Here is a 72,089-nt window from a genome sequence, read left to right on the forward strand (position 1 = left end):
TTGGATATTTGCCATTGTGCATGTGCTCTTGGTTTTCTTATAATTAGCCTGCTTTGCTCATTTATTTCACCTGCCTAGCTCTTGCCAACAGTTTGCCACCCTTGCCCCAGGGTATCCAGATGTTCTGTGGTTATAAACAATAACAGTAATAATTATTTGAGAGGCTGCACTATCCAATATAACTTTCTGAGATAGAAATGTTCTATAATCTGCATTGTCCATTATGGTAACCACTAGTCACATGTGGCTAGTGAGCACTTGAAATATGGCTAGTGTGACTGAGGAACTGAATTTCTAATTTTATTTAATTTTAATAACCACATATGGCTAGTGGCTACTGTATTGGAGAATGTAGTTCTGGAACAGTGCTTCTCAAGTTTAACATGCATACAAACTCCGGGAGATCTTGTTAAACATAGATTGAAACCCAGAAGGTCCAGAGTGGGGCCCAAGATGCTGCAGTTGTAAGTCCCCAGGTGATGCTGATGAGGTGGTCTTTCAACTACACTTTCTGGAGCAAGATCCTAGAGCAATGCTCCTCAAATTTTAGCATGCATAGAATCACCTGGAGAGCTTGTTAAGATTCCTGGGCCTTAACCCCCATAGTTTCTCATTCAGTAGTCTGGGGTGGAGCCCAAGAATTTACATTTGTAACAAACTCCTGAGTGATGCTAGAGCACCATTCTAGAGAATGGGAAAAGGATGGGAAAAAAAATAATTTTAGTCGCTCTCTGTTTTTCTTTTCCATTTACTGCTAACATTTGTGCCCTATATAAAGTTACTGTTGTTATCCCCATTTTACAAAGGAGGAAACTGAGGCATGGGGAGGAACAGATAGATGAGGTGTTTGGGGCTGGTGTATATAGATATACCTGCTTAATTGTAATCGCTCCCTTTCTGTTGCTGCTCTTTTACTTAAAGTACAGTAAGAAAGGAAGTTCTTAAAAAGGAATGAATGGTGGAGAAGACATTCCTCTTTCTCTGCCTTCCTTAATTTCTACTTTTGTTCACACATCCCTCGTGTGGGAGCCTGGGGCCCAGGGCCTTCCATAAGGGCCTTGAAGTCTGTGCACACAGTAGCTTGCGTGACCTAGGTCAGTTAAGGTTTGACCTATTCTCCTGGTAAAATCAGTCCGGTGCTAAATGTAATCTATAGCTCACCTCCTTCCTGAAACTCTCCCTGAAGATACTATTGTCCACAAGATAAACTATAATCCTCCCCTCTTCCCTGTTTGACTACAATCAATCCCTCCCTACATCACAAGAACACCCCACCCCCCCCCACCCCCCGTATTGCACTTCCTCCCCCCTGCTTGCCAGCCTTTATAACCAGCCTGATCAGCCCACCCGAAGTGCGGAGGAGTATCTGAGCTCTGAACTCGCTGCCATTTAGAGCAGCATAACTGACTTCCTTTTCTTTGTAAGTAAGCCCTGAATAAAAGCTCATGTCTCAAACTTGCCCGGTTCCTTCTTTAGTCCTTCGACTGCAAAAGCCCCTTGGGCTGTAACACCTCCCCAGCTCCCACACTGTCCTGGCTTCCACCAAAGACCCCAAACAGGCCAACTCTGTGTCTGGCTCTTGGCCAAGAATACCATGTTTCACAAAGGGGAGATTCTCCTATCTAGTCAACAGGTAGAAGAAACTGGGTCAGAGACCTCAAGGTGACTTGCCCTAAATCCCCCAGTAGGTTAGAACCGTACATCTACCTTTGCTTAACTGTGAGAAATCCATTACTGGGAGCTAATTAATATAAAAAATAATCTGCAAACATTGGAAGAAACAAAAGAATCCAGTAGGAGGAGAAAGGTTTAGGATGAGCTGCTTGGTGAGGGTGCAGTGACACAGAGAGGTGAGAAGTAATAATCCTTAAGACACAGCCACATCGATGTGTATCAGAGAAACTGAAATTGAAGGGAGTCGAAGCCTTTCATTGTGAGGCATTTTATCATTTTCTTGGTGATTGCATCAGTTTATAATTTCTTCCATCACTGACTCCCCAGTAGTCTGGCCTCTCCTCATTTGTGATATGGAGGTTGCAGGTCATGGTGTTTGCCTCCAGGAAATTAAAGACCCCTCTCAATAACTGCATTCATCAACACTTGCTGCTATGATTGATCTTGTAACCATCATCAGATCTGCACAGGGAAAGGATATGAAAATTCATAAGCAGGAAAACAGCCCTATCTTCTCTTTATCCAGCTCTCCCTTCAAAGAAATATCTGCAAAGCCATTTTTGCATTTCTGATTTACTCATTGGGTGGCATATTTTTGATGGGCTAGGAATTTATCCATTTGGGACTGGAAATTTTTTGGGTTCATAGGACATTGTGAATTCTGCCTAGGTTTTCCAGAGTTCCTCTGTTGAATTGCCCTTTACTTAAAAGAGCAAAAATGTTTCAGGGGTATATTTCAATGTTTCAAGGACACCCAGAAGACAAGTAGCTGTAACACTGAAAAAGGGCCTCTTCTCTTCCTGATTCTGTAGAAGGTGCCAGAAGAAATGTATACGCTGGTTTAATGTTACTTTTATATCTGGAGCACTCCATGATATTGGTGGTTAGGGAGGTGCTGAGTAAATTGTTCCATAAGCATTGGGCCTCAGACAGAGCGATTCAACTAAGTCTAGCCCAGAATGAAAATAAGCAAATGGACCAGCTTTTGTAGCTGGCAGAAGTCCCAATGAACAAGCACAGTTGTCTGAGTTTCCAATCCAAAGGTCCTAAGATCTACAAAGCCTGGCAAACTGCACCTGTTGTTTGCTTTAAAATATGGTAATCAAATTATTTATCCTACAGGTATACTTCATGTACACAATGGACAAAGTTATGCATTGCAGTGTTATTTGTGCTTGCAAAATATTTTAAATAACCTTAAAGGGCATCAGTAAGAGAGGATTGTGGGAAGATGGCAGAGTAGGAACCTCCAGGAATCTATTGAACTGGCAGAAACTATCCAAATTAACTATTTTGAAATTCCAGAGTCTAATAGAACACTGTGCAGCATCCAGAGAAGGGTGGGAGGAAGAGGCTGGTAAATACCAGTGAATTTCACTCTCTGTACAGCCGCTACCATCCCCCATCCCCCAGTCTCAGGGCAGGCAGCAGTGGGGTCCTCAACCCTGGATCCTGGTACACATGCTGGTTCCAGGATTCACCAGGTTCTGGGGGGAAAGGAGGGGTAGTCAGATCACTCATCCACTGCTTTTTATCAGCCACTTCAGCTTCCTAGGGGCCTGGCTCTGATAGTAACCATTGTTCCAACCTGCCTCTGGCAAAAACAGCAGAGATACTTAAAGATAGTAACCTTCCTCAAAACTATGGAAAACAATTTACTAGGCAAGTGCTGAATCAGGAAAATGCAGCTTCAAAAAGCTGTAGGAGAGGCTCCTGGTACCCTTGCTGGTCCCTCCATTACCTCCTCCCCAGGGCAGGCTGGAGACAGCTGGCATTGCTGTGGGCCCCTGGCGTTGTACCAACTGGGAAAGACTGACCCAGGAAACTCCTCTCTGGCTTGTCTAACCCCAGAATTTGCCTTCCAGGCAAAAGCAGCTAAGGACACTAAAGCAGTGTAAGAAACAATTTAGTCAAACAGGCTGGGGTAAAGGCTTACCTGCTTTATGTCCTACAGTAGAGCACCCAGGAGGGAGAAAGTTCATTTCATAGGAAGTAGAGGGGCATTCAAATTCCTGCAAACTGAGGAACTACTAAGGCTACTAGAAAACACAAGTCCAGGACAAAACACAGACTCAGAAAAGTCAGGGAGGACTCTGCTTTTGTGTTCACCATAGGCTGACCTTCTTGATAGGAAGGCTGAACTCTGAAGGAGAACACTAGCCATTGCAGAGCCAATCTGCAAAAACTGTGAAAGGTGTTTTTTTTGCATTGGTTTGTTTGGTTTTGATAGCCCCTGGAACTCAAAGAAACCTCTGTCATATCACTACCTGAGCACAAATTTAAGGAACAGATAGCTCAGGGACAAAATCCCACAGTTAACACTTTAAAATATTAAAATGTACAGTCTGCAACAAAAGACAAAGAAACAGGAAATAATGGTCAATCCAAAGGAAGAGGATAAAAATCCAGAAAACATCAACAAAGAAGACCAGACTATGAACATATCAGAAAAAGATTTAAAAAGAAAGATCCTTAATATGCTCAAGGAGATGTATCAAGAAGATAAGCTGTCAGTTCTACCCAAAGTGATATACATATTCAACACAATCCCAATCAAAATTCCAGTAGTCCTCTTTGCAAAAATGCAAAAGTCCATCATCAAATTTAAATGGAAGGGTAAGGGGCCCCGAATAGCCAAAGCCATCTTGAAAAAGAAGAGTGAAGTTGGAGGACTAACACTTCCTGATCTTAAAATTTATTATAAGGCCATATTGATCAAAACAGCATAGTACTGGCACACAGACAGACCTATAGACCAATGGAATCGAACTGAGAGCTCAGAAATCAACAGTCATATTTACGGTCAACTGATGTTTGACAAGGGTGCCAAGTACACTCAATTGGGGAAGATAGTCTCCTCAATAAATGGTGTTGGGGAAAGTAGAGGTCCATAATGAAGAGAATGAAGGTGACCTCTACCTCACACCATAAACAAAAATCAACTCAAAATGGATTGAATACTTAAATATAAGAACCAGACCTATAAAACTCCTAGAAGAAAACATAAGGAAGCATCTTCAGGATCTTCTGTTAGGCAATTTTTTCTTAGATTTTACACCCAAAGCACAAACTATAAAAGAAAAAATAGATAAATGGGACCTCATAAAAATTTTAAAAAAATCTTTTGTTTACTTTTATCATGGAAGTAAAATAACAACCTACACAAAAGGAAGAAAATATTTGGAAACTATATCAAATAAGGGTTTAATATCCACAGTGTATAAAGAAATCCTATCTATCATTCAACAACAAAAAGAAAAACAACTCAATTTAAAAATTGGCAAAAGACTTGAATAGACGTTTCCCCAAAGAAGACATACAAATGGACAAAAAGCACATGAAAAAAGTGCCCAACATCACTAGCCATTAGGGAAATGCAAATCAAAACCACAATAAATTACTGTTTCACACCCACTAGAATGTCTGCTATTAAAAAGGTGAAAAATTAAAAGTTTTGGAGAAGATATAGAGAAATAGGAATGCTCATTTGTTGTTTTAGGAATGTAAAATGGTGCAGCTGCTGTGGAAGACACTCTGGCAGTTCCTGAGAAAGTTAAGTGCACAACTGCCATATGATCTTCCTATCCCACTTCTAGACCCAAAAGAATTGAAAGCAGGGCCTCACACAGATATTTTCACACTGATATTCACAGCAGCCTTATTCGCAATTGCCAAAAGATGGAAACAACTCAAGTTCAACCCCTAAATGGTTAAACAAAATGTGGTATATACATACAATAGAATTTTAATCAGTTGTAAAAAGAAACAAAGTTCTGATACATAAAACAACATGGATGAACCTTGAAGACATCACAGTTGAGTGAAATAAGACAGACCCAATAAGACAAATATTGTATGAGCTCACTGATAGGAAATAATTAGAATAAGGAAATTCATAGTCAGAAACCTGAATACGGTTTAACAGGGGCTGAAGTAGGTGTAGGGAAAGGGGAGTTAATGCCTAAATCATACAGAGTTTCTATTTGGAGTGATGGAAAAGTTTTGGTAATCGATGGTAGTGATAGTAGCTTAATGTGGTGGATGTAATTAACAGCACTGAATTATGTACTTGAAAGTGGTTAAAAGAGGAAATTTTCAGTTATATGAATTACTTTAATAAAATTTTAAAAAACAAACATAGGACTGTACAACACAGTGAACCCTAATGTAATCCGTAGTCTATAGTTAATAGAACAACTATAAAAAATGTTCTTTCATCAATTGTAACAAATGTACCATACTAATGCAGGGTGTTCGTATTATGGTGTATATGGGAACTCTGTATTTTATGCATGATTTTTCTGTAACTCTACAACTTTTCTAATTAAAAAAAGGGGGCATCAATAGAGGTCAAGTTAAATAAATCATGGTTCATCCACACAATAGAATGTTGTGCAGCAAGTGAAAAATAAAATAAAGCAGCACTTATATACTGAAATGGAAAATCTCCAAGATATATTAACTGAATAAATGAAAGGTGTACAACAATGTATATGATATGCTATCATTAATGAAAAAAAAACAAAAACAGAATCCTATCATGTGTGTAAATGCACAGCTTATCTAAAGAAAGATATGCAAAAACAGTGCTTCTGGGATGGAGAACTGGAGGAAAAGAGTTGAGAAAGGAAAGGAAAGGAGGGAGGGAGACTGCATTTCTGCCTATTGATTATGACGAAACTTATCACATAGTAGAAGTAAGGATAGTAGCTAATACTCATAGTGCTTACCTAGTGCTGGGCATGTTCTAATTTAATAAACTCCTTCTCAACTATAGATATTCACCAGATCCTCAACTCCTTGAGTAAAACATGGCTTAAATATTTTTATATCCTACATAAATGCTAACAATGTTCTTAAGACATATGTGCTTCGTTCACTTATTATCAAACATGAGAGAAACTATTTATCTTCACCATCCGGAGTCAATTTAAATGCTTAATAATAATCTTTATGTAACATTGTCCTTTTATAATCAGTTTGCTAAGCCACAAAGGTGAATCATAATCCAAAAGTAAGTGGCTTTGAAAACATGTTATTATGCATACATCTGATTGTGGTGTGTGGGCACCCTAAGTAATTCAAATAAATTATTGAAAAAAAGTTGTCCAGTTTCCCCCTTATTTTTCATTTAAAGGGGAAAGACTGCATTATCAAAACACATCCCCTCCTTTTGTAAATTTTATTTGAGTCCAGGGGTGTATGTAAGCATTTAAGTGTAAAAGGTCTCCTGCTAAGTTGAGAGGGACAAGTATATAAAATATATATAAATATAAAAATGCTTAAACCCCCATTAAAGAGGAGCTATTTCTCATTTCTTATTTGGAGGCTTCAGGCATTATGGGAGAGAAAAGTAAACAGGAGCCAGTCTCAATCTTGTCAACAATATTTGAGAAGTGAATCTGTAACAAAAACAGAGAGGATCAAGGGTGTGTTATCTCCCTTGGTGAATAACTAAAAGTCATCAGTGCTGTAACACAGTTTGGGGAAAAAAGGAAAAAAATAAAAATAAAACCCTGATTCTTAGATTTAAACATTCACTCATTCAATCCAGCGTTTAGTATTTACCCTGAGCCAGGCATTATGATTGGCAATGGTGACTTTAACCTATTACTTTCTGTGAAAAGCTCATTTTAACTTAGCATGCATATTGCTTGCATTTATTTTCTAATTTTTTTGAAGTAAAATTCGCAGATATGGTAATAAAGCCAAACTACATTTTAATGGAATGGTAAATAGTGATGGAAATAATTCTCTGCACTGCTAGCCCTGACTTTTGGATTTGATAAAACAGTAAAATTTCAAATAAAATTGAAGGAACCAACATAGGGATGTATTTTTAAAAACATAAAAATTTTCATCTACTATAAACCACAAAGATAGGGACAACATAATTTCTGAATAAAGGACCACCTTTTATAGTGAATAAGTTTGTTTAAAAGACTTACTATATGCTCATTTTTCTCATTTTGCCAGAGATCAGTGAAAACTCTATCATTTACTAGAGAATCCCTGCTCTAAGATATTTTTCCTTCTTAATTTTTCATTCACTTGTTTTCAAATGAAAAAATAGCCATAGAATACACACAACCATCAAGAACTCCAACCTAAAGAGGATATGCTACCTAATAGTTCCATTTTCATAGTTTGAACATTAATCACTTGCTTTTATAACAAAATAAATTTTGCAAAACTTTATCATGTACTAAGACAAATCATAAGCTTTTAAGATCACAATTATTGAAGTTTATGTAGAAATACATTAATGTATTTCTAATTCTAATTATTTTAAAAATGTAATTGAATTATAAACTCATTATGAATGTTGGGAAAAGCATTTATTTTACTCCATGGGATTTAGACAAGGAATTTCATATTTCATTTTAAGTCAAGAGAAAACATTTCTTGTATACCCAGCACTAACACAGATCATAATATATCAATGAAATATTTAAATACAGAGATTGATTTCTTAAATGGATTTGTATAAATAAAATTCACAGAAAACACATATAATACGATCTACTTGGGATCTAAGAACTCTAATTTATGCAAATACTAAAAGAAACTATTCTTCTGCAAGTTTTCTCATTTAGAAAATGGTGTCACAGATGGATGAATCAGTTTGTACTCTAATTCAATTCACACACATGACATATAAACATGAAAATTTTAAGATGTGAACAAGGACTGCATGTTGTCAGCACAGGGGAAGGTCTTGCTGTCTCCATCTTCTGTGATGCAGGGATGTTCATATTTCATAGTTTCTAAACTTCCTGAGGAGTTCAGAGGGAGCATCTCCAGACCAGCGGAAACGAAGGTGCCAATAGTTCCCATCTGAAAAGCCTGCAAAAGAGAGAAAAGAAGACTTTAAAATCAGAGGTGGGAAAAGCCAAACTTGTAATAGTAAAACTTCTTGGTGAATAAAGTGATAAGATTTCACTGCAACAACTAAAGCATGTCTTTGGTATGAATTATTAATATCTTACAGACACCTATTAACTTAAGCAGACTTTGAATTCTTATGAATAGGCATTAAAATTTATGTGGAATCGAAGGACCTCACATTCTTAAATGCTCAATAACAGAAGGAAATTTATAGATGCTTCTTTGTAGGTGAATTTTGACAATTCACTTACAGAGAAATTGGAAAAAACTTTTAAACAGCTGCCAAATGTAAAAGGTGGGTGGAAAAGGAACCCTGGAAATACAAATAATTCAATACCATGGTTGTCGGATTTTTTTAAATTATAATAAACAGCAATGTTGATAACTACAGAAAAGGTCATTTTCTTTATCTACTGGAGGAAGTGTAAATTGGCCAAACTCTTCTGGAAGGCAATTTGGCAAAATTTATCAAATTCATTAAAATGTATATAACCTTTGCCCCAATAATTCTATTCCTGGAAATTTATCCTAAGAAAATCATCATGGATATGCCCAAGGATTTAACTATAAGGATCTTTATCTCAGGAAATTTATAAATGCTAAAAAATCAGGAAACAACCTAAGTCTTCAACAATAGAAAGTTGGTTAAATGGCTTTGATACAGTCATTAACAATTTATTAATATTTACTGTCATAGAAAAATGCTCATAAGCTACTGCTAAGGGAAAGGTAGTTATGAAATGGTTCAAACAATATGATCTCATCCCTAAATTTATTTATTTGCATGGGTATTTATGTTTTTAAAAAGAAGTCTTAAAAAAGTACACCCAATTGTTAACTGTACTATCACTGGGTATTGAGAATAGTTGTGATTTTCATTTTTATTTCCTTTTTTATCTGTTTTTTTCATATTATTAACAATGAACAGGTATGCCTTATGTCATTTTTTTATGTTTATAATATTGCTAATGAAAAAGGTTACAGAACAGTATATAAAATGTGCTTCCATTGATATTTAAAATCATTTTCTAAATATACAGTCTGGAAAAATATCCACAGAAAATAACACAGAAAAATACACAGAAAAATATACACAGAATAGTTGCTTATCTCAAGAAAACGGGATCTATTTGCATGTTTTAAAATTACCAAAAATCTAAAGAATTTCTGTTTGGAGAAAAGCAGAAAGGAAATTGTTTCTGACATTCTAACTGTAATATCGAAACATGTACACAAAATATGTATAGTATGATCCCATTTTAGGAATATAAACATACATGAAAATATACCACAATAACAATAATAGTTATTTCTCTAGGTGGCAAGATGATGAGTTGTATTTTCTTCCTTTTGTTTGACCATTTTTTCTCACATTTCTGCAATAGGTGTTATTTTTGTTGTTTTAAAAGATGTTATATACTTTAGGTTCCTCTAGAAACAGACCCCCAGACAAATTTGAATGTCTGTGGCTAATTTGGGAGGTGATCCCAAAATACATTGGCAAAGAGGAGTGAGGAAGGAGACCAGGACTATAAAGGGGAAATTATTCAGCAAGTCACCACCATGGGCGGCTGGAGTTGATCCCACTGGGAACACTGGGAGGCAATACAACAGCATGGCTACAATTGATTTTTTTTTAATTTTTTATTTATTTTTCTTTTCTTTTTACTTTTTTCTTTTGTTTTTTCAATTTTTTATTCTTATTTTTTCCATTTTTTTACAATTGATTTTTTAAAATTGTTATTCCAGGATGTTACTCAAACTATTTGACACTAGGACTGTATTTATCAGAGGCAAATTTACTGCATTTTTAAATGGGAAAAAAAGTAAAGGTGAGGTTGTTTTGCACCAGTTTTCAGATGCCTTGCTCCATATTTTCCTGGTTACAAGGAAGAGTTGGAATGTATTTGGGTTTATGTGGTGGCTGCTCATCACAGAAGAAGCAACAAAAAGGAAAACTCCAAAGTAAATATCAAGCACTGCTTGAGATAACAAATGTGCTGAAAAGCAATATAAAAAGGAGACACTCAGGGCTTGGTAAAATTGACATAATATTTCTTAACTGCTGACATTATAAAAATTTACACTGCAGTAAAATGAAATTATAAATAATCATGTAACTGCACTTTGGTATATCAAACTCTGAGTTTAAGGCACTACTCGGAACAGTCAATAATCTCTTAAACAGCATTTAGAAAATATTGGTAAATGCAGCCTTTGGCAGGATTTCTTAATTCTTATTTTCCAACAACAGCTTCTCAGATGATACCCCTCTCTCCCCGTGACCCCCCCCATTCATTTCTCAACCACAATAAGAGAAGACACTTCATAATGTGAAGGCATCAAAACTAGCATTACAACGTACTCTGATTAAATTATGGTATATCTACATTGTAGACTATTATCAGCTGTTAAAAAAAAAAATGACAACTCTAAACGTTAAGAACCAGGAGAAGTCCCCTATAAATAAAAGCTAACACTAAAGAAGCACTTCTCATGTGCCTGGCACTGATCTAAATAGTTTACTATATTAAGTTATTTACTCCTAAAACAAAACAAAACAAAACAAAACAAAAAACCTTAGTAGGTAGACCCTACTATTTTTACCACTAAATAGTAAGAAAACTAAGACAGAAGAGTTACTGAGCTTGCCCAAGGTCGCGCAACTGCCCAAGGTCACACAACTCAGTGAGCGGGAAAAGCTGGGTCTGCCCCAGGCAGTCTGTGCTCTTATCCACCTGTACCATAAAAGGAAGGCGCACTTATGACCCCATTCTTCATTTTTAAAGGTCTCCTAGGTATACATGGAGTTGCACATGCCTGTGTTCGCACAGAGAACTGTGTGGAGGAAGCACACCAGGCGCCCACCTGGGTTACTTCGGGAAGCAGAAGCTGAGAAGGGGAGGGGTCGGTGTCTATATATTACTGTTGTATGTTTTTTTTTAACAGCAGGCACATACTACTTTTGGGGTTTTTTAAAGTATCTAGGTAACTATTTTAAAGAGGGAAAGAAAGGAAATTTCATAGAATCCCGTCAGAGGGGCTCAAGTGGAACCTCAGCGCCATTTACTCCGTTCGAGGTGACCACAGCGGTTCAGGGAACATATAGATGTGGACATTCCAGGGCTGAAAAGAGAAATATTTGCGTGTTTGCCTGTGGGTGGGTGTGGGTGTGTAGGGGTGGTGTTTGTATGCATGTGTTTGCTTAAAACACTGCTTTTCTGAAATTCAGGATTCTGCTTTGATCAGTTTGTTATATTATAACCATTTCTAGTTACCAGGCTGATGCAATCAATGTGAGGACTCTACAGAAGGATCTCTTGGGTAACCAGCAAAGATCCCTGAATCAAACTCTAATTTAAAGAAACTTTATTCCCAGCAACTGATGGTCGTTTAAAAGTTCTTTCCAAAGATAGGTTTGAAGTGGCTATTTTTAGAAAGACTACAAGCCAGAACAAACTAATTATCTTTTTTAAAAACAAATGTTCAAGGATGTTGAGGAACCTTCTGCTTAAAGGCTAAATTCTAATGGAGTTTTGCATCACGACCTTGAGAATCAACAAATAAGAATGGGAAGGACAATTACCATATGTGTATATAACACACCCACACTAGATAAACACAACTGGATGGCTAGATAAAGCAAAGAAATAATAACAGCTAATGCTGTACCCAGGGCCTGCTGTAAGACAAGCACTATGCTGAACATTTTATATGAATCGTCTTATTTATCCTCATGGCAAATCTATGAGGAAGCCTCCATTATGATGCCCATTTTATTGATGAGGAAACTGAGATCTAGAGAAGTTAAGAAACTTTTGCCAAGTAATACAGAAAATATGCAAAGGAGCTAGTATGTGAACCCAGGTAGCGTGGCTTAGGAGACAGGAATTTAACCTCTATAATACCCTGAGCTTCAGGAGAACTATAAATGCTTCAGAATGTCTGTGGAGCTGCTGACACAAAAAGTGTCTTCTCAATATAATGCAGTTTCTTAAAACATAGACTGGAGCCAAACTGCTTTGGTGCAGACCCCACCCTTGTCATGTACAAGCCATATACCATTGGGCGAATTACTCAACCTACTTCTTTTTCTCAACTGCAAAACGAGAGAAATATTGGTACCAACTTCACAAGCTTGTTACAAGGATTAAATAGTGAATGTAAAATTAGCATTAAATAAGTTACTAGATGTAAAGTAATATATGTAAGGAATGCTTCTGACATAGTCAGCACTCAGTGTTTGCAAACGTTATTTCAGTAGCACGGAAGACACTCCCAGAAATGTCTCAAGGCCCCCTTGCAAGGAAGGTACTGAGGAATGTATCTTCTGTTTTCCGTGTGAGTGCTAAATGTCTTTCAAGAAGCTAAACCAATCCTTAAATTTGGCACTACTGTGCCGATTGGAAAAGGTTGAGAATAAATACTATATACAAGCCCGTTAATTGCAGACCTTTTCTTTTCTGCAAGGCTAAATGACATGACTTACCTGGAGAACCTGGATTTTGTGGGGAGAATGACTTCTCCGGGGACTCGGATTCTTTTTGTTCCATTTTCTCTGTGGTTGAACCCAGCTCCTCTTTCTTAATTTCTCTCTGCTCATTCTGCTCCTCATTTTCAATCTTGCTAGTATGAGCATGGTCAGATTCTTCCAACATCCTGTCTTTTTTACCTCTGACAGCCCAATGCATTGACTAAATTAATCAAAAGCAGGCACATGGTTACAAAATCAATCATATATTTTTTCTATAGTTAAAGTTCATTGCATGGTCATACTTGACTCACTCTTTTTGTGTCGATTATCAAAATGTGAGACTTGACAATTAACCAGCTATCAATTAATTAATCCAGTATTAATTAATCCTCATTGATGTGTAAGACTAATGGTATAAACGGAAATCTATAGCATGGGTCTAGAGAAAAGGGACCAGTGACAGAGAGGTTCAAAGAATGACGTTGTCAGTCCTCAAAAAGTTAAACGTAAGACTACCATAGTTTCAATTATTTCCTTATTATGAAATCCACTCCTAGGTATATAACCAAAAGAAGTGAAAATGTGTGTCCAAACAAAAACCTGTACACAGAAGTTCATCGTGGCACTATTTACAATAGCCAAAATGTGGAAACAACCCAAATGTCCTTCAAATGATGGATGGCTAAACAAAATATGGTATGTCCACACAATGGAATATTATTCAGCCATAAAAGGAATGAGGTACTGATACTTGTGACAACATGGATAAACCTTGAAATCAATATGCTAAGTGAAAGAAGTCAAGACACAAAAGGCCTCATATTACATGATTCTATTTCATATAAATAAAGACAGAAAGTAATTAGTAGTTGCCAAGGCAGGAAGGACTGGGGAATGGCTGCTTAATAGGTATAAGGTTTCCTTTTGGAGTGATGAAAAAGTTCTAGAATTAGTGGCAATGGATATATAATATTATGAATGTACTTAATGCCACTGAATTATACATTTTAAAATGGAATGCTATACAGCTATTTAAAATGAGACAGATCTGTATATGTTGATGAAGAAGGGTATCTCAGAAAGCAGTTATCACCTTTTCTGTATACATGTTATATTTCACAATAAGGAAATAACTGAAACTATGGTACTATAACCCATAACATTCTTGGAAATTTCCTATGTAACTATTTGTTAAATCATACTTTGAAAGTTATCACCTTTTTGCATGTATGTTATATTTCACATTAAGGAAATAACTGAAACTGGAACTGTAACCCATAACATTCTTTGAAATTTGCTCTCTAACTACTTGTTACATTACACTTGGAAAGTTATTGCTTCTATGTAAATATGTTTTACTCCACAATAAGAAAAAAAAAAAGGCAAAGCATGCATAACATGTACATAGAGGGGTCCTCTGTGTCTAAGTATGTATTCATTATTTAAGTCCCCACAGTTACACAATTACAAAAAGAAGCAAAAAATGATTGACACAAAAATATTTACTAAAGAAACATAAAATGAGTGCTACTCAAATGTCTCTTCTCTTAACATTAGCATCTGTCCCCACCCAGCAAATCAGGTTTTGAGGAACAGTCACCACGACTGTGGGATATTGTAAGCATCTGGCTAAACAAGGCAAATACAGTCAGTCACTGCTACAAAGTGAAATAAGCAAATCTTGCAAACACGCCAAGATTTTGTGAACTGGAAGAAAATAATGTTGGAAACTTGCTAAAATTGTCAGCAAAAGCACAGTCAAATGAAAATCTGGCAGAATTAGCTTGACAAAATAATAAGGAGAGGGAGAGGGGAGAAGGGAGCAGGAGGCCAAGGGAGGGAAAAAACCATAATGGTAAAATGGGCTCTTCAAAAGAAAAGTGTGGGAATGAGATGGAAGGGATGGGAGGAACTGACCCTTTTTGTATAGTTTTGACTTTTAGAATCATGTTAAGATTACATGTATTCAAAATATAAAATGAAGTCAACAAGAATGGAGGAAAAAATTAAAATTAAATGTGAACAGAAACAAATGAACCTAACTCTTTGTCAGATGAATAACCTAACCATTCTGAAAGAAAAATAAAAGAATTAACTTAACTTTTGGACATACCCTCAGTTTAAAAACAAAAAGAACTACTAACAAATCTTGAACTCATTTGTGGGTTTGCTTTTCTTGGTGGTAAGGACATATCAATTCTGAAAATATCTTGTGACTGTTATAGAATTGAGCAAAGGAATAAATACTGATGTTACTGAGCGCCAGGATTCTCACTGTAGAAGATAGAAATGTGGAATGAGGAAAGGCAAGGACTAGAATTAGAGGCATTGATATAAACTCACAATTTTAAAAATATATATGAGTGGAACTACCATTTCCCCCTCAGCTTTGCCTGCTGAAAGGGCCTGGAAACAACAACATCTCAGTATCAATGAGAACTCAGATCTTGGTTTCTAATATCATGCCCCACTAAAAGGAATCAGGACTCCTTGAAAAATGTCTAATTTCAGTACAAGATGAGCCTAGAACATCTTGTTATACTAGAAAGTAAGGAATTGATTTTTTTAAATGATGCAGACATGTCAAAAAAGACAAAGGAATCAGCTTAAAGAGGTTCTCACTAGCTGAATGAGGAAAATTTTGAGCACCAGAATGACAGAAACGGATTACATTCCACTGAGTGCAAATCCATAAGTCTATGCTGATAGTAAATAAATAATTATGTAAATAAGGGAAAAGGGAAATCTTTTTCTTGCAGTAGAAAGCCAGCTAGTAAATGTACAAAGAACAATAGAGTTAGAAAATCACCGTTTTGGAGCCATGAACTTTCTAAATATCTTTTCATTTGTGTTAAAAATGTAAAAAGGATAATTTGAATGTGTTTGTGTACATTGTATGAAAGATTTCTTCAAGGAAAGACAAGAGCTATAATTGTGGCTATTTTCAGGGAGAGAGTAGACATGGAGTCTAAAATAAGGATGGACTCTGTATTATATATCATATTGTACCATTTTGATTTTTTAAACAAAAATATATTAGTTTTATTATTTTTAATTTAAATTTTAAAAATAGGGGACATGTATTTAAAATGTTGCATACTTGACCATTGAGTTCTGGTATGTTTTATACTTTAAGACAAATGCAGGGACAAAACCCTTGAACTCTCTCACTAGAAACCTGGCATCCTAGAATTGTGTCCAGTATGCTTGGTGGTGGTCCTTGGCCCAGTGATATAAGTGTATAATTTTGTGAATGTAGTTTTGGCTTCTTGTGGTGGGATGTAGATTGAGGGGAAGATTAAAAAAAAGGATCTTCAAAAGCAGAGATTGTTTGGTCAGGGAAAGGGAAATAAAGGTAAGAGAGAGAATTCTCATTATATGTCATTTTGTACCTTTTTCATTTTGTGTCCTGTATATGTATTATTCATTAAAAATTTTTAAGATTGGATGGATGGTTGGAAGGAAAGAGGAATAGATGAATGCAGAGTAAGAAAAAGGTAATGAAAGTTGGTAGCATCATGAATATTTCAAGTAGACTCATCAACCAAAATAATGAGCATAATCATTTCTTGAAGTTTCAACTGTATATTATAGGAATCTATTCCTGAAGCTCTGCTGAACAGTGACACTAGTGTTGTTATCCAAAAACTGAGGAAAAACCCATAAGCCATGTATTTTGGGAAGTTTAAAACCCAGTATAAATAATTCTTCCGTTATCTGGGATATTGTTTTCCTGTGCCTCAGAAGATAGAAAAGCAAAGAAAACAAAACAAAATGTTGATTTTCTGAAGTTCAGAGCTTATTGAATATGCTCAGAAGTTGTGACATTTAGAAACTTGTGTCACTGTCAAGGGAAGAGGCCACAGCCTCTGCTCCACACGTGCCCCATGACGATGGGCCATCTCGTGTCTCATCTTCAAGGGGCTTCTTTCCTGGAGTGTCTGAACTATCCTGTGATACTGGTGCTGCCAACTCCTGCTTGAGGGCACCGCTTTATATTCTAGTTTAAACAAAAGCAACATAACGAGGAAGAGGCGAATATCACATGTGCGCATGGGGAGTTAGCTCACCCAAGCTACTGGTGGGGGGAAAGGGGGACAACATGTTTGTTCATCAGCATCTTAAAGAGATTAAAGAGACATCAAAGCTCCTTGGCACCGTCTCAGGAGCTCTAGCACTGGCCTCACAGGCAGCAGCCAGGAGAAACAACTCACCAAGAAGGGAAACTGCAAAGGTATGAAAAACCTTCTTGGAATCTTTTAAATAAATCTGTTCATGGCAATTTTTTAAGAACACTGGGAAATGCTAATGGTATGATTCTTTTTTTCATTTTTATTGAGATTGTTCAGATACCATACAATTATCCAAAGATCCAAAGTATACAATCACCTGCCCCTGGGTACCCTCATACAGCTGTGCATCCATCACCACACTTAATTTTTGTTCAATTTTTAGAAACTTTTCATTACTCCAGACAAGAAATAAAGTGAAAGATGAAAAAAGAAAAAAAGAAAAGGAAACTCTAAACCTCCCCTATCCCTAACCAACCCCCCTCAATTGTTGACTCGTAGTATTGGTATAGTACATTTGTTACTGTTTATGAAAAAATGTTGAAATACTGCTAACTGTAGTATATAGTTTGCAATAGGTATATATTTCTTCCCTATATGCCCCTCTATTATTAACTTCTAATTGTATTGTCATCCATTTGTTCTGGTTCATGGTAGTAATTTCTAGTATTTGTACAGTTGATCATGGACATTGCCCACCATAGGATTCAGTTTTATACATTCCCATCTTTTGACCTCCAACTTTCCTTCTGGTGACATATATGACTCTTAGCTTCCCCTTTCCACCTCATTCACACACCATTCGGCGCTGTTAGTTATTCTCACATCTTGCTACCAACACCCCTGTTCATTTCCAAACATTTAAGTTCATCCTAATTGAATATTCTGCTCATACTAAGCAACCACTCCCCATTCTTAAGCCTCGTCCTATATCTTGGTACCTTATATTTCATGTCTATGAGTTTACATATTATAATTAGTTCCTATCAGTGAGACCCTGCAATAATTGTCCTTAGGTGTCTGGCTTATTTCACTCAGTATATTGCCCTCGAGGTTTTGTCATCAACCCATTTTTTTTTTAATATGGTTTTGTTCACTCACCATACATTCCATCCCAAGTAAATAATCGATGGTTCTCTGCATGGTCATACATTTATGTGTTCACCACCTTCACCACTATCTATATAAGGGCATCTACATTTCTTCCACAAGGCAGGAGGGAGAATCAAAGAAGGTAGAGAGGCAAAAGAAAGAGGAAAAAAAATGACAGCTAGGAAGCAGCAAAAGGAAAAATAACCTTAAATCAAAGTAGAATAAAGAATCAGACAATACCACCAATGTCAAGTGTCTAACATGCCTCCCCTATCCCCCCCTCTTATCTGCATTTACCTTGGTATATCACCTTTGTTACATTAAAGGAAGCATAATACAATGATTCTATTACTTACAGTCTCTGGTTTATGCTGATTGCATCCCTCCCCCAATGCCTCCCCATTTTTAACATCTTGTAAGGCTGACATTTGCTTGTTCTCCCTCGTAAAAGAACATATTTGTACATTTTGTCACAATTGTTGAATACTCTAGATTTCACCAAGTTACACAGTCCCAGTCTTTATCTTTCCTCCTTTCTTGTGGTGTCTCACATGCTCCCCACCTTCCTCTCTCAACCATATTCACAGTTATCTTTGTTCAGTGTACTTACATTGTTGTGCTACCATCTCCCCAAATTGTGTTCCAAACCACGCACTCCTGTCTTCTATCACCCTGAAGTGCTCCCTTTAGTATTTCCTGTAGGGCAGGTGTCTTGTTCACAAAGTCTCGCATTGTCTGTCAGAAAATATTTTGAGCTCTCCCTCATATTTGAAGGACAGCTTTGCTGGATATAGGATTCTTGGTTGGCGGTTTTTCTCTTTCAGTATCTTAAATATATCACACCACTTCCTTCTTGCCTCCATGGTTTCCGCTGAGAGATCCGCACATAGTCTTATTAAGCTTCCTTTGTATGTAGTGGATCGCTTTTTTCTTGCTGCTTTCAGGATTCTCTCTTTGTCTTTGACATTTGATAATCTGATTATTAAGTGTCTTGGCGTAGGCCTATTCAGATCTCTTCTGTTTGGAGTATGCTGCGCTTCTTGGATCTGTAATTTTATGTCTTTCATAAGACATGGGAAATTTTCATGAATTATTTCCACTATTATTGCTTCTGCCCCTTTTCCCTTCTCTTCTCCTTCTGGGACACCAGTGATACTTACATTATTGTACTTTGTTTCATCCTTCATTTCCCGGAGACATTGCTCATATTTTTTCATTCTTTTCTCCATCTGCTCCTTTGCATGTAGGCTTTCAGTTGCCTTATTCTCCAGTTTCTGAGTATTTTCTTCTGCCTGTTGAGATCTGCTGTTGTATGTTTCCATTGTGTCTTTCATCTCTTGTGTTGTGCCTTTCATTTTCATAGATTCTACTAGTTGTTTTCTTGAACTTTTGATTTCTGCTGTATATATGCCCAGTAATTCCTTTACAGCCTCTATCTCTTTTGCAATATCTTCTCTAAACTTTTTGAATTGATTTAGCATTAGTTGTTTAAATTCCTGTACCTCAGTTGAAGTGTACGTTTGTTCCTTTGACTGGGCCATAACTTTGTTTTTCTTAGTGTAGGTTGTAATTTTCTGTTGTCTAGGCATGGTTTCGTTGGTTATCCAAATCAGGTTTTCCCAGACCAGAATAGGCTCAGGTCCCAGAGGGAAGAAATACTCAGTATCTGGTTTCCCTGAGGGTGTGTCTTAGAAAATTGCTCCACCCTTTGATGCCTCAGGTGACTGTGCTTTTCTGCCCAGCAGGTGATGCCTGTTAGCCTATAATTCTTGACTGGTGTGAGGAGGTATGGCCGTGTTCCCCCAGGCTCTGGGGTCTGGTTCTGAATGGAAAGGGCCCCACCCCTTTCCTCCTAGAGAAGACAGAGCCCCCAGGTGGAGGTCATTAGCATTTCAATGGTCTCTCTCTCTGCTTGTGCTGTCTCCACCCTTCCCCAAGTCACAGCCCTGGAAACTGAAAATGACTGGGGCTTTCTCCACTGAGCCAAAAAAGAAACAGACAGTCCCCTTCAGACCCAGTCCAAGATGACCCTCCAGCTCTCCAAGGTCAGTTGTCACCCAAAGCCTCTATCTGTTTTTTGGGGATTCGTACCTGTAGTGAGCAGTTCACACTCGCTACTTAAAACCCCAGTTGGAGCTCAGCTGAGTTATATTTGCTTGCTGGGAGAGAGCTTCTCTCTGGCACCACAAGGCTTTGCAGCTCCGGCTATGGGGGAGGGGGTCTCGCGACTTGGATCTGCAGGTTTTACTTACAGATTTTATGCTGTGTTCTTGGGCATTCCTCCCAATTCAGGTTGGTGTATGATGAGTGGATGGTCTCATTTGTCTCCCCACAGTTATTCTGGATTATTTACTAGTTGTTTCTGTTTTTTTGTAGTTGTTCCAGGGGGACTGCTTAGCTTCCACTCCTCTCTATGCCGCCATCTTGCCCCTTCTCTAATGGTATGATTTTAATGAATAATGACCAAAATGGTCACAAATAGCATGATCTCAACTATATTAAAAGGTAGTTAGATATATCCAAATAAAGACTATAACTATACCTGTGCATGCATATAAATGCAATTTAGATACAGAGATGATATAGATATAAAGACATAGATATAGATATAGAGACAGTCAAGAGGGCAACACAACCTTGTACACACTGTAAAACCATGGATATATTCAAGCCCTCTGCCCTACTCCAATCAGAAAAGTCACTTATTCCCACATTCATCCTATCTCTCCCCAATAACAAAGAAGCATCATCCTGCATCCTCTTCCACAAATACAACCAATCCACAGGCTGACTAACCCACTCACCCTCAAGATCCACGAACCACTCCTATAGAACAGTCACCACCACCAGTCAATGTAATCAGCTCACATACCACCAAATAAAGAGGGGAAAAATTAGAAGGAAGTGCACGAAAATGTTAACTGTGGTTACCTTGGCATGGCAGGATTATAACGTTACTTTTTTTTTTGTAACATTGTAATTTTTTTTATTTTAAATTCAGTTTTATTGAGATATATTCACATACCATACAATCATCCATGGTATAGAATCAACTGTTCACGGTACCATCATATAGTTGTGCATTCATTTTTTGAACATTTTCCTTATACCAGAAAGAATCAGGGAAAGAGAAACAAAGGTAAGAGAGAGACTTCTCATCATATGCCCCAAATCATCCCCCCATCCCACCCTATTTTTCATTTAGTTTTTGTCCCCATTTATCTACTCATCCCTTCATACACTGGATAAAGGGAGTGCGAGCCACAAGGTTTTCACAATCACACTGTCACCCCTTGTAATCTACATTGTATAATGTTACTTTTTATTTTCTTAGTTATATTTTTTGGTGTTTTTCAAGTTTTCTGACAAGTACATATATGAACTATTAGGAAATTTAGATTTAAAAAATCAGATATGGTTATGATTGCAAAAATATGTATGTGGGGAGCTTCTCAGTGTCAGGACTTTGAAAATTCAAGAATTCAGGGCCCAGAGAGCTGAATAATGACACAAAGTTGACTAGTTATTTTTATCATCCTAGATCACCATGAGTGAATGTTTTACTTGCCTGGGTGATTTCTGACCTGTTTTTGGGTAACATCCAAGTAGGACTGATTGCCTTTTGAACGGGCCCAGTAAATATTGAATTACACACTGTTTCCCATCTGGCTGGGGAAACTGACCAGACAGGCATCGCAGGAACCTCCCTGGTGGTCTGTGGCCAATTGGACTTGCCTCCAGGGCACCTGGCCCAGCCTGGGAACTCAGAAACAATCAGTATACAAGTAGTTACACATGGGGTGACTGCAGTCCCAACAAGCCCTCCCAGAAACAATCAATATATCACATGATTGGATTGGTTTACCAAAAATGTGTTTCTACTAAGTTTTTACAAACTGTATAGCAATTGATGTGGCATGGGACAGTTTTAATTGCATATAAGAATTTTTTCAACATTTATTTTGGCTGTGGCTTTGCTGTAACCATTTTCCCACAGCTGCGCTAAAGCCGTTCTGCCATATATTTTGGAGATAGAGGGAGAGCCATTCAAACCCTGAATTCTTTGAGGTAAAACTTTTAGCATGACAACAATGAATTTCCCTAAGATTCTTTGCGCTAGAAAGATCTCTGTTTCCCTTATCCCAGGATCCAAAGGCAAAGCTTACTGAAATCCTTACCCCATATCCCTTTTTTTAAAACCAATACCAGGTATCTAAATTTAAATTTCCAACATATTCATTGACCTGGATGAATTTTTAAAATATTTTTACAAATTAAACTATCAGGAGAAACTTCTAAAGTTCTGAAGCTCTGCTGAACAGTGACACGCTATTGCTGTTATCCAAAACCCCAGGGAAAAACCATAAGCCACATACATGGGGAAGTTTAAAACCCAGAATAGTTAATTCTTCTGATAACTGGAATATTGTTTTCCTGTGCTGCCGAAGTTAGAAAAGCAAAAAAGACAAAACAAAATAGTGATTTGCTGAAGTTCAAAGCTTATCTAATAAGTTCAGAGGTTGTGACATTTAAAAATTGCATCACTGTCAAAAGAAGAGTGCTACTGTCTTCCAAAATAAACAAACAGCTGGTGAAGTGACAGACTTGGTGTGGGGGAAAATATACCAGTTATGATTCCATCTCTCATGGATAAGAGAAATGTGTCATGCCTGAAGGCTCTGGTTCATTTGAGCAACTCTCCCAAAGATTCCCTGCAATGTGATCCTGTGTGTCAAGCTGCAAAAGTGCATTGTAGGATTTATCCTGCCTGCTAGCCAATGTCTGTCCTTCCAGAGGGATTCTACTACTGAAATAAAAAGTGGAAACCCAGGGTTAATGGTGTGAAGAGTAGGGATTTTATCAGATTTAACAATCTATAAATGCGTGGGGCAAGTAAACATGCAGGTAAGTGTGTTTTAGATAGATGTCACCCAAATTTCAAATTCTAATATTGTAATCATTTTATTGTCTAAATGGCACATGTTGAAATGTTTATCTACAAAGTAAGGATAGACTATAATCTATTAGATGATGGGCAATACTAAGTATGATAATTTTATTCTCTAGAGCAGTGATAGCAAAAGGACAGTTGAACTACATACAGAGAGAAAATAACAATTAAAATATTATAGTAAGAGTGAGGCTTTCACATGCAGAAGACTGTGAGGAATAGAATGTAAAGGACTGTGAGGCAGGCCACAGAATGTCTATGAAATGAGGTGCAAACCAGGTATAACGTGGCATAGAGGATTCAAAGTCATTGAGAGAGAGAAACAGAAGCAAGTTAAAACAACAAGGTTTAGCCCAGATAAAACCGTGTGAGAAAAAAATCACTACTGATTGGATGCAGAAAGACATGCACCTCATCATTTTTGTATCACTAATCAAAATTACTCCAAAACCAAATGCTAGCCCAGCATACTGTTTCAACTTTGCTGACCAGATAAATAATGCATCCAGTAAGGTCTAGAATGTAATTGTTAAGAGCTCAAACAGTTCATAGTTATGCTAAATTCAAAGCAGAAATGATGCGTTTGGCAACATGAAATTAGCATTTAATGGAAAGATGCTGGTATTATAAATTAGAGTAGGGATATGGAGAAGAGTTTTTGAAAAATTCACAGCTAATTTGATATTAGTGGTTAAAAATTAAATGACAGAGTTGAGCAGATTATCAAGAAAAATGAACTGTAAATCAAAAAGGCATTAGAAAAAAATTAATTTTTTTAAAAAGTTATTAGAAGAGCAACGATCAATAGATCACTGCCTCCCCCCTTATGTGGGATCTGACTCCCAGGGGTGTAAATCTCCCTGGCAATGCAGGATATGACTCCGGGGATGAATCTGGACCCAGCATCGTGGGATTGAGAACATCTTCTTGACCAAAAACGGGAAGCGGAATGAAACAAAATAAATTTTCAGTGGCTGAGAGATTTCAAATGGAGTCGAGATATCACTCTGATGGACATTCTTACACACTATATAGATAACATTTTTTAGGTTTCAGTGAATTGGAATAGCTAGAAGTAAATACCTGAAACTATTGAACTCCAACCAGTGGCCTTGACTCTTGAAGACAATTGTGTAACTATGTAGCTTACCAGGGGTGATGGTGTGATTGTGAAAACCTTGTGGATCACATTTCCTTTACCTAGTGTATGGATGGATGAGTAGAAAAATGGGGACAAAAACTAAATGAAAAATAGGGTGGGATGGGGGAGTATGATTTGGGAGTTCTTTTTTACTTTTGTATTCTTATTTTTTTTATTTCTGGTGTAAAGAAAATGTTAAAAAATGGATTGGGGTTTGAAGGCACAACTATATGATGGTACTGTGAACAGTTGATTGTACACCATGGATGACTGTATGGTATGTGAATATATCGCAATAAAACTGAATTTTTTAAAAAACGTCATTAGAAGAGCAAGAGTCAATAGATCAGTTGCAGTTATAGTGTGTCACACTTAGGAAAATGCAAATATGGTTATGCAGAGGTGGTAGTCATTGTCAACAAGGAATGTTGGATGTACCACGAATGGAGAAGAAGTATGTAAAGTAAAATCACTATTTTTAGAATGATTCTCTTTAGTTTGTTTTGTACTTTGTTTTTAGTTTGTTTTGTGGTTAGTCCCACAAAAAATAATTATCCTACCTTAAACAAATCCACCTGAATACAGACTTTGAAGAAAAGAGTTTACATTTTTTTTAATTAAATTCAGTTTTATTGAAATACATTCGCACACCGCACAATCATCCATGGTATACAATCCACTGTCCACAGTATGATAACATAGTTATGCGTTCATCACCACCATCTATCTCTGAACATTTTCCTTACATCAGAAAGAATCAGAACAAGAATAAAAAATAAAAGTGAAAAAAGAACACCCAAATCATCCCCCCATCCCACCCCATTTGTCCCTTAGTTTTTATCCCCATTTTTCTACTCATCCATACACTAGATAAAGGGGGTGTGATCCACAAGGTCTTCACAATCACACTGTCACCCCTTGTAATCTACATTATTATATAATTGTCTTCAGGAGTCCTGGGTTGGAGTTTGGTAGTTTCAGATATTTACTTCTAGCTATTCCAATACATTAAAACCTAAGAGGTGTTATCTGTATAGTGCATAAGAATGTCCACCAGAGTGACCTCTCGACTCCATTTGAAATCTCTCAGCCACTGAAACTATTTCGTCTCATTTTGCATCGCCCTTAAGAGTTTACATTTTAAATAGAGCGATTTTAATCATATACTTTTGGAGTTTTGCATTGCTTTTCCCCATTTCTTCAAAGACTCACTATTACTAGGCCTTTTATCAGTTAAAAACTATTTGCTCAAGTCTTCTTAAAAACTATTAAAAAGCAAATTTAAATGTAATCATGAAGGGCTATAATTTGAGATGCGAATCACTTTATAGAATAATTCTACAAATGTCCGTGAAAACTTATCTGTAGTGTAATTTATGTATTTGAAATCTCATGTCACAGAAAAGTGTTCCTATGGAAAGTGTCTCAGTAATAAATCATGCCTAAGAATGCAGAAACCTCTAAAATTACATTTTCTATATATTATATAAAGGTCAATGTATAAACAAAATATTATATAGCAGTAAATAATCAGTTTTCTTTAAATGACATGAAGAAAGTTAACACAATAGTTAAAAAATAGTCTCTTTGCATCCATCCAACAATTCTTTCACCAGAATTTATAATAGGAATAGTTTACAAATAATTTACAGCTTTCTTTGATGAATCAGATCCTGTTTCTTATGGAACCTAAATGCCTTGAAAAAAGAACAAGCTGATCTGAATGGAAAAATATGGCGGTGACGAACTTGCAATAGTTCAAAATTCAGCAGCATATGAGCAACTTGAGAAACATATTTATCAAAACACATAAGGCAGTAGATGATAATGGGAACATTGTACACGGAAACAAAAAGCCAAAGAATTGAAAACTGTGGTCACAGGCTCCTCTGGCATGTACTCATTGCTTCTATGACAGTGAATTTCCCCTGAGTTATATCCAGACTCTACTGGCTTCTTGGTTTTCTCCTTCCTTTTGCCTATTGACTCCTTAAAGCTACTGCACAAGTCTAATCACAGTAGGGAGAAACCCACCATTTTCACTGAGTCACTCAAAGCTTCCCACTGCTGGAATGGCATCGATATCTGGCTCCTTCTCCACTGGTCATAGTGGGCTCGACGCTCTTCATTCATCAGAATCTCCTTTGCCTTCTGCAGTTTCTGAAAAGTCTCCACTGGAAAACAAATCATAAGATGAGCACTTCTCTCCTGGAAAGGTTATTTTAAACCCTAAAACAGTCAAACTGATATCCGTGGAATCATGACTCTGCCACTTATTAGCTATGTGACCTTGGGCCGGTTTACCTCAGGAAGTTTTCTCATTGGTAAAATGAATCCTAAGGATAAGCAAGATCATGTATATAAAGAACCGGGCACATAACTTATCCACTCCCTTTACTGAGCTCCGGTTATGTACCCGTGCCCACTGCTGATGATACTGGCATGAATAACAGACATGATCTGTTTAGCAGGAGAGAAGGACAGCCATCTCTCCAAAGAGCTAAGGTATTTATATTTAGAATTTATAAGGAGCTCTTACAACTCAATAATAAGCAGACAAAAAGGCAATTAGAAATGAGCAAAAGATCAGAATAGACATTTCTCCAAAGAATATATACAAGAAGCACATGACAAGATGCTCAACATCATTAACTATCAGGGAAATGCAAATCAAACCCATAATGAGATACTACACCATACTCACTAGGATGGCTAAAATAAAAAGATAGACAATAACAAGTGTTGGTGAAGATGTAGAGAAATTGAAACGTTCTGAACATTGGTGGTGGAATTGAAAAATGGTGCAGCCATTTTGAAAAATAGTTTGGCAGTTCCTCAAAATGTTAAGCACAGAGTTACCATTTGACCCAGCAACTCTAAACCTAGATATATACCCAGGAAAAATGAAAATATATTTCCACACAAAAACTTGTAAATGGGTGTTCATAGCAGCATTATTCATAGTAGCTAAAAAGTAGAAACAACTCAAATGTTTATCAATCAAAGAATGGATAAACAAAATGTGGTACATATATACAATGGAATATTATTTTATATACAATGGAATATTATTTTCCATAAAAAGGAATGAAGTACTGATGCATGCTACAATATGGATGAACCTTGAAAGCATTATGCTATATGAAAGAAACCAGCTACCAAAAGCCAAATATTGTATGATTCCATTTATATGAAATGTCCAGAACAGGCAAATCTACGGAGACAGAAAGAAAATTAGTGGACAAGATAAGGTGGGGAGTGGTTGCTAATGATTAGCGGTTGCCAGGGGTTAGAGAGAGTGGGGGAATGGGGAGTGACTGCTTAATAGGCATGGGGTTTCCTTTTAGGGTGATGAAATGTTTTGAAATTAGAGAGTGGTGATGGCTGCACAATGCTGTCATAAAAATCATCAAATTGTACACCTTAAAAGGGTGAATTTTATGATATGTGAATTATATCTTAATAAAGCTGATATTTTTTTATTTTTTATTTTTAGGCCTTCTTCTCACTTAGAAGTACTTTATTTTTTTATCTTCATTTTATTGAGATATATTCACATACCACGCAGTCATACAAAACAAATCGTACATTCGATCATTCACAGTACCATTACATAGTTGTACATTCATCACCTAAATCAATCCCTGACACCTTCATTAGCACACACACAAAAATAACAAGAATAATAATTAAAGTGAAAAAGAGCAATTGAAGTAAAAAAGAACACTAGGTACCTTTGTCTGTTTGTTTCCTTCTCCTATTTTTCTACTCATCCATCCATAAACTAGACAAAGTGGAGTGTGGTCCTTATGGCTTTCCCAATCCCATTGTCACCCCTCATAAGCTACATTTTTAAACAATTATCTTCAAGATTCATGGGTTCTGGGTTGTAGTTTGATAGTTTCAGGTATCCACCACCAGCTACCCCAATTCATTAGAACCTAAAAACGGTTGTCTAAAGTGTGTGTAAGAGTGCCCACCAGAGTGACCTCTCGGCTCCTTTTGGAATCTCTCTGCCACTGAAGCTTATTTCATTTCCTTTCACATCCCCCTTTTGGTCAAGAAGATGTTCTCCATCCCACGATGCCAGGTCTACATTCCTCTCCAGGAGTCATATTCCATGTTGCCAGGGAGATTCACTCCCCTGGGTGTCTGATCCCACGTAGTGGGGAGGGCAGTGATTTTACCTTTCAAGTTGGCTTAGCTAGAGAGAGAGGGCCACATCTGAGCAACAAAGAGGCATTCGGGAGGAGGCTCTTAGGCACAATTATAGGGAGACTAGCCTCTCCTTTGCAGCAACTGTCTTCCCAAGGGTAAAACCTATGGTAGAGGGCTCAACCCATCAAACCACCAGTCCCCTATGTCTGTGGTCATGTTAGCAACCATCGAGGTGGCGTAGGCCAATACCCCTGCATTCTCCACAGGCTCCTCAAGGGGGCACTACATATTTTTTTCCTTGTTTTTCTTTTTTAAATCAACTGTATGAAAACAAATTAAAAAAAAAAAAAAATGCAATAAAAGAACATTTCAAAGAGACCATAACAAGGGAGTAAGAAAAAGACAACTAACCTAAGATAACTGCTTAACTTCCAACCTGTTCCTACTTTACTCCAAGAAAGTTACCTAATACAGCAACATTTCTGTGAACTTGTTCCTACTATATCCCTCAGAAATAAACAGACCATAGTCATTCCTGGGCATCCCCAGAACGTTAAATAGCTTATCTGTTCTTCTTGGATTATTGTTCCCCCTTCCTTAATTGCTCTCTATTGCTAGTTCCCCTACATTCTACATTGTAAACCATTTGTTTTACATTTTTCAAAGTTCACATTAGTGGTAGCATATAATATTTCTCTTTTTGTGCCTGGCTTATTTCGCTCAGCATTATGTCTTCAAGGTTCATCCATGTTGTCATATGTTTCACAACATCGTTCCTTGTTACTGCCGTGTAGTATTCCATCGTGTATATATGCCACATTTTCTTTATCCACTCATCTGTTGAAGGACATTTGGGTTGTTTCCATCTCTTGGCAATTGTGAATAATGCTGCTATGAACATTGGCGTGCAGATATCTGTTTGTGTCACTGCTTTCCGATCTTCCGGGTATATACCGAGAAGTGCAATCGCTGGATCGAATGGTAACTCTATATCTAGTTTTCTAAGGAACTGCCAGACTGACTTCCAGAGTGGCTGGACCACTTATACAGTCCCACCAACAATGAATGAGAGTTCCAATTTCTCCACATCCCCTCCAGCATTTGTAGTTTCCTGTTTGTTTAATGGCAGCTATTCTAATCGGTGTGAGATGGTATCTCATTGTGGTCTTAATTTGCATCTCTCTAATAGCTAGTGAAGCTGAACATTTTTTCATGTGTTTCTTGGCCATTTGTATTTCCTCTTCAGAGAACTGTCTTTTCATATCTTTTGCCCATTTTATAATTGGGCTGTCTGTACTATTGTCATTCAGTTGTAGGATTTCTTTATATATGCAAGATATCAGTCTTTTGTCAGATACATGGTTTCCAAAAATTTTTTCCCATTGAGTTGGCTGCCTCTTTACCTTTTTGAGAAATTCCTTTGAGGTGCAGAAACTTCTAAGCTTGAGGAGTTCCCATTTATCTATTTTTTCTTTTGTTGCTTGTGCTTTGGGTGTAAAGTCTAGGAAGTGGCCGCCTAATACAAGGTCTTGAAGATGTTTTCCTACATTATCTTCTAGGAGTTTTATGGTACTTTCTTTTATATTGAGATCTTTCATCCATTTTGAGTTAATTTTTGTGTACGGTGTGAGATAGGGGTCCTCTTTCATTCTTTTGGATATGGATATCCAACTCTCCCAGCCCCATTTGTTGAAAAGACCATTATGACTCAGTTCAGTGACTTTGGGGGCCTTATCAAAGATCAGTCGGCCATAGATCTGAGGGTCTATCTCTGAATTCTCAATTCGATTCCATTGATCTATATGTCTATCTCTGTCCCAGTACCATGCTGTTTTGACAACTGTGGCTTTATAATAAGCTTCAAAGTCAGGCAGTGTAAGTCCTCCCACTTCGTTTTTCTTTTTTAGAGTGTCTTTAGCAATTCGAGGCATCTTCCCTTTCCAAATAAATTTGATAACTAGCTTTTCCAAGTCTGCAAAGTAGGTTGTTGGAATTTTGATTGGGATTGCATTGAATCTGTAGATGAGTTTGGGTAGAATTGACCTCTTAATGACATTTAGCCTTCCTATCCATGAACATGGAATATTTTTCCATCTTTTAAGGTCCCCTTCTATTTCTTTTAGTAGAGTTATATAGTTTTCTTTGTATAGGTCTTTTAAATCTTTGGTTAAGTTGATTCCTAGGTACTTGATTTTTTTAGTTGCTATTGAAAATGGTATCTTTTTCTTGAGTGTCTCTTCAGTTTGTTCATTTCTAGCATATAGAAACATTACTGACTTATGTGCATTAATCTTGTATCCTGCTACTTTGCTAAATTTGTTTATTAGCTCTAGTAGCTGTATCGTCGATTTCTCAGGGTTTTCTAGATATAAGATCATATCATCTGCAAACAATGACAGTTTTACTTCTTTTCCAATTTGGATGCCTTTTATTTCTTTGTCTTGCCGGATTGCCCTGGCTAGCACTTCCAGCACAATGTTGAATAACAGTGGTGACAGCGGGCATCCTTGTCTTGTTCCTCATCTTAGAGGGAAGGCTTTCAGTCTCTCACCATTGAGTACTATGCTGGCTGTGGGTTTTTCATATATGCTCTTTATCATATTGAGGAAGTTTCCTTCAATTCCTACCTTTTGAAGTGTTTTTATCAAAAACAGATGTTGGATTTTGTCAAATGCTTTTTCAGCATCTATTGAGATGATCATTTGATTTTTCCCTTTCGGATTTTTAATGTGTTGTAATACGTTGATTGATTTTCTTATGTTGAACCATCCTTGCATGCCTGGAATGAACCCCACTTGGTCATGGTGTATGATTTTTTTAATGTGTCTTTGGATTCGATTTGCAAGTATTTTGTTGAGGATTTTTGCATCTATATTCATTAGGGAGATTGGCCGGTAGTTTTCCTTTTTTGTAGCATCTTTGCCTGGTTTTGGTATTAGATTGATGTTAGCTTCATAAAATGAGTTAGGTAGTGTTCCATTTTCTTCAATGTTTTGAAAGAGTTTGAGTAAGATTGATGTCAGTTCTTTCTGGAGAGTTTGGTAGAATTCCCCTGTGAAGCCATCTGGCCCTGGGCATTTATTTGTGGGAAGATTTTTGATGACTGATTGGATCTCTTTGCTCGTGATGGGTTGGTTGAGGTCTTCTATTTCTTCTCTGGTCAGTCTAGGTTGTTCATATGTTTCCAGGAAATTGTCCATTTCCTCTACATTATCCAGTTTGTTGCCATACAGTTGTTCATAGTATCCTCTTATAATTTTTTAATTTCTTCAGGATCTGCAGTTATGTCACCTTTTTCATTCATTATTTTGTTTATATGGGTCTTCTCTCTTTTTGATTTTGTCAGTCTAGCTAGGGGCTTGTCAATCTTGTTGATCTTCTCAAAGAACCAACTTTTGGTGATATTTATCCTCTCTATTGTTTTTTTGTTCTCTATGTCATTTATTTCTGCTTTAATCCTTGTTATTTCTTTTCTTGTACTTGGTTTAGGATTGGTTTGCTGTTCACTTTCTAGCTTCTTCAGTTGATCCATTAGTTCTTTGATTTTGGCTCTTTCTTCCTTTTTAATATATGCGTTTAGTGCTATAAATTTCCCCCTCAGCACTGCTTTTGCTGCATCCCATAGGTTTTGGTATGTTGTGTTCTCATTTTCATTCGTCTCTATATATTTAGCAATTTCTCTTGCTATTTCTTCTTTAACCCACTGATTGTTTAGGAGTGTGTTGTTTAACCTCCAGGTATTTGTGAATTTTCTAAGTCTCTGATGGTTATTGACTTCTAATTGTATTCCATTGTGGTCAGAGAATGTGCTTTGAATAATTTCAATCTTTTTAAATTTATTGAGGCTTGCTTTATGTCCCAGCATATGATCTATTCTGGAGAAAGTTCTGTGAGCACTAGAAAAGTATCTGTATCCTGGTGATTTGGGATGTAATGTCCTGTATATGTCTGTTAAATCTAATTCATTTATCAGATTGTTTAGGTTTTCAATTTCCTTATTGGTCTTCTGTCTGGTTGATCTATCTATAGGAGAGAGTGATGTGTTGAAGTCTCCCACAATTATTGTGGAAACATCAATTGCTTCCTTTAGTTTTGCCAGTGTTTCTCTCATGTATTTTGTGGCACCTTGATTGGGTGCATAGACATTTACGATTGTTATTTCTTCTTGCTGAATTGTCCCTTTTATTAGTATGTAGTGGCCTTCTTTGTCTCTCAAAACATCCCTGCATTTGAAGTCTATTTTATCTGAGATTAATATTGCTACACCTGCTTTCTTTTGGCTGTAGCTTGCATGAAATATTTTTTTCCATCCTTTCACTTTCAGTTTCTTTGTGTCCCTGTGTCTAAGATGAGTCTCTTGTATGCAACATATTGATGGTTCATTTTTTTTTGATCCATTCTGCGAATCCATATCTTTTAATTGGGGAGTTTAATCCATTTACATTCAATGTTATAACTGTGAAGGCATTTCTTGAATCAGCCATCTTATCCTTTGGTTTATGTTTGTCATATTTTTCCCCTCTCTCTATTAATATCCTTTATTGTACCCATACCGAATCTCTTTAGTACTGAACCTTTCTCTAAGTCTCTCTGTCCTGTCTTTGTTTCTCTGTCTGTAGGGCTCCCTTTAGTATCTCCAGTAGGGCAGGTCTCTTGTTAGCAAATTCTCTCAGCATTTGTTTGTCTGTGAAAAATTTAAGCTCTCCCTCAAATTTGAAGGAGAGCTTTGCTGGATAAAGTATTCTTGGTTGGAAATTTTTCTCACTCAGAATTTTAAATATATCGTGCCACTGCCTTCTCGCCTCCATGGTGGCTGCTGAGTAGTCACTACTTAGTCTTATGCTATTTCCTTTGTATGTGGTGAATTGCTTTTCTCTTGCTGCTTTCAGAACTTGCTCCTTCTCTTCCGTGTTTGACAGTGTGATCAGAATATGTCTTGGAGTGGGTTTATTTGGATTTATTCTATTTGGAGTTCGCTGAGCATTTATGATTTGTGTATTTATGTTGTTTAGAAGATTTGGGAAGTTTTCCCCAACAAGTTCTTTGAATACTCTTCCTAGACCTTTACCCTTTTCTTCCCCTTCTGGAACACCAATGAGTCTTATATTCGGACGTTTTAGATTATCTATCATATCCCTGAGGTCCGTTTCGATTTTTTCAATTTTTTTCCCCATTCTTTCTTTTATGCTTTCATTTTCCATTCTGTCATCTTCCAGGTCACTGATTCATTGTTCAACTTCCTCTAGTCTTGTACTATGAGTGTCCAGAATCTTTTTAATTTGGTCAACAGTTTCTTTAATTTCCATAAGATCATCTATTTTTTTATTTAGTCTTGCAATGTCTTCTTTATGCTCTTCCAGGGTCTTCTTGATATCCTTTGTATCCCGTACTATGGTCTCATTGTTCATCTTTAGTTCTTTGAGTAGCTGCTCTAGGTGCTGTGTCTCTTCTGATCTTTTGATTTGGGTGCTTGGGCTTGGGTTATCCATATCGTCTGGTTTTTGCATATGCTTTATAATTTTCTGTTTTTTTTTTTTTGGCCTCTTGGCATTTGCTGAACTTGATAGGGTTCTTTTAGGATTTGTAGACCAATTGAAGTCCTTATCTCTAATTTATCAGATCTACAGCTTCATGGAGTACACTTCCTCTAACTAACCAGCAGGTGGCGTCCACGAGCCACCTGTTCTCCACAAGCCAGTTCTCCCCTGCTTAGCCTTTGTGGTGAGTGGGGGAGTGAGCCTTGTGGGGTCCAATTGGTGTACCAAGCTTGCGTGTGTAGTTGGTGTTGCCCGCCCTGTATATAGGGCGTGTTTCTGGGCAGTCGGGCGGGGGGGGTGGCTCTAACAATCAAATCTCCCTGGTGTTCCTGGAGTTTTAAAGCTGCTGCAATAGTCTAATCCTTCAGTTCAGTACTGCCACAGTTTGTCTCTGCCACTGACCCACAAGTCCTTGGTATTGGCGTATGGCTCCTGAGACTTGCAAGTGGGCCCCTCTTCCAGGCCGTGCACCCCGGGTCCTCGGTTGAGGGATGACTGTGCTATGTCACAGGTGAGTGCCGTCCCCCCAGGGCAGTTCTGGGCTGCTGGGCTGTGTAGGGAGGCTCCCAGTCTGCTCAAATGATGGCTGAATGGGGCTTTGTTAATTCACACTGCTCCACCTTCCCAACTCTGGGACAATCAGCTGAGGTTGCAGGGAAGGCTAATGTCCACGCCCAGTTTTGTGGTGTGTGCCTGTTATTTGAAGCACTTCCGTCACACTGAGTTGTGTGGGGCAGCTCTGGGCTATGGGGCTGGCGATGGGCAGGAGTGTTTCCTGTCCACCAGGATGATGGCTGTGAGCGGACACCCCCCTTTTCTTGGGAAGTTGTGGTGTTTAGTGAATTTTCTCAGCCACTGGATTATTGCCTTTTGTCTCAGAGCTCTCTTAGTTCTGCTCTTGTCTTGACCTGCCCAAATTGCAAGTCTTTGAAGCTTTCTGTATTGGGCTTCTTAGAGTAATTGTTTTAGAAAAAGAAAAAAGGATTAAAAAAAAAAAAAAAAAGGGCCCTCCTCAGAGATCTACTGGGTTATTGAAATGCTAAGAGACAAAGCGGTTAGGGCCATTAAGGAAAGGTCCACACGGCAGAGGGATCAGCTTTTCTTTGGGATTTGCATATGAGCCTGAGGGCTTGAGCTCTGCCCTTCCCCTTTCTATGTTCACCAGAACTCCAAAAATCCTCCGCTTTTATTTTGGAGTTTTTCGTGTTGTTTTTTCTATGCCTGTCTCCTCTCTGCTGGGCTGGCTGCTCTCAGATTCTCTGGTTTCTGGTCTCAGTCTATCTATGGTTGGAGTTTGGATCAGCAGAATGAGTTTCCGATAAGGGCTGCCACTGCAGTTCTCCCTTCTCCTTCCCAGAGCTGACAGTCCCTCCTCCCACGGGACTGAGCCTGGCAGGGAGGGGTGCGGATCCCCTGGCCGCAAAAACTTACAGATTTCGCTGATCTCAGCAGTTCCACGTTTTCATGAGTGCTGTATGAAGTATGCCCAAAGTCAGATTGCTCTGTGGTGTCCAGTCCACGCAGTTCCTGGCTTTCTACCTACTTTCCTGGAGGAGTAACTAAAACATACAGCTCACCAGTCCACCACCTTGCCCCGCCTCTCCGCTGATATTTTCATAAAAAAAAAATATGCCTAGAGGTGATGGAACAGTTTCGTATCCTGATTATGATGATGGCTATATGAATCTATACATATATTAAAATTCATACAACTGAACAAAAAAGAAGTCAATTTTATTGTATGATAATTTTTAAAATAAGATTATTAAAAAACTGTACCTATAAGCACACAAAAGACAATCTGTGAAAGGGCCAAAGACAGAAATATAAATGGAAAGCATTGTCATGACAACAGTTATCATTTTAAGCACCAACTCTATGGCAGGCTCAGTGCTAGGTGTGCTGGGCCTGGCATAGATCACCTTTTTTTTTTTTAACCACAAATGTATGAGGTAGATGTTATTATCCCCACTTTGCAGAATCTAAGGCTGAGGGAAGTTAATGTAACTTGATCAGAGTCCCAAATCTTCAAGTGATGGAGCCAGGATTCAAACCCAAGGCTGTGGGTGCCCAGCCAGTGCCCACCATCACCATTCTCAAATTTCAAAACATTTCATTACGCCCAAAAGAAACCCATGCCTATAAGGCAGTCAACCCCCATTCCCTTACTCTCCCTAACTCCTGGCAACCACTAATCGTTAGCCATCTGCCCCTCCCATTTTCCTACACTGCATGTTGCCCTCTAATCCCCACTTTCTCCTCTAACTTCATTCATCAGTAAGATACAGGTGGTGCCCTTGAGGAGCTCGGAGTTCAGTAAGGAGGCAGCCACATCAACAAATCATTTCAATACAGTGTCATAAATTAAAACATAGAGGCAAAACTGGTTCTGCTTGGGGAGTCAGGAAATAAGTCATTCATTTTCTATATACTTGCTTCTTTCTCTCACATCTCACCCCCAATCCATTTGCACATCCTCTTGGCTCTATCTTCAAAATATACCCAAGATCTGACAACTTGTCACAACCTCCAGAGCCACCATCGTTGTCCAAGCCACCATCCTCTCTTGGCTGGATTGTTACAGTAGCCTCTTAACTGATCTCCCTGCCTCTGCTTCAGTGTATTTTCCAAAAAGCATTCAAAGTATTTAAGTCTGAATGTCACATTTAAAAAAAAAATGGAAGTCATGTAACATTGCTTTTCCAGTGAAAGCTTCCAATGACCTTGCATTTCTCTCAAAATCAAGTCCGAAGTTCTCACCATGGCTAGTAGGTTCGACGTGCTCTGCCCGACCTCCACCTCCTCACTTTCTTCTCTGATCTCATTTCCTTCTACTTTCCCAGACCTCCCTTTGCTCTAGCCATACTGGCTTCCCTGTTCTTAAGTACACCAGGCACAGTCCAGCCCTGGGGCCTTAGCACTTGCTGTTCTCTCTGCAGAGAACACTTCTACCCCACAGACCCACATGGCTCACTTCTTTCAGATGCTGCTCAGATACTGCCTTCTTCATGAGCACTTCTCTGACCGTGCTACATAAAACAGCTAACCTCCATCAGCCCCACGCCTCTGTCCCCCTTGCCCTACTTTATTTTTTTCAATACTACTTACCTTCTGACATTATATAATTATTTGTTTACCAGAATGTAAACCCCACCCCATGAGGGCTAACACTATCTCTTTTGTTCTCCCTTTATCCCTTGCACTGGAGGAGCAGTGTAGTAGGTGCTCAGAAAATATTTGTTGAATTAATGAATCAATGAAAGCTTCCTATTTTGAGTGTGAACTTAGAGATATTCATATCGTGATATTTCCTGAGCTCCAAGCACCAAAGACATGAAATATATCCTCAAAATATTTCATGCATTAGGAACATTTTAATGGGAAATGCAATTAGAATTACCTTAATAGTGCTTAAAAACACCTCATAGGGTGAACTCATTGCCCTCCCCACTACGTGGGACCTGTCTCAGGGGTGTAAATCTCCCTGACAACGCAGGATATGACTTCTGGGGATGAATCTGGACCTGGCATCGTGGGATTGAAAATATCTTCTTGACCAAAAGGGGGATGTGAAATGAAACAAAATGAAGTTTCAGTGGCTGAGAGATTCCAAATGGAGTCGAGAGGTCACTCTGATGGACATTCTTATGCACTATATAGATAACACCTCTTAGGTTTTAATGTATTGGAATAGCTAGAAGTAAATACCTGAAACTATCAAACTCCAAACCAGTAGTCTGGATTCTTGAAGACGATTATATAACAATGTAGCTTACAAGAGGTGACAGTGTGATTGTGAAAGCCTTGTGGATCACACTCCCTTTATCTAGTGTATGGATGGATGAGTAGAAGAATGGGGACAAAAACTGAATGAAAAATAGGGTAGGATGGGGCGGTGACTTGAGTGTTCTTTTTTACTTTTATTTTTTATTCTTATTCTGATTCTTTCTGATGTAAAGAAAATGTTCAAAAAATAAATTGGGGTGATGAATGCATAACTGTATGATGGTACTGTGAACAGTGGATTGTACACCATGGATGACTGTATGGTATATGAATATATTTCAATAAAACTGAATTTAATTTAAAAAAAAAATACCTCACAGGAAGTAGCCAAGATCCTCTGGAACAGAAGGAATCACTGATGTGCAGTTAGTGCCTACAGTGCCTCCACATTTTCACCAATTGTGAAAACCTGTACTACTTCTGTACCCCAGATAGTAAAGAGCTACTGTTCCTTTCCTCCGCCCCCAACACCATCAGATCAAGTACACCCCCAGCAACCAGGGGCCACAGCAGGGCACCCCCAGGTCCCTGCTCCAGAAGTGGGATAGCACAGGTACCTTACAGGCCATTGGCTATTTTAATATCACCCCTCGAGGTTATAGCAATTAATAGGCTAAAGGGGAGAGCCTAAAGGTGGGTTCTGGAAAGCTACAGGGAAACACACGAACAAATATAAAAAGCGTCTTGCCACAGTAGCTGTGAGTCATTCCTCCTATTGCTACGACATTGTAAATGTCCTGTTGTATGAATGAGACGTCACTTTTTCCAACAGGAATAAAAAGCTCATTAAATTATCACCAAGGATGTACTTTGCCAGTTACACTAGTGCAGGAGTTGCAAAGATTTACATTTTTATCTGTGAGTCACCTTCTCTTTGCATATTACTATTAGCCTCCCTTTTGAGTTTCCAGAATGAAAGAAGCCCTCCTGGAATTACTCTGAAGTCAATCCCTAACAACAGCTGAGAAGCAGAAAGCAAAAGAGACCTTATCTTTCTTGTTACGTGGCCTTTTGTCTTGTTCTGTACTCTTCACCACATTTAATAAAAATGGGTTTGGGTTTATATTTGTCCTTTAATGTATCAGATAATCAAATGAATCACACAAGACAAACATTTACCAGTTCTGGGAATAGAGATCTCATTTTATAAGCTATCTGGGAATAGAGATCTCATTTTATAAGCAAGACAAGCAAATGATGCTGGAACCTTTGAGAGGCATTCTGATTTAACTCTTAGGTCTACTTTGAAATACAGAGGTTCTTTTATATTAATATTTCACAATAGAATTTTCATCAAAATAGCCACATGTAAAACGTATGTAATTTACAACTACTCGAAATATAATAATAATATGACCTCAGAACATGCTTTGAAAAAATCTGAAAACACAACTGTTAATAGCAGTTCTCTGGCAAGGAGAGATTTGAGCAGACTTTTACTTTAGAACATTATATATTACTATACTTTATTCTAATCAGAAAAAAGCAATAAAAAATTTTTAAGATAGGAAAACATTGAGACATTGATAAAGATATGTTAGAAAGGGGGAAAGAGCTCCTCTTCTTCAAATATCTAAATATCTTGGAAGCCTACACATCAATAACAAAAATACTTCACAGCTTCTTAATTTAGTCTGAAACTTTCTTTCTTCATGTCAAAGAGGAGTTAATAGAGTGGTGGCTCAAACCATTACTGTCCCACAGAGGTTGGGAATGGCATGAGCACCTGGTAGGAGCTTTTGTGATCAGTGATACAATTTCCATAGCACAGCGAATACTGCCTACATCACTCACACATGGAGAAGGGAAGGGATTTTTCAAATGCCTTAGATTTAGATTTTTTTTTTCTTTCAGAAAACAAAAGAGAAAGATTTAATGGTTACTTCCCCAAAAAAAAAAAAAAAAACTATATAATTTTATTAAACTTTTTCTTGCCCTGCTACATAAGAGCAAGAAAAGCCTGCTGAATCATCTTTGCCAACACTCATTGAGCATTCCCCACGTGCAAGGCATGGTGTTTAATCTTCACAGCAGTGCTATGAAGTAAATAGACTACTAGTCTACCTGTTTTACCTATGAAAATGCTGAGGCTTGGAGAGATAATCCAAGGTCAGCTAGCTCAAAGTGGGAGCTGGGAACAACCCAGACAGATAAACCTGTGCTGGATATTATCTTCTGCTCTATCTAGCTAACAAATCAGTCATTTCAATAGCAATGGCTGACACTACATTTAGTAGACAAAAAGGGTATATATACAAGTTTAATTTCTCCTACGTGCAGTTGCTCTACAGGCTATCCTTTCACCTTAATGAAGTATGTTTCAAAATCTGTCCAGTATATTCTGGATTTTATCAAGCAAAAATTCAGTATCTGGGGGAATGTTTTATTTTTTAAAATATTTTTATCAGTTACCTTAATCCTTCTCCAGCTAAGATGTGATGAACCACTTCAATTTTCAGAAAGTCATATTAATCCATATTGAGTAAAGAAAAAAAGTGCTTAAATAGGGTTGGAAATAACAATTTCTACCCAAAGGTAGAATCATCTATCAACAGCAAGCCTGACAAGAGAAGATATTGATCTCTGTGTACCTTTTCATTTTAAACAATATTTACACCATCCAGGTAGCCAGTAGATGAAAAACCCCGTTGCTATGGCAACTAGAAATGGCAATGATTGCACAGTGATTCATCACACATCCCAACTAGAACTTGTTTGTCAGGGACAAAGAAACAACTCAAAGTCACACTTCACTAAAAAAGAACCCAGTTAAAGAATAACCTGGGATAGCAGTTATTTTAAATGTTTATCAAATTTTTATACTTTTGTGCTAGGACAGCACAAATCTAAATATTAACTCCCAATTCAGAGAGGTAACTAAATGTCTCCAAAAAAATGTTCACACATGCATTCACACACTCATCAAGAAATTATTTATGGAGCAGGTGTCCTCTGCAGCAGGCACTGGAGGTATACCACTGTGAACAAGACAAGCAGGGAGCCTGAGCCTTCAGTATGAGTAACAAGCAAACAGACAACAAGGAGACAGTGTGATCCGCAGCATGCTGCCCCCGCGCATGGCGCTCTGAGACCTGATGCGGGGCAGGGAGGTATGCAAACCTCCGCATGTTGCAGTCAGAGGAAGCATGAGGTATGGAGGGTAGAGAGAATGGGGCGCGTTAGGGAAGCAAAGTAGTTCTGAATGGCTGAAACATGGACTTCAGGGTCTGGTGGTGGAGATAAAAGGAGAATGGAGAGAAAAGGGGGGCAGACCACAAAAGGGCTTAGACCCAACCAGCAATGACAAAGAAGAAACTATGGTTCCACATACAATGTGGATGAACATCACAGACATAATGTCAACTAAAGAAGCCACACACCAAGGAATACATACTGGAGGAATCGATCTAGATGAAATTCAAAACCAGGCAAAACTAATTTACGGTGATAGATTTTAAGAAAAGGAGGGGGTATTTCTTTTTCCGTTACTGCGGCGCTAGGGCCCAGGAGAAGCAAAGTCTCTTGCAACACCCTCCACAAGGCGGTGCAGGAAGTCTGGCACACTAACACGCCAGAAGTTTTTGGAAAAGGTGAAGCTACAAATCAGCTTGAAGAACTGTGACCCTCAGAAGGACAAAAATGTTTCTCAGGCATCATCAGGCTTCAGTCCACTCCCAAACCCAAGTTCTCCACGCGTGTCCTGGGGTCCAGCAGCACTGTGAGGAGGCCAGGCTGTGGATGTCATCCATGTGGACATCAAGGCTTTAAAGAAACTCAACAAGAATAAGAAGCTGGTCGAGAAACTGGCCAAGAAATATGATGCCTTTTTGGCCTTTGAGTCTCTTATCATGCAGATCCCACTAGTACTGGGCTCAGGCCAGTTCTCTTCCTGATGACCTACAATAAGAACATGGTGGCAAGTCAATGGGGTGAGGTCTACTATTAAGTTCAAAATGAAGAAGGTGCTGTGTCTGGTTGTGACTGTCAGCCACATGAAGATAACAGATGATTATTTCCTGTACAACGTCCACCTGACTGTCAACTTCCTGGTGTCACTAATCAAGAAGATTGGCTGAATGTCTGGGCTTTGTACATCAAGAGCACAATGGGTAAGCCCAAGCACCTGTACTAAGGCACAGCCCTATAAACCCTAGTAGCAACCAAAAAAAAAGGGGGGGGGGGGTGATGACTGAAACACGACACAAAAGGGATAATGAAAATGTTCTATATCTTGATCTAGGCAGTGGTTAAACTGGTTATACATATGCACAAATTTATCATGTTTACACTAATGATTTGTGCAGTTTACTATAAATAAGTTATGACATTAAAAAGGGGAAAAATAAAATGAACAAAAGTAATAGTAAAATTTCTAACAAAAGATGATTTCGTATATTGAAAAATGATGGGTTTTAGTAAACCAAAGGAATCACTGATTTCTAGAGAAACTTAATAAAGAGATTTAAGACAAGGAAGATTTTTGTTAAATAAAGAGGATTTGGGATTTTATCATTTTTGCAATGTGGAGCTATTGATAGGACCTAAGCCTAATATTTTCATTATGGAAAAATTATATATATACACATGCTATACACATACGTATACTATATGCATATAATAAGCATATGAAGAAATACAGGGGAATGGAAATCTTTACACTTAAGATAACTACATACTTGTGAGGATAAAACAGGTTAAGAACATACAAGAGACTTCAACTGTACTGCTAAAGTTTTAAGCTGGGTAGTATGTATATAGGTGTCTGTTGTAGTATTCTTTATAGCTTTTTATATATATTCAGTATTTTTTTTTCTTCATAAATAAAAACATCACTATCTGCAGTGTGAACCAGTTAAAGGATTGCTTGCAGAAGGCGTCTAGGCATGAACTGAAGGTGGCTTGACTACAGTAGTGGAGTGCGGCTGGAGGGAGGAGGACACACTGGAGGGAGATTTGGAAGATAAATCAACAGCATTTGGTAATCATCCAGGTGTAGGGGCTGAGGAGAGGAAGGACACAAGGTTTATGCTTGAGCAACTGAACAGCTGGTGGTGCCATTCACTGAAATGGGGAAATACAGGAAAGGGTGTAAGATTTTGAGGGATGAGAGGAGAATAATGAGTCCAGTTTTTCACAAAATGACTTTGAAATGTCTCCAAATGGAAATGTCCAAGAAGCATTCGAGACTATAGACCTGAAGATGAGGAGCAAGATTGGTTAAGGATAGATTTGGGAGCCATTACTAAAGGGCTGGTGATTGAAGCTATGGGACTGGGCTCAGACAAGACACCCATGAGAAAGTGGGGAGTAAGCTGACACTTTTAGGAGGGATTGTAAGGCAGCCCTGCAGTTAAGAGAAGAGGTGCTAAGGAGACTGAGAAAAAGCAGCTCAAGAGGCCGGAGAGAAACCGAATGTGTGTAATTCTGGTACAAAAAGAAAAGAGTTTTATAAGAAGGAGGGCATTGTCAACAGCGCCAAATTCTGATGCAAGCTCAGGGAAGAGAAGAACTAAAAAGTAACCATAGGTTTTGGCAGCAAGGAAGTCCTTGGTGACTTTTACAGGTGCCTTTTCTGAGAAAGGTGGAAGAGGAAGTCAGACTGGGATAAATTGAAAACTGGTGAGAAAGGAAGCAGACATCAATTGTGGATGTTTCAAGAAGTTTGGCACTGACGGGGAGGAACCAGAAAGAGCCAGGTTGAGGGAAAATTACTGCTTTGTTTACAGCTTCTTCAAGATGGGATAGACAGAAGCATATTAAAATACTGATAAAGGAAACAAAGGTATGAATATATTATCCTATATTATATATGGAAATGTTTAGCCCCCCTCCCCCAAATGAAGAAAGCCCAGTCAGGTTCTCAGCAAACAACCACCTGGTTACAGACACATTCAATAGATGGTGAAAAAAGCATGAACTGGACAAATTTTAAACCATGGAGCATTATAGCAGAAAGAAAAATGGATGTTAAATCACTACTATTAGAAAAGACCCTACATATATTCCACAGACCCCCTCTAACTCCCACCATCCCGTAGTGCAAAAGCATCCTTTGACACTGCATGAAAGAAAAAAGTTTGAGAAAATATATGGAAAAAAATAAGTTATATTCCATGGCTTTTTGGTTCCAAATGCTATTCATTTTCTTGAAAAACAGCCATTATTAAGTACTTGCCAGCTTTGGAGTTTCCAGGATGCTTGTCAGGGTGACATTCCAGGGCTCTGATCTTAAATTCTGCCAAGATTTGTTCAACCTAAAACAAAAATCAACGTTTAAAATAAGGAGTCCAATAGTATGATGGATGAGCCCAGGCATCAGTCCTCCACAAAACAGCCATGAGCAATCCAACTTTTAATTTTTATCCTTATATTTCTATTTTGTTGTTTTACTCTTAAGAGACAACATCCTCAAAAACGAAATTCAGAAAGCAGTCAATAAAAGCTTTATTCAAATAGTGGTGTGTGATGACAATTTAACTTGCTTCTGCATTTAAATGATCCAAGACATCTGTGAGCTCAATGTATTTAAATGTCCCAAATGATCAGATAGGTTTCTTCTAAGAATCCCTAAAAGACATGCTCACATATCTGAATTTTTTGAAAGAAGCTTAGTCAGAGTTCATTATTCAGGGAAGACTGCCCAGTTTATAAATCATCCATTATACACCTCCTCCGCCTTTTGGCTCTTATCATTATTTATTAAGAATTTCACAATTGAAAGAAGAAGGATTTAATTCAAACCTGGTAATTTTGTTACCACTAGCAGTTCGATTAGAGATTTTGACAGAGAAAACAGAAATTTCAGCCCAAACTAAAATGAGGTTTGAAGGTTATGATTTGCTTTCATTTCATTACCCATCTAATATCTATTATCATGAATTATCAAGATTAGGACTTATTAATCATAATTGCAATGACAGCAGCAGGAGACAAGAATCTGATTGCACAGTTTTAAATCCCAGTTCTGCCAGGAGGCTTTGGGCAAGTTATCTAATTTCCTTGTGCCTCAGTTTCCTAATCTACAAAATGGGAATAATAATAGTACCCACCTCAAAGAATGGTGGGGATTGAATGACATACTACATATAAAGTGCTTAGAACAGTGCCTGACACATTGTTTAAGTCACAATAACTTGTAGCTATTATTATTATCATTCTATTATTTACATCTTTACATATATGTTACATAATCCCTTTTGAGATAAAACATGATAGATGTATATTGCATGTAATGTTTTATAGCTTACCTTTTCTCACAGAAGCATATAAATTTTCTCATGTTGTTAAGAGTCTTCTGCAAGATGATTTTTATTGACTATGAAGTTTATTCCAGCCTATAGCTATTTTAAATTTACCTTTAATAAATAACCTATTACTGGATCCATTGGTTTTTGTTTCAAACTTATAACTCTGGATCCACTGAATCTTTTTATAGCTAAATTCTTTCCCAACCTCTGATTATCTCCTCTGGCCAAATTTCTAGAATTGGAATTGCTGGTCAAAGAACATGAAAAAGTTAAAGGCTTTTCCTTTACATTGACCAATTGTTTTCCAGAAAACTTGCAACAATTTACGTCCCCACCAAGAGAGTATGAGAGTGTTTATCTCTTTGCACCTTCAATAGCACTTGTCATTATCAGCCTTTGGATGTTCTGATTTATTTGATTATGAGTGAAGTTGAACATTTTTCATGTGTTTCCTGGCCAACAGGATAGGCAGTTTTCCAGACCACTGGACACTGGATCAGGGAGGCAGGATTCAGTGGACCTTGACATGGAAGGCCTGACCCACCCATGGCTACATTTGGCAGTGGGCACATGGGGTGGGGATGCCAGAAGGGAAATAAAACATGCCTAAGACAGACTAATCCACCTTACCAGTCTACCCAGAATGCTTAATTAAAAAAAGAAATATGGACATTAGCAAAATACAGAAAAATATCAAGAAGAAAACTACAATCACACATTAGCACTTCTGAGATTTAACCATTTAGGCACATTTGCTTCTATGGACTAACACCAGAATGTTTCCAAATGGGCTATGAATGAAAAAATAAAACAACCACTACAGCAATTAAAAAAAAACCTAAACTTTCTACCTCAGATAGACAGGTATGATTTCATCCATTTATGTCATTAAAAACCCAAGATATATATGTGAATATGTATGTAATGTGTAGAAAAGGATCTGGAAGGACACAGCCTGTTATCTTGGGGAAATGGGAATAAAAGGGCTTTCACCCTTTACTCTGTATTGATAGAACATTTCTCCAAAGAGTGTGCATATTCATAAATTACTTGTTAATTAAAAAATGCTTACTACTAGACTCTAGAATATTAAATATTTTAAAATTTAGAAGTAAATCTAACTCAGTTTTCTTTTTCATACAAACAGCTTATGGTGACTGGTGGTTAAAGGGAGCACCTAGGAAGAGGGAACAAAATTAATCGCAGTTTGAAAATCAAAGTCTGTCTCTTTCTGTGATTGCAAGGGGTTCCCAGTAGAAGCTTAACAAGGAAAAGAATGGAACCATTAGTATGGGAGGCTTTATACATACGCAGATCTAATACAGTCTGACTTTTATTGTAGAAGTCAAGACATTTTTTATGAGAATTGACTAAAGATGAGATGGAGCTGATAAGAATGTGTTTCTCCCATGAATCTTATGACATTAACATTGAGCTGAGCTGCTTAAAAATTCATTTCTCAAACAAGAGGTAATTTGCTTTCATTAATTAGTGGATAATAAATATGGAACCTGATAATGGTTCCCTAAACCTGAAGAATTCAGCTATATAAAGCAGTGAGATTTGAAGTCTGCTGTTTAGTTAAAACACACACACACACACAGACAGCTTTTTAGTAACTGAATGACTTTCAACATTTAATAATAGCTACCATTTATTGAGTTTTTACTATGATCAGGCTTTGTGTTATATGCTCTACACATTTTACTCATCTAATGTAAAGAAGAGGAAACTGAGGCACAAGGAAATTAGATAACTTGCCCAAAGCCTCCTGGCAGAACTGGGATTTAAAACCAAGCAATCAGATTCTTGTCTCCTGCTGCTGTCTTGCAATTATGATTATAAGTCCTAATCTTGATAATTCACGATAATAGGGAAGTTTAGTAATTTTCCCAAGGTCACAGAGGTAGTAAGTGGCAGAGCCAGGATTTGAATCTAGATAGTCTGCCTCCAAATACATATACAAATACACATGTAAATATATATACATATATGTATGTACTTACACATACATAGATATGGTATATACATGCATAAGTAAATGACATGCACATGTCATACTCCCAAATGTTAAGTGTTTAGGTTAACATTTTTCTTTGTTCCTTCTTTGTACTCCACATTTTCTATGCTGAGCATGAATTAATTTTAGAACTTGAATTTTTAAACTTAAAAACCTATCTCTCCTGTATCCTAATAGCACAATAGCTTGTTCTGTGTAAGGAAATTCCCTAGCATACAATGGAATTCCCACTTGCATGGGCCTGCACCAGCTTTCCCTAGCCTTCTGTCTAAATTTTGACCCTCTAGTAAGAACATCTCAAATCCCTTTTCTTCTCTGAAGTGTTTTCAGATATTCTTTCTTTAGTTCCTGTTGCACCTATAGACAGTAACACAGAACACTACTGAATTGTTCTCAGGCTGTTGTTTCCTATGTATTAGCTTTACCTCCTCAGCTGGATGCCAAGTTCCTTAGCTACTGGCAACAGTCTCACCCCTTTTGTTTGTTTTGTTTCTTGCCCAATCACTTTTAGTACTGGGACAAAGGCAAGTAAGTGTTCAATAAATTCTTCATTATAGACCAACAGATGTTCTCCAAGTAACGTGAATGTAGTTTAACAGGAGTTTTCTAAAAATTGCAGTTTACTCATTAAAAGAGTGAACTGATTCTGTGGCTGGAAATTTATATGCTGCAGAATGTGCTTCAGAAAAGAGAAGACTTCATTTTAATAAGTGGACTAATTTATATCCCTCATTTCAGTTTACTTAGTTTGAAATTAGATTTTTCCCACAAAACTTCAGATATTAGTAAAATCCCTAGCATAGAATCCATGAGAGATCATTTCTATATCATACTAGTCAAATGGTAATTTAAAAATGAGTTATAGAAACAACTTGAGTCCCCAAATAAATAACAATAGAATTGGATTATAACCCGTAAAATACGGTAACTATCCACTCAGCCATTGTCATAGAAATTAATATTGGATAAATAAATAAATGTGGGAGAAGGGCTAATTTTTCTTTAAAGAATTCCAATTAATAAATGTAAAAGGAAAGAGGAAAATAGAAAACCACCATTAGGCAAACACCAAAGTAATAACTGTTAGAGGCAAGATCCACCAAAAGATGTTAAAATCAGTGGCTCAAAGTTTGAGGAGAAACAGTATAGACTCAAAGTGCCTTCCCCCAAGATATTTAATAATTTAAAAGGAAAAATAGTAACTCTACAATGGAGAAACCTGGCAGACACCACCTTAGCTAAGGTATCAAAGTCAAGAAGATATATTATCATCATGTACCCCATACGACACTCTGAAAAAGGCCACTTTTGTGGTATTCTTTCCAAAAATACATCACCTCAATCTAATCTTGAGAAAACATCAGACTGACCCAAATTGAGGGACATTCTATAAAATAATTGACCAGTACTCTTTAAAAGTGTAAGGGTCATGAAACACAAAGAAGGAATGAGAAACTGTCAGGTTGGAGGAGACTAAGGGACTTGACAACCAAATGGAATATGGGATCCTGGCTTGGATCACGGATCACCAAAAGAACATAGGGAGGAAGGAAATAAGGAAGGGAGGAAGGGAGAAAGGAAGGAAGGAAGGAAATTAGAATAAGATCAATAGTTTAATTCAGGGGTGGACAAACTTTGGCCCACAGCCTGTTTTTAAAATAAACTTTTATTGGAACAGAGCCATTGTCATTCATTTACATATTCGCTATGGCTGCTTTCTCACAATGGCAGTGTTGAATAGCTGTGACAGAGACTACAAGGCCTGCAAAGCCTAAAAATTTTATTATCTCAGAGCCAGGGCTAGAATGTGGCAAGCAGGGCACCTGGGGTACAAAATTTGATTCACTCACTCTCAGCTTTTTGCACTTGCACCCCCCTGAGAGTAAGCGCCTCCTTATATTTTGCATCCAGCACATCTCCCTTGCTTCATCCTAGGCCTGCCCCTGTCTGTCTGGCCCTTTACAGAAAATATCTGATGACCCCTAGCTGAGTTAATAGTGTCATACCAAGTTAATTTTCTGGTTTGGTAATTGTTCTGTTGTTAGGTATGATGTAAATATTATGGGAAGCTAGATGGAGGATATACAGGAAGTTTCTACTGTTTTCACAACCATTCTGTAAATCAAAAAATTATTCTAAAATAAAACATGTTGGAAAGAACATAAGCTATGGAATATGACAATTCCAAGTGCAAGTATCACTGTGAAAACACAACCACAACCACAAAAATGAGGAACAACTTGCTCTAAAACCAAAGCAATAATGAAAGAGGACTAGAAAAAAATAGATATTTCTGTTTATCTAGGATTGTGCTCAGTTTTCAAATCCAACATATTTACATGAAGATTTCTTATCGTTACATCTGAAATAGTGGCCAAACATTAAAAAATCAAATAAGACCCAAGCCAGTGAGGATACCTTACACCCCTGGTATGTGGTGTAAGCATTAGAAAGGGCTTTAGAGGGTTATGTAGCCTGTGTCTTTTGTGTAAAATCTGATATAGGAAGAAATGGCTGGCTGACTTGGGATCAAACTTTGATAATTTTTTTTTTAAATGTTATGTTTTTTCTACTCAACTTCATGGAAATCCTCCATGATTTATCCATGTCATGTATATAAAGGAGGGAATTAATTTCACTGCTTATAGTAATGATTGTTTTTTCAATTTGTGAAGGATGCTTTTTTAAAAGCCTCTGAGACAAAAAAGCTTTAGAATTACTGTTTTAGAACCATTAGAAAACGTTACTTTACTTTGAATTTAATTAATTCCCAATACAAGTTTTAAATTGTAAAAACTATATACAAATCCAAAAGTATTATGCTTGTGTCTCTATTCAGTTGTTATAAACAGGATCAAAATAGTTTGTCAGGTTGCTTTGAAATTATAATTAATTGCTTTTGGATATGAAGAGTTCCGGTCAATTTAGAGCATCAAATCAGGGAATATTTGAAGCAAAGGAAATCTATCTAACACAAATCACATAGAGAAAATGTCACACTAAATGCTCAAAAAAATGCCATAAAAATACTTTTGAATGGAAAGGATACATACACAAAGTAGAGAGGAAATGACACATATAAAAAGAAGTGACAAAATTGTGACAGGTCATTTCATTTTTAAATAAATGATTGCTATCTAGACATGTTATGCCACTGACATAATTAGTAATATGTCCAGAAAAAGAAATGATGAGACAATGTGTTTATTTTCCTTTTAATATATGCCACAACATATGTGAAATAGTATAACTATAACTGGAAACTATGAATTGAAAACATTTATAAACATTATAGATAAACAGTGGGATCAGTTTTGTGAATCTATCCAAAATTAATCCTCCTTTGCAGAACAAAAAGATAGTAACATAGCTACAAAAGACTAATTAAATGGATTAAGAGACTTATTATGGAGAGAGAACAATCTTTATAACATAGCATGAAAATATCTTAAAAGTCCAAATTTTGAAACTTATCAGATTAAATTATTTTCTTTTGATTTTAAATAGTTCCTTTAAAAATTATTTGGCAATAATATAATCCAAAGTGTGACTAACATAGAGGGTAAAATGATAACAACCTTCCTCAGTTGATATGAGCAAATCACCACTGAAGTAAATGAGAGCGACATTCTAGAGGAGAAATATGCAACTAAAAAAAGCATTAAAACCTGTTCTGTTTTTTGTTCTTTTTTACCTTCAAGTTAACTATAAGATACCTTCCTCATTGTGATGAAGATAGAAATTTTAATCCTTTGTGTCCAATATTGCAACCTAGTCTCAAAACAAAACTAAGTTAACTTTATTACTGAACTGATGCGTTTCTGAAACAAGGGTAAATTTTAAAATATTTTTCTTTTAAATAGTAATAATTATATTTTAATAATAAATAAGGCATTTAATCATAAAATTTAGTCCTCATATTTCATAGTCATCAACAGTATTTAAAATATTGAAAAACTGGAACTAAACTAAATGCTTAAAAATAAGAAAATAATTCAATTGTGGTACAACAATAAAGTGAAATATTATGCAACCATTATATATGTATAAAGAGTATTTAATAGCATGGAGAAATCCTTGTTATGATGTTAATGTGTAAAAAGCAGGGGTCAAATACATATATATATATTTTAAAGTATATATAATATCCTCTCAAACGTGTTTCAGAAAAAATACATATAGGAAAAAGACTGGAGGTCAACATGTCAAAATATTCATAGTGTTACCCTTGGGTGGTAAAATTATAAATGAGTTTTCCATACTTTAAAAATTTTCTACAACCTTTATAATTGTTTGTGGGGGCACGTCAAAAAAAATGATTCCACTATAGATCAAGTGAACAACTACAGAGGTTTTCACGTTTTGTTTCAGAAACTACACTTTTAAGAAGTAATTTCTGTCATATAATTTGAGATATTAACATAAAAGGATGTTTCTTGGTTTACAATTTAACTGCTCACATAAAAGTACATATTTTAATAAAATATTTAAAATCATAATTCCTAGAAAATTATATTTCATCATAATTATAGTATGAATTACCATAATAAAGATATAGCCTATGTACACCATGAAACATAGCCAACAGCAATTCAGATAAAATTTCAAATATTTGAAATAGAGTGTATGCCCATGTACCAGAATACACATATTTAATCAGAAGTTTTCATAATATTGCAATAGGACACTATTCAATTATAGTACCCAACAGACTTTAAATCCTTAACTGTCTCTGAGCCAAAAGTGCTTTAAAATAATACAAGATTAGGTTTTTAGACAATGGGATTAAAAGTTCAAAGTTTTAAGCATTTTATAAAAACTTGAAATACTGTTGTGGAAAAGAACAGCATTAACCACTCTCTTACCGAAGACAGTTCATCACATCCCAGTAACATGTAGAAATCTTCAGTGTCTTCCGACCTGTAATTCAGTATTGCATCCATTTAGACTGCAAATAAGCTTTTCTCCTCTGGAACAAGAGGCACAATGAGCTGCGAATTAGCAGGAAAAGCCTCTTTAAGTCTGATTTACAGCACCAAGCGGCAGTTAAATAGATTTCACGCTGGCCACAGTCAATACACCCAGATGTCATCCTAGCCCCTTGCAAACTCTACCTTTCATTGGCTGTTTACAGATGAGAAAAGAGCAGACCACGTGTCTAACTGTTGTAGTGCTATCTGGGATCTGTAGTTTGAGTTTATATAGTGATGCAAATGAACCGTTTCTCTTATGCGCTAATAAAGAATGACTGTCCATTTTTATAAACTCCCAAATTAGCCTTCTTTCCATCTCTTACATATTTTTACCTTTTTCTTCTTTTGAGAGAGGAAAAATTGAAGCAATATGGTAAAATCTTAGTTTGTTAAATATGAGTAGTGAGTAATTCTCTGAATGTTTAAACTATTTCATCATTTTAAAAAATTTTAAGAAAGGAAGGCAATGGACTAGGATAGCAGATTATTTGTTCATTTGGTAATTTATTCGTTTAACAAGTGTTTATTGAGCACCGATTTGGTGCCCAGCAACGTTGTAGGAAAAGGCGTGGTAAACAAGACAGTCTCGGTTCTTATGGAGCCTACATTCTAAAGAAGACAGACAAACATGCAAACAAGATCATTTAAAATAGTGATTTGTGCTACGAAGGAAATAAAATAGGAGAGTAACAACGAGAACTGTATGAAGACCCGGGTCGGATCTCTGTGCCACTTCTCCTGGGCGGGCTCTCTCCAGGCTCAGGGGCGTGGTCTGGGCGAGGGTGGGTCCGGAGGGTGGGTTTCAGCGCACGCTGTGGTCCTGGGAAATGCAGCTAAGGTCTAGGATTTAGAGAAGGAGGGTGGTTAGGGATACACCACTTTAACTGACTTAAAGTGCCCCATAAATTATCACCTTGAGAAAAAATATTTTTTATATAGCCTTTTTAAGGATTTGTTCCTGAAGAGAAGCAGGTAAAAGCACTGAAGCACCATTTTACTAATCCTTCATTATATGTGCTTTCTGGCTAAAAATTCTGCATGAAATTTTAAAATACAGTACAATTACTTTTGTTTTGGGAATTTCACAACATCCCTTGAGGTATTTGGAGGTCTTGGCTATCAAAAAATCCTGACCAGAATCACTGATAAATGGCCTTAAAATGATGTGAACTCCTTCAAAGACGGAACAACTCGGGGGGAAAAAAAAAATGTGTTGTTTCTTTACTTTCCATCCTAAGAATAGTCAGGACAATTGTTCTGAAGAACAAAAAGGAAGATGATTATGAAAGCAATTTTAGTAAAGCCCTCACTCATGTTTTATCAAATGCAACTTGCAAGCTCCTTTTCCTAAACCACCATATTCTTTTTACTATTCTCATTAGCAAAGATTACTAGACCGCCTCATAAAATGCTGGCAGCAGAAGAAATTGGCAAACCTTTCTGAAATAGAAGTTGGCATATCAAAAGTCATAGAATTATGCATAATCTTTGTCTAAGTAATTCCATACCTTGGAATTTATCCAAAGAACGTAATCAAGAATGTGCACATAGACCATAATGATGGTTATCTTTGCCAAACCACAGTTTTAACAGTGAAATAGTTTGGGAAAAATCAAATGTCCCAAAATCATATAATGGTCCATATACAGTAGTATACAATATAGTTATTTAAAAAGATGTAGAAAATATTTAATGCCTGGAAAAATGTTCACACTCTATTGTTAGGTGAAAACAAGTTTACAAAACAGTAGGCACTATGTTAAAATTCACTGAGAACTGTGACCTATGCACTTTACTGTGTATAAGTTATACCTCAGTTTTAAAAAGTTATCACTAGATAATGGGGTCACAGGTGATTTATATTTTATTATTTTACTCAACTATCTACATTTGCTAAGATGAACACGCATTGTTCTTATAACAAGAAAAAAGAACAATAAAAAGCGGGTCCCTAGCAACTGCAAAATGCCAAACTTTACATGGCCATTTTCTGACTTAATTGAGATGACAATTGAGAGAGCCCGAGTCATAGATATCTTCTTAGGTTGGTTGTGTTTTGTTGCATGCTCTACCTTGGTTGCATAACTAACCAATTAAACTCATCCTTCAGAGCTAACACTGTGGTGTGGGGTTGACAAAGAAGAAGAAAATGAATCCTGCCACCATGGAGCCTCTCCTCTCACAGATGTGTTAGCCATTGTCCATTCTGGTTGGTAGGGCCAATCATTGTTTCTTGTGAATGTCACCATTGTGTACCAGAATCACGATGCAATGGAAAAAGTGCTGAACTCTGTCCCTTATTCCTTGACTAGGACTATGTCTTAATCACCAGACCTCATATCTCATTGAATCAATTTAGTTGAGGAATGTTGGGGATTGAATCATGTCCCCCACAAAAGGCATGTTCAGGTCCCAACTCCTGGTCCTGTGGGTGTGAACCCATTTGTAAATAGGACCTCTGAAGATGTGATTAGTTAAGGTGTGCCCAAACTGAATGAGGGTGGGACTTAATTCAATATGGCTGAAGAAAAGAAATTGGACACGGAAGACAAAAGCCAAGGGGAGAAGCAAAGGGCTGGAAGACGACTGAAAACAAGAGAAAGGAGAGGATATTGCCATGTGATGGGAAAGCCTAGGAGCTCAAGGATTGCTAGTAGCCAGTCCCAGAACACCACAGTCTTCAAGGACAAAGCATCACCTGCTGACGCCTTAATTTTGGACTTCCAGTCTCAAAACCATGAGCCAATAAATTCCCTTGGTTTAAGTCAACTCATTGTATGGTATTTGTTTTAGCAGTTGAGAAACTAAGGCAAGGACATAAGATAATCCATATGAAACTAGCACTTCACATAAATAAATGTGAAATTGTGTGACTCTGAGGAAAAATTTAACAAGAATTCATAGCATTCCCAAAATGGATGGAAAGAAAGAGGAAAGAGTAAAACCCAGAAGCTGTCATATAGAGATGGAAAGGTCTATAGCACATCCAGGTAAAGGTGAAGAAAGTGACCTTAGAGTAGGGTGTGTTGGAGAGAAAAGCCTCTAAGACTAGTATTAAAGAGGGTTCCTGGGGCCGAATTTGGACGTCATGATAATCAAATGGAGGAGATTAAGCAAGTATGGAGGCAACAGGGAACCATCATAAGTTCTTGAGAATGTAATGTGCTAAAAGGACTTTGGAAAAGATTAATATGGCAGCCATGTGAAATTTGGTAAAGGAAGAGCTATAAAACAATGACAAATTTGATTTAACCATCACTTTGAGAATGGGCCCACTTTGATTTTAAATTTTATTTATTTTTCAGTGGGCACTACCTACACATAGCACAAAATTTTAAAGGTGCAAAAGGGTAAGCAATGAATGGTAAGTCCATCCCACCCTAGATCTTCCAGCTACCAGTTCTCCCTGGAGGCAATCACTGTTATTAGTTTCTTATGTTTGCAGAGTCATTCTTTGCATTTACAGATATCTATAAATTCTTTGATCTCCATACAAATGGAAGCTGTGGTGGTTTGAAGTTGTATGTACCCCAGAAAAACATGTTCTTAAACCTAATCCATTTCTGTGGGTATGAACCCATTGTAAGTAGAACATTTGATGAAGTTACTTCAGTTAAGGTGTGGCAGAACTCAGGATGGGTCTTAATCCTATTACTGGAGTCCTTAATAAGCAGAATGAAACTCAGACTGATGGAGAAACAGCCACTGAAGCAAGAAGCTGAAATCAACAAAACTCATAAGAGAAGGGAGAACCAGCAGATACTGCCATGTGCCTTGCCATGTGACAGAGGAGCCAAGGATTGCTGGCAGCTGGTCTTCAGGAAGAAAGCATCACCCTGATGATCGCTTGATTTGGACATTTTCCTGGCCTCGAAACCGTGATTGAATAAATTCCCATTGTTTAACCCAACGCATTTCATGATATTTGTTTTGAGCAGCCTAGAAACTAGAACAGTAGCATATTGTGCACACTCTTCTGAATACTTTTTTCCCTCTCACAAAATTGTATCATTCTTTAAACAGCTGCATAGCATTCCACCCTGGATATACCATATTTTATTTAACCAGTACCTTAGTGCTGGACATTTCCAATCTTTGGCCCTTACAAACAATTCTGTCGTGAATATCCTTGTTCTTAGGTTCTTTCACTCAAGTTGGCATGTATTTTGGAAGAGAAAATTAATATATATAAGTCAGTAAGGATTTACTGAATGCCTACTTGCTATACATTAGTACAAGTTGCCTTTAGTTTTGGGTGTTTTTTAAAAGAACTTTATGGTAATTCCTTTTTTTAAAAAATTCAGTTTTATTGAGATATATTCACATACCATAAAATCATCCAGTCAACTGTTCATATTGTTGTGCATTCATCACCCCAATCTATTTTTGAACATTTCCCTTATACCAGAAAGAATCAGAATCAGAATAAAAAATAAAAATAAAAAAGGACACCCAAAACATCCCCCCATCCCACCCGATTTTTCATTTTGTTTTTGTCCCCATTTATCTACTCATCCATCCATAAGCTGGATAAAGGGAGTGCGATCCTCAAGGTTTTCACAATCACACTGTCACCCCTTGTAAGCTACATTGTTATGCAATCGTCTTCAAGAGTAAAGGCTACTGGGTTGGAGTTTGATAGTTTCAGGTATTTACTTCTGGCTATTCCAATACATTAAAACCTAAAAAATATTATCTATATAGTGCATAAGAATGTCCACCAGAGTGATCTCTCGACTCCATTTGAAATCTCTCAGCCACTGAAGCTTTATTTCCTTTCATTTCTCAGCCCCCTTTTAGTCAAGAAGATGCCCTCAATCCCATGATGCCGGGTCCAGATTCATCCCTGGGAGTCATATCCTGCATTGCCAGGGAGATTTACAGCCCTGGGAGTTAGGTCCTATGTAGGGGGGAAAGCAGTGAGATCACCTGCCAAGGTGGCTTAGTTAGAGAGAGAGGGCCACATCTAAGCAACAAAGAGGTACTCAGGGGGAGAATCTTAGGCACAATTATAAGGAGGGTTAGCTTCTCCTTTGCAGTAATAAGCTTCTTAGGAGCAAGCCGCAAGACAGAGGGCTCAGCATGTCAAGCCATCAGTCCCCAGTGTTTGTGAGAACATCAGCAACAATCCAGATGAGGAAGTCCAACACCTCCGCATCCTCCCTCAGCTCCTCAGGGGGGCCCTGAATATGTGTGGTAATTCCTTTTGCTCCTTCTGCCTTTTGTAACTGAGTTTTACCAAAATTATTATACCGCCTAATGGTGGTTTGGAGCTGTATGTAGAAAAAACATACTCTCAAACTTAATCGATTCCTATGGGTGTGAACCCACTGTAAGTAGGATCTTTTGAGGTGCTAATTTCAGTTAAAATGTGGCCCACCTCAATCAGGATGGGTTCTATTGAGGCCTTTATCAGTAGAATGAAATTCAGAAGGAGAGAGGGAAAGCCACAGGGAGCAGCCAGAAGCTGAAATTCAGTAGAACCCAGAAGAGAATGGAGAGGCCAGGAGAGGTGGCCATGTGCATTGCCATAAGACAGAAAAGCTAAGGACCAAGGATCATGGGCAGCCAGCCCTAGAATGCCACAGTCTTCAGGGAGAAAGTGTTTGCCACAGTCTTCAGGGAGAAAGATAATGATATCTTGATTTGGACATTTTTCCCAGCCTCAAAACCATGAGCTAATAAATTCCCATTGTTTAAGCCAATCCATTGCATGATAGTTGCTTGAGCAGCCAAGGAAACTAAAACACCACCTATGTATAATGTATGTTAGAGAATAAAATCACTAAAGATGTTCATATCTTTCCTCAATAAGGTTAAAATTAGATATTTCTGGAAAATAGACCACAACTACATCATATTGTATTATCTATCCTATTCTTTACTAAACTATGGCCTTCCTTTCTGACTATTTTGCCTTGAATGACTCCTTCTCCCTCAGCACACCCTAAACCACAGCACCCTTTGGGGCAACTAAAGAATTAGAAAGATATCATACAAACGGAGTGGAATATCCACTACAATGAGGCAATTTAAAGTTTCATTTTCAAGTTGTCTGAAAATATAGTAAGGTCTATCTATGTGAGCACGTACAAACTACACATCTATTTTAACACTGATATGGTTACAGGCTGTGTCAAATAATATTTCTGGTCTTTAAAGATAACTCAGTAAAAACCCAGTGAAGGTGTCCTTTGTATTGTTATTTGCAGGTTTGCACACCATTGTATGATATCTTTCTAATATATGTGAATGGTATGTGAATATATTTCAATAAAACTGAACTTAAAAAACAAACAAACAAAATACTTAGTTTGATCAGGCCCTTAATGAAAATGCTTCAGTGCAATTTTTTTTTTAAGATCTGTGTATTTTATTGTGTATATATATATTTTTTTAATCTTCATTTTATTGAGATATATTCACATACCATGCAGTCATACAAAACAAATCGTACATTCGATTGTTCACAGTACCATTACATAGTTGTACATTCATCACCTAAATCAATCCCTGACACCTTCATTAGCACACACACAAAAATAACAAGAATAATAATTAAAGTGAAAAAGAGCAATTGAAGTAAAAAAAAACACTGGGTACCTTTGTCTGTTTGTTTGTTTCTTTCCTTCCCCTATTTTTCTACTCATCCATCCATAAACTAGACAAAGTGGAGTGTGGTCTTTATGGCTTTCCCAATCCCATTGTCACCCCTCATAAGCTACATTTTTATACAACTGTCTTCGAGATTCATGGGTTCTGGGTTGTAGTTTGATAGTTTCAGGTATCCACCACCAGCTACCCCAATTCTTTAGAACCTAAAAAGGGTTGTCTAAATTGTGCATAAGAGTGCCCACCAGAGTGACCTCTTGGCTCCTTTTGGAATCTCTCTGCCACTGAAGCTTATTTCATTTCCTTTCACATCCCCCTTTTGGTCAAGAAGATGTTCTCCGTCCCACGATGCCAGGTCTACATTCCTCCCCGGGAGTCATATTCCACGTTGCCAGGGAGATTCACTCCCCTGGGGGTCTGATCCCACGTAGGGGGGAGGGCAGTGATTTCACGTTTCAAGTTGGCTTAGCTAGAGAGAGAGGGCCACATCGCTTCAGTGCAATTTTATAGTCAGAGGAAGAAAATCTTGAAAGGAAGTGCCCAACAAATAGATTTCATATTTTTCTTACCAAAATTAATGTCAACTTCTCAGTCCTATTTTTAATTTTTATTTATTCCAATGAGTTTTGTTTTTGTTTTTAGAGACAAATGGTATTCCAAAGTTTATAACAAAAAAAAAACAGAAGCCCTGTCTCATATTTCCCGCTGCCCAGAGGCAAACACTGAAACATTTTAGCTGCTTCTTCCCATATTTTAAACTTTTTCTAAGTGATATTTATACTGCAGAACTTCTTTTAAGTTAAAGTACTGCACTGCTATATCCACAGTGAGACCTTGATCAAACAATAGCAAAATGGCAAGGATGTATCATATATGGCAAAGTTATGTCATATATTATATTATATATCAATAAGAGGCAATTCTAAATTTCACCAATATAGTCATAGATGTTTATATATGAATATATTATATATATTACATATAATAGTCAAATGCCTACTTAAAACATTAACTCTTATGATTTAGTTATATATATTAAATGATCAAATGCCCTCATATATAACTTTTAAAATTTAATTAAACCTACAACATTAATATCCTATATTATATAAAATGATATTAATTTAGGAAGAGTGCTTTTTCCCATTGTATGAGAACCTTTAAAGCATTACAAATATAAGGTATCTGCCTTTTTTTCCTAAAGGGTGATTTGGGGAAAATCCGTGCCTTATCTTTGAGCACACATAATACTCCCTTAATTTGAGACTTCTACTTCAGTCATTCTTAGGTTTCAAAATCATTTGCTTTCTTTTTTTTTTTTTTTTTTTTTCTTTTTTAAAGTTTTCTATTGTTTAGGAAAATTTTCACTACTTATTTTAATTAAAAAAGTAACCTTTTTTGTTTTTGTTTAGAAAAAGCAGTAATACAATACAAGCAAATGCTTTGAGAAAAGTTAAGAGTGTTACTTATGTATTTCTGCTCTTTATCCTGAAACTAACCTTCAATCCTGCCTCAGCATCTCATGGTAGAGTATATTTTTGTATTTATTGGGGTTTTTCCCTAATTGTAAAGGTAACCACAATATGTTGGGTCCACTGAGTAATCTTTTGGAGAAATCATAAAAGATAAAGTTAGAGCCATTCCTCCTTATATTTAAATAAATTTCAGACAATCAAACAACCCAGAAACCATAGAAAAGAAAAAACTAATAAATCTGACTACTTAAAAATTAAAGACATTTGTGAGTCCAAAAATTTCAGAAGCAAAATCAGAAGGCAAATAATGTATCAGAAAAAATGGACAAGAGGCTGGCTTCCTTAATTAATGGTAAGTGCAGACGAATCAATAAGAAAAATTAACAACCCAGTGGAAAATTGGGCCAAGAATATGACTTGTTTTCAGAAATATAAAGGGCCAATAACATATGAAAAAGAGTATAACCTGACTCATAATTATGAAATTGCAAATCAAAGGAAGATAAAGTTGTTTACCTCTCAGATTAGAAAAAATACTAAAGTTTCATAACATCCGATGCTAAAGCTGGTGTGAAGAAATAACATTTTATACACTGTTGGTGGGGGTGTAAATTGGTATGATTTGACAATTTGTTAGTATTTATCAACTTTTATAAAGCACATATCCCTTTGAGCAATTTTGTCCTAAGGAATTTACCCTGTGTATGTACACTAAAATATGTTCAAGGAGGTTCCATTGCAGCACTGTTGGCAAAGGCAGAAAAAGTGAAAAACAAACGTCAGTCAAGGAAGTGGAAAACAGAGCTGTGGGTGAATAAATTACGGTAGCCACAGGATGAATTACTATGTAGCTATTAAAAAGAGAATAAGATAGCTCTTCATGTGTGAGTATGGAAAGATCTCTAAGATGTATTACCAAATGAAAAAAGAAGGCACAGAAAACTATTATAGTATTATTTATTTAGTGTACCTTTTAAACATATGGACATTTGTATTTGTAACTTTTTTCTGGAGGTATATGCCCCCCAAAGGCAGGATAACAGTGTTTATTTTTAGGGGAGGGAACTGGGCAGGGACAAAAGAGACACTTCCTATTTTGCTTTATATCTTACTAACCTTTTTGTATAAAGTCAATGTGGTCATCCGTTATTGTTTTCTGCCTTATTCTTTCTAGCAGTTTAAAAGAGTAAATATGATTTGTTTTATTTACATATGCTCAGTGAAGAAAACTTAAAAACACAGCCAAGTATATAGAAGAAATCATGAACAAGTTTTTTTTTAATTTTAATGCAATTTTATTGAGATATATTCACATACCATACAATCATCCAAAGTGTACAATCAGTTGTTCACAGTATCATCATATAGTTGTGCATTCATCACCGCAATAAGTTTTTGAACATTTTCATTACTTCAAAAAGAAATTAGAATCAAAATAAAAATAGAAGTAAAAAAGAACACCCAAAACATCCCATACTCCCATCCACCCCTATAATTCATTTACTTTTTGTCCCCATTCTTCTACTCATCTGTCCATACACTGGATAAAGGGAGTGTGAGCCACAAGGTTTTCACAATCACACAGTTGCACCGCATAAGCTATATAGTTATTCAATTGTCTTCAAGAATCAAAGCTAGGGATTGCAGGTTAGAGTTTCAGGCATTTCCTTCTTGCTGTTCTAATACACTTAAAAATAAAAAGAGTATCTATGTAGTGCATAAGAATAACCTCCAGAATGACTTCTCAACAACATTTGAAGTCTCTCAGCCACTGAAACTTTATTTTGTTTCATCTCTTTTCCCCTTTTTGGTCAAGAAGGCTTTCTCAATCCCATGATGCCAGGTCCAGACTCATCCTGAGGAGTCATGTCCCACATTGCCAGGGAGATTTACACCCCTGGGAGTCATGGCTTATGAAGGGGAGAAGGCAGCAAGTCCACCTCCCAAATTGGCTTAGAGAGAGAGGCCACATCTGAGCAAGAAAAGAGGCTCTCTGGGGGTGACCCTTATGCATAATTATAAGTAGGCTTAGTCTCTCCTTTGCAGAAACAAGCTTCTTAAGGGCAAGCTCCAAGATTGAGGGTTTGCCCTTCTATATTGGTAGTCCCCATTGGTTGTGAGAACATCAGGAATTCCCCAGGTGGGGAAGTTTAATATTTCCACATTTTTTCCCAGTCCCTCAAGGGGGTTTTGCAAATACATTTTTATTCTCTGCCCAAATTACTCTGAGATGTATTGGGGCTTCACTCTATCCTGAACAAACCATCCAAATCTCACTCTGCTTTCCAGAGTCCATGTAATTATGGTGTTTGAATAAACTGACCATACAAGTTAAATTATATAGTGTACTACAGAAAATACAGATTTCGCACCAAATGAACATCTCTTCCTTTGGTCTCACAGAAGTTGAAGTTTTAAAACACAGTCAATATCATCCATTACCCTTTAGTCTGATTTACCTTAGTCCTAACCAAGTCCATTTTGTTCATATCTCTAATTGAAGTCTGATCTCTTTTTCAGATTCTTTAACAGTTGCTACATGGAGTAATGCCGACATTCATAGCTGCTGAACTCTGGCTCTGTCAGGTGTCACACAGATACTGGAGTTCCAGGGACCAACCAGGTTATACACAAAGAGCTCAGCGTCTCAGAATTTAGAAATAACCATTAGAACTCAGGAATAGATGTGACTGCTGTAAAAGTTTGCAATCCAGGAACCTTGACGATAAGCTTTCCCATGAATACCTAAGCTCTCATATTCATGTCTCAGTTTGCACATTATAGTTAGTCCGTATTAGTGAGAGTCCATATTAGTGAGGGAATAAATTTTTAACAGACTTCAAGCTCTTTGGAACTCAAGGCCTGGAGCGTCAGGAGCCCTCAGGGGCAAAAGGCGCAGAAAAATCTCCCAGTCTCCTCCAGCCCGGGAGGTGTACACGACCAGAGACTACAACTCCCACAAGGCATCTCGAGAGCAGTGATAAGGGGAAATGGGGGGGGGGGGGAGATGTCACAATTAGTTCCGGTCTCCCGGAAATGCCCTTCCTAAAGTTCTCCTTTTTATACACAAAATGCGGTCGTGTGAAAGAGGGAAATAGAACCAATAACTTAAAATCAGCTTAAGCGGAAAGGAGGAAGCCCCGGTCAGCAACAAGCAAGGACCGAAATTAAGCAACCCAGAGGTGGGTTTCCCGCGGTTCCAGTGTAGCTCTCAGATGTGCCTCTCTCCCGCCTCTCGCCTTTCTTTCCGGCCTCAAGCGAGAATTCTGTCATGCAAAACAAAGGTGGCGCCTTCCCTTGCGCTTCTAACAATCCTAGTCTCCAAGGCCCAAAGTCCAAGTTCCAGAAACTCTGTGCCTGCGACCATTGGTCCTACTTCCTACAACAAGGGCTCCCTCTCAGGCTGGGATCCTGGAGACCAGGTATTCGCTCTGATAGAAGGACCTCGATTCGCCTTAGCTTCCAGCTCTCAACGCCCGATTCTTTAAAAACTGTGAAAAGATTGCTTTGAAGTTGTAATCAGGTACCATGACAAATGCTATTGATCCCATTGTTAAAAATAATATTAACAGTAGTAAGTATAATAACCACCATTAGTGAGCTTTTATGTGCCATTGGTAAAGCTGCGGTTTGAACCCAGCTGTCTGACTCCAAAGCCCATGGTGAAGAAACTTGGAGAATTACTGTTGGAGAAGAACAGTAATTCTCCAGCTTAACTGTATACGCGAAATACCTCGGGATCTAGTTAAGATGCAACTTCTGCTTCAGGATGTCTGGGTGAAGGCTCAGATTCTGCATTTCTAACAAATTCCCAGGTGCACATCCACTGGACCACAGTTGGAAAAGCAAAGAAATTGTATGACCTTTGAGTTCCTTCAAGCTCTAACACCCTCAGACTAGGTTATTCTTTCCCTCTAAGCTTAGCATCTTTACTCTCAAGGAAATATTAATTGAGCTGTCAAAAAGAAGGAGAGTAGTTAAAGTAAAGATTCCTATTCTGTATCTGAGACCCCTAAAAAAGAACTATTTAAACTCTGGAAGAATACACAAGAAACCAATAAAAGAGTACTTGCCTCTGAGGAGGGGAACTGGGTAGCTGGGGTACAGGAATGGTACGTTTGCCTTTTGGATTTTAACCATATGTATGTATGTCCTTTTTTAAAAAATAATTCATTTTTAATGTTCATAAAAAAAGTAATTTGTTACTAAAATTTAGGAAGAATGCACCAAATGATTACTTTGAGTCTTCTATAACTTTAACATTTCAAATAATTGGAATGAAATTCCTTGAACACTCACTTGAGTATGTCCAGAAAACAAGCATTTTAGTATCGCCCTGCCATTTCAGTCTATTTCCTCTTCTAAAATAGTATTGCAGTGGAGTGTATGAGTAATATAGTATTTAAAACATATATGATAGTAATTTAAGGAAAGTAGTTACTTAGGATCATGAAATTGGACCATATAATTCAGGAGATAACTTCCAGCAGTTAAATCTGTGATTCTCTCTGTTCCTGAATCCCAATTCCTAGAGCCTAGACCAGTATTCCTCTCTCTGGCTACACATTAAAATCACTTTTCATACTTAAAAAAATATATATGCATGCTAGAGCCCTCTTGCAGATCAGTTAAAAAAGAATCTGTGGGGATGGGGCATGAGTGTTTTTTTTAGTTACCCCAGTGATTCTAATGTGCAGCGAGGTCTGATACTAGGAAACGTTAATGGAATAAAAACAAACTTTTAACAAATGCTTTCTGTGTCCTCAGTTGCAGGATAAATTCACAGAATCCATTTGATTCAATGATAAGTTCACAGAAACCACATAATTCTATGAAAACCCAAGCTTGCCAAATGAATGCTTGCCAAAAGGAAGTGAAATCTAAAGATAGGATAATAATCATTAGCATGTGTTTATGTGTTTCCTGCTATGGGAGGTACAAAGTAATCTGTTTGGTTCCTGCCATAATGGGCTTGCATTGCAATCAAAGAGAAGATTTAATTCGTGACCCACAAGGTTAAATCAAGCCTCCCAAACCATGTCCCTAAAACATGTGAATTAGTTGCCAACTTTTTTAATTGGGAGATTTTACATACAATTCCAGGTTTCCACCTCCTACTGAACAGTTGGAAGATCTAATAAACTTTGAGTCCACTTACCATTCCCAAGTAGCAACATTTGCCTGGAGCTGAGCTGAGAATGCCCTCTTTAGATGGGTCCTGTGTTATTGAGTTTGCCGCAGTCTCCCCAGCTCCCTGCTGGTCCCCGATGTTGAGGCTAAGTGTCAGTTGCCAGGTATGATCACAATTTAGCTTAATATTTTAAAGTTAGAATTAAAAAGAAAGTGAAATATTTCTTAATCTATATTTTTATTAAGTGTAGAAAAGCAACAGATAGAGCAAGAAAGCCTTTGTTTCAAGTAAAAGGAAGAACATTTCTTTGAGAAAATAAAAGAATGCTGTATCAAGTTCTCTTCACTCATGGTCCTGATAGACATCTAAGTTTATGACCTGTCATCTATACTCATTAAAATATATATTCAATATATATTCAACTGCAATAGAAAACAATACATTCAAGTATAGCCTAGTGGTTAAATGCATGTGATCTAGAATGAGACAGAGATTCAAATCCAAGCGATTGCTTACTAATTGTATGATATTAAACTGCTCTATACCTCCTATTTCCCTTCTGTATCTGTGCAAGGGGTTAAATCACAGAGTTGATTTGAAGATTGAACAAGATAACACAAATTAATGTGATATGTGGTATCTGGTACAGCTCCGTAAATGTTAACAGTTATTGTTATTATCCTGGTTAGGAAGTTCAAAGGGATGAAATAAGGAATGTGTGAGTTGTAGTTGGGGAAGCTGTAGAAGTGTAGAAGAGGTGAGCAGGCCAAGGGCAGGAGGAAGAGATGGCTTCATCCAGGTGGAGAGAAGACCCAGCAGTAGAGGCCTGAGCAAAGTCTCAGAAGAGAAGGTGACTATGGCCTGGGTATTTAAGCCATTCAGTTGCAAGACACATTGGAGCTTTCCTCATGTTTTAATCTTTAAAAACTAAAGACCTTGCTGGCCCTTGCTTCATGGTGTACAGTAGGTGACTGTAGAGATAACTACAGTGATTTTGGGGTTTTGCTCATCCACAATTTGGCAAGATTCCATGATTTCTAGAAAAATTGAAACCTCTGCTAAGTGTTTCAGAGTTTTATTAAAGATTTTTACCTCTCACTATAGGTGCTTGGCTTGGCCACAGTTGCCTGCAATACCTCATGCCTACCACTAGAGGGTCTAGAACCAAAGGAATCATCAAGCTTCTTTTTACTGTGTTGCCTTTCCTTGAATCCTATTCCACACTACATATAAAGATTCCCCCCGCCTTAGGAATATATTTCTTATTTTGTATATTTTGGAATACATTAAACATTTTTTTAAAAATTAAAAATTAATTTAAAAAATATCTAACCCTCTTCGAAGATAGGAAATTAAAGAGTCCTACTGACCCTGTCGCCAATTCCCACCCACAGAAGATCCACCAACAGTAAGATTCTTATGTATCTTTCCAGATATTTACACGAGTATGTGCATTTTTCAGAACTCATTGAAATGTAAGTTAAGGTTCATGCATTTTGCTGTATGTAAATTTTATCTTAATTTAAAAAGAGATCATTCGGGCTGCAGTTACTTGAGTGAATCAGTTCCAGTGTTCAAAATACATAAAATTGAGGTTTAAAAAAAAATTTTTAAGGGTAAAAAAATTGAGGCCAAGAGAAATAAAGGTCTCTCAGACCTCAAACTGGCATTTAGTTCATTTAAAACCACTGTGCTCTATAAGAGAAAAGAAAGTGGAAGAAGCCAGCTAGTAGCGATACGATACTTTCTACATAGTTCCTGTGGAATGTATAACCCAAATATCAATTGTGCCCTGATAGCCATGTCTTCCCCAAGTTCTTACCACAGACTAAATCAAGCAGTTGGACTTATACATAGAATATGTTAATTTAAATGCAGTGATTATCTGCTGGAAGGTAAGCGTTGAGCAACTGAGCTTTCTCCAAAATCATCCTTCAGTGGCCCTTTTGTACACATTGGAAACAGCTGAACAGTTTTAAAACTACTGATGTCTGGGTTCCACCCCCAGATATTCTGATGTAATTAGTCTGGGGTGTGGCCTTAGCACATAGAGAATTTAAGAGCTCCCCAGATGATTTTTTTTTTATAGTGGTAATTAACAACAACAACAACAACAACAACAAAAATTAGCACATCTCAATGCCGTCTATATCCAAAAAGATGTTTTTAACTATACAAATTGTTTGTATCTAATAATCCAAACTTGGTGAGGAGATATTTGGAAAAGGGCTGCAGGGCAGAAGTATGGGGTAAGTTGAGAATCACCAGTTTTCTTGACCTTCTAGATTTAAGCTCCTTAAGCCTTTTTTTAAAAAGCAAATTGTATGAGTATTTATTAATGTCGTAGGTAATTCCCAGAATAAAGGGCTAAGTCCCAGATGATTTTTTAATGCAATTTTATTGAGATGTATTCACACACCATACAGACTCTGAAGTATAAAATCACTGACAGTGTCATCACATAGTTGTGCATATAACCCCATGATCAATTTTAGAACATTTTTTTTTAAATTAAAAATTAAATAAAAATAAATATAAAAAAGAAAACCCAAATCCTCCCATACCCTTTATCCCCCCATCATTGACTCATAGTATTGGTGTGATACATTTGTTACTGTTGATGAAAGAATATTAAAATACTGTTAACTGTAGTCCATAGTTTGTAATACGTTTACATTTTTTCCCATATAACCCTCTTTATTAACTCCTTGTAATAGTGTCGTACATTTGTTCTGGTTCATGAAAGGACTTTTTATATTTGTACAGTTAATCACAGACATTGTCCACCACAAGAATCACTGTGTTATACATTCCCATGTTTTAAACTCCAACTTTCCTTCTAGTGACAGTCATCAGAAGATCTGGTGAACTTCCCCTTTCCATCACATTCACACACCATTCAGTACTGTTAATTATTCTCACAATAATGTGCTGTCCATTTCCAAATGTTTAAGTTCAACCTAGTTAAACATTCTGCACATATTAAGCAACCGCTTCCCATTCTTTAGCCTCATTCTATATCTTGGTAACCTATATTCTATATTTTATATCTATAAGTTTATATATTATAATTACTTTATATTAATGAGCTTATACAATATTGTCCTTTTCTGTCTGACTTATTTCACTCAACATAATGTCCTCAAGATTCATCCATGTTGTCACATGCTTCAGGACTTCATTCCTTCTTACTTCTGAATAATATTCCTTATATACCATATTTTGTTTATCCATTCATCTGTTGATGGACACTTGGGTTGCTCCCATCTTTTGGCAATTGTGAATAATGCCTCTGTGAACATCAGTGTGCAAATGTCTTTTTGCCAGATGATTTTAAGACCTCGCCAAGATTGGAAACCACTGCTTGGTGACCTTAGATCCACCAGGATTCCATTCTTCTATCTTCGCAATGGTCCCTTCAAAGAGTCACTGAACAGTTTTGCATAAGGGCCCTAGAAACCATCCTTCCTTTTTATTGAAATACTTAAAATAAATAAATGACATGTGACTCACATTATATTTCCATTGGACAGCATTGTTCTGTACATTGAGTGAGCTAAATCTGTAGCTTCATGGTTTTGATAAAAATATATTTGAAGAACTTGATAACAGAATTTTATTTAAAATATTGTATTATATTGAATTTAACATTATTTAATTTCCCCCAACTTTTCTTTATTGGGTTAAATGAGGGGCCTCTAATAGGAGATAATCAGGTACAATTAATAGTTGGTCTTACTAAACTTCCCACAACTCTAATGACTGAGTAACAAATCCTTTTGAAAGTCAGATTGTTTCCAGTTCTTTGCCTTCCAAAAACCAGAAGAAAAACTAACCATATTGTCAACTGATAGATGATTAAATATAATTTTCAAAAATATAAAATTATGTGATTTTTTATATATTACTAGGAAGAATTTCAAAGAATTGAGTAACATGGCTATTACAAAATTTCTTCTATTCATATCTAATTATATGTGTGGATAAGGTTTTTCAGAGCTGATTGATGCTGAGCCTGTTTCATTCTAATAACTGATATTCATTCACAGATACTTAAACTAATTGGAAAAAATGAAAAGCCCCACTCATGTCATTAAGGTATGCATTTCCATATAATTTTACTTTTTTTTAATTTCAGAATTTATTTTTTTAAATTCATATTTATTGAGATATATTCACATACCATGCAGTCATATGAAACAGTGTACATTCAGTTGTTTACAATACCATTATATAATTGTGTGTTCATTACCAAAATTAATTTTTGACATTTTCATTACCACAAACACAAAAATAATAAGAATAAAAATTAAAGTGAAAAAGAATAATTAAAGTAAAAAAGAACACTGGGTGCCTTTTTTTTTTTCTTCTTCCCCCATTTTTCTACTCATCCATCCATAAACGAGACAAAGGGGAGTGTGGTCCATATGACTTTCCCAATCACATTGTCACCCCTCATAAATTACATTTTTATAGAATCGTCTTCAAGATTTATGGGTTCTGGGTTGTAGTTTGATAGTTTCAGGTATTTACTGCTAGCTATTCCAATTCATTAGAACCTAAAAAGGGTTGTCTAAATTGTGCGTAAGAGTGCCCACCAGAGTGACCTCTCATCTCCTTTTGGAATCTCTCTGCCACTGAAGCTTATTTCATTTCCTTTCACATCCCCCTTTTGGTCAAGAATATGTTCTCCATCCCATAATGCTGGGTCTGGATTCCTCCCTGGGAGTCATATTCCACATTGCCAGGGGGATTCACTCCCCTGGGTGTCAGATCCCATGTAGTGGGGAGGGCGGTGATTTCACCTGCCAAGTTGTCTTAGCTAGAGAGAGAGGGCCACATCTGAGCAACAAAGAGGCATTTGGGAGGAGGCTCTTAGACACAATTATAGGGAGGCCTAGCCTCTCCTTTGCAGCAACAGTCCTCCCAAGGGCTGTGGTAGAGGGCTCAGCCCATCAAACCACCAGTACCGCATGTCTGTGAGCACACTGGCAACCATCAAGGTGGGGAAGCCCAATACCCCTGCATTCCCCACCAGCTCTTCAAGGGCACTCTGCATATTTTTTTCATTTTTTTTAATTAACTTTTTTTTTAAATCAACTATATCAAAAAATAAATAAATAAATAAAAACATACAATTAAAAAAACATTTCAAACAAACCATAACAAGGGAGTCCAACATGTTCCTACTCTACCCCAAGAAAATAACCTAATATAGCAACATTTCTGTGAACTTGTTCCTACCATACCCATCAGAAATTAACAAACCATAGTCATTCCTGGGCATTCCCAGAACATTAAATTTACCCATGATAGCTTATCTGTTCTTATTGGGTTGTCATTCCCCCTTCATTAATTGCTCTCTATTGCTAGTTCCCCTACATTCTACATTATAAACCATTTATTTTAGGAGTATGTTGTTTAACCTCCAGCTGTTTGTGAATGTTCTAATTCGCTGATTGTTATTGACTTCTAATTGTATTCCATTGTGGTCAGAGAATGTGCTTTGAATAATTTCAATTTTTTTAAATTTATTGAGGCTTGTTTTATGTCCCAGCTTATGGTCTGTTCTGGAGAAAGTTCTGTGATCACTAGAGAAGAATGTGTATCTTAGTGATTTGGGATGTAATGTTCTATGTATGTCTGTTAAATCCAATTCATTTATCCAATTGTTTAGGATTTCAGTTTCCTTATTGCTCTTAGGTCTGGTTGATCTATCTGTAGGAGAGAGTGATATGTTGAAGTCTCCCTCAATTATTGTGGAAACATCCATTGCTTCCTTTAGTTTTGCCAGTGTTTGTCTCATGTATTTTGTGGCACCATGATTGGGTGCATAAACATTTATGATTGTTATTTCTTCTTGTTGAGTTGCCCCTTTTTATTAGTATGTAGTGTCCTTCTTTGTCTCTCATAACATCCTTGCATTTAAAGTCTATTTTATCTGAGATTAATATTGGTATTCCTGCTTTCTTTTGGCTGTAGCTTGCATGAAATATTTTTTCCATCCTTTCACTTTCAATTTCTTTGTGTCCTTGTGTCTAAGATGAGTCTCTTATATGCAGCATATCGATGGTTCATATTTTTTGATCCATTCTGCGAATCTATATCTTTCAATTGGGGAGTTTAATCCATTTACATTCAACGTTATTACTGTGTAGGCATTTCTTGAATCAGCCATCCTATCCTTTGGTTTATATTTGTCAGCTATATTTTTTCCCTCTCTCTCTTATTGTCCTTTATTGAACCAACATTGAATCTCTTTAGTACTGAACCTTTCTCCATCTCTCTCTCCTTTCTTTGTTTCTCTATTGGTAGGGCTCCCTTTAGTATCTGAAGTAGAGCAGGTCTTTTATTAGCAAAATCTCTCAGCATTTGTTTGTCTGTGAAAATTTTAAGGTCTCCCTCAAATTTGAAGGAGATTTGCTGGATAAAGAATTCTTGGTTGGCAATTTTACTCTCTCAGGATTTTAAATATGTCATGCCACTGCCTTCTTGCCTCCGTGGTGGCGTCTGAGTAGTCACTGCTTAGTCTTATGTTGTTTCTCTTGTATGTGGTGAATTGCTTTTCTCTTGCTGCTTTCAGAACTTGCTCCTTCTCTTCAGTATTTGACAGTCTGATCAGAATATGTCTTGGAGTGGGTTTATTTGGATTTATTCTATTTGGAGTTTGCCGGGCATTTATGCTTGGTGTATTTATATTGTGCAGAAGGTTTGGGAAGTTTTCCCCAACAATTTCTTTGAATACTCTTTCTAGACCTTTACCCTTCTCTTCCCCTTCTGGGACACCAATGAGTCTTATATTTGGACATTTTATTTTATCTATCATATCCCTGAGGTCCATTTTGATTTTTTCGATTTTT

At 37.1% G+C, this 72,089-nt stretch overlaps 1 protein-coding gene across 1 annotated transcript; it reads right to left on the reverse strand.

Moving 5' to 3' along the window:
* Positions 1-7,116: 7,116 nt before the first annotated feature.
* Positions 7,117-52,129, reverse strand: DNAJC12 (DnaJ heat shock protein family (Hsp40) member C12). Its single transcript, XM_037805150.1, has 5 exons — positions 51,904-52,129; positions 43,947-44,025; positions 26,325-26,464; positions 13,052-13,256; positions 7,117-8,520 (listed from the first exon to the last, which is right to left on the reverse strand). The coding sequence occupies exons 1-5, from the start codon at positions 51,979-51,981 to the stop codon at positions 8,426-8,428; spliced, it is 597 nt and encodes a 198-aa protein (XP_037661078.1). The 5' UTR covers positions 51,982-52,129; the 3' UTR covers positions 7,117-8,425.
* Positions 52,130-72,089: the final 19,960 nt, after the last annotated feature.

The sequence above is a fragment of the Choloepus didactylus genome, chromosome 15 (genome assembly GCF_015220235.1).
Source record: "Choloepus didactylus isolate mChoDid1 chromosome 15, mChoDid1.pri, whole genome shotgun sequence".
Lineage (NCBI taxonomy): Eukaryota > Metazoa > Chordata > Mammalia > Pilosa > Megalonychidae > Choloepus > Choloepus didactylus.

Excerpts from the sequence above, each read along its gene's own strand:
- DNAJC12 (XM_037805150.1), bottom strand. The coding sequence starts at position 51,981 with ATGGATGCAATACTGAATTACAGGTCGGAAGACACTGAAGATTTCTAC. Across the intron at positions 13,257-26,324 it reads TGAGTGACTCAGTGAAAATG|TCAATGCATTGGGCTGTCAG; the intron begins GTGGGTTTCTCC and ends TGATTAATTTAG. Across the intron at positions 8,521-13,051 it reads ACAAAATCCAGGTTCTCCAG|GCTTTTCAGATGGGAACTAT; the intron begins GTAAGTCATGTC and ends TCTCTTTTGCAG.